The sequence below is a fragment of the Acipenser ruthenus genome, chromosome 42 (genome assembly GCF_902713425.1).
Source record: "Acipenser ruthenus chromosome 42, fAciRut3.2 maternal haplotype, whole genome shotgun sequence".
Classification (NCBI taxonomy): domain Eukaryota; kingdom Metazoa; phylum Chordata; class Actinopteri; order Acipenseriformes; family Acipenseridae; genus Acipenser; species Acipenser ruthenus.
The window spans coordinates 5,917,508-5,988,271 of record NC_081230.1 but is presented as its reverse complement, the minus strand read 5'-3'; the positions used below and the strand labels follow the sequence as shown (position 1 = coordinate 5,988,271).

Genomic DNA, 70,764 nt, shown 5'->3' with positions numbered 1-70,764 from the left:
ATAATTACTGTGTGTGCTGCACTTGCAGCTGAAGTTGTAAGAGTTACGACAGTGTGTCCAATTAAAGAAGTGCCAGTAGGGAGTGGCTTTTAATTAATGCATATCCCAGCCTGCACCTGGGCCAATTAATAATTCAGGTCACTGCACTTCATTGAAATCCTTATGATGCCAATGCTAGTTATAATTATAAGTTACTCTATTATAATATCCGTTCAAAATGTGAACTCACTTGGAAAGGCTTTGAAGCAGCACCAAGATGATATTATCATGATCGGAAGTCATTGAAATCCACTCCCTGTTCTCTTTTCAGAAGAAATCGCCCTGACAAAAGTCTTTGTTTCTTCTAATCCCATAAACCATCAACTTTAGCCTAAGAAAAGGAGTGAAAATGTGCTGTGACCCTGGCAAATCACACACACAGACACACATAGACACACAGATACACAGTCACACACACACACACATTCTACATTATGGATTCATCACATCACAATCAATGAACAACAATGCATTTATGTTGCTATACAATAATTACCAGTGATTTAACTGACTTTAATTCAGAGACATTATAAATAACACTGTAGATTAAACATACCCTAACCACTTCCTGTGCTGCAGGTCAATATCACTCCAATGGTTGCAATCGACCATGTGATACCAGTTTCATTTCTTAAAGACTCTTTTCTGTTCAAACAGCAAAGTTGCATTACATGTTTGCTGTGTTGCCCATTTTTAAATGCATTCATCTCTAATATTTTCCTCATTACTAAGGGTCTATAAGATGTGAATTTTGCCAACCCTCCACGGTAGATCCTTTAAAAGGTGAAACAGCTTCCATGGGGCTTAGGGAACATTTCATTCTTTGCCATCACTTCTAGGCATAACTCCCATCTTCTAGACCTTGTCCATTACTACAACAGTACATGAGAATGCAGCTGGTAGCATATGGTCTATGGTGATTAGCTCTCACATACAGTACACCTTGTTTCCTTGCAGTATATTTTTAGCCTGCCCACGATACACCCAGCCTGGTGAGTACGAGTCACAAAATAGAATTACCTTTCCATTAGCGCAGACCGAGGCTGCTGGTAATGGGATGAATTGTCTGGATTAGCCGAGGCAAGATGCAACACTGTGGAATCCTGCAGAGTTTAGCCGATGCACAGCACTGCAAAAAACAGCAACTTAGACCCTGCTTATGAGTGACAATCCAAAGCGACAGGAAATGTGGGCAGTAAGTCAATTAATAACACATCCACATACATGTTCAGTATGGAGACGCAAAATAAAATGCTCAACCGGAGCGGTCGCTGTCGAAGGTTGCAGGAAAGGCTAGGATACCTCTAATGCAGTGTCTGGAAAAATGATGACATATTATTCACTGAAGATAATGCAAATCTAAGTGGCTATGCAAAGTAAAGTTTTGATTAAAGCAAAAAGTGAAATGCATCTGTGCAGCCGCGGCACACTGGAGAGGACTGCTGCTCCGCTAGAATCAAGCAGCGTTTGCTCCAATAGCCCAATATATTGTCCCAGCACTAATTCACTCAAACAGTAGATTCCCTGCAGTGATTTTGTTAGCACCATATCGTTTAAGTGGTTACAATAATGTGGCTCAGTAGATGGTTGCATCATTGTCAGCCCAAGTATACATGCATTTAGCATAGTTTTTTTAAAAGCGTTATCCTATCTCTCCCGTCTTTACAGTTCTTACCTATGATTTCACTTTGCTTTTTTAAAACTGCTATGCTTTTAGAAGGGAGGGCCAATCTGCTCCTAATAAAACGGCCAGGCAGTGTATTTTACATTTTTAAACATTTGGTTTAAAAGTTTCAGTTTGAGAGAAAGCACCCCCCAAGTGTTTGTTTTATGTGATAATGATCTGCCATGTTAAAAACGGGCTACAGTAAGGTCTTTAAATAGGGACATTAGTGAAGACTGCGTGCGTACGAGAGTACATTGCTATTGGAGTAATTCATAGTTACATTTCAAAGCATCTGCAGGCAGGAAGAGTCGCGCCTATGCTGACTATGATGTAAAGACTGCAGGGTTGAATGGGGGACAGGCTGCACAGCTTGGTGCCGCTGCGTGTTATCTGAGCATGGATGGTGAAGACTTATGCAAAAACTGAAACTGGGAGAGAATATATCCAGAATAATGCCAAATATCTGAGGGATATTTCAATGGCTGCATTGTTCAATCTTAATCACAGTAAAAGCACTTGCATGTTGATGAGGATTAGGACTAATACGGAAGACTTCAAAAGGAGAAATTCATACACGTGTTCTCCTGGTATACCCTGGTGTGGGGCGTGCTCTCCTGGTACACCCTGGTGGGGGGCGTGTTCTCCTGGTACACCCTGGTGGGGGGCGTGCTCTCCTGGTATACCCTGGTGGGGGGCGTGTTCTCCTGGTACACCCTGGTGGGGGGTGTGTTCTCCTGGTACACCCTGGTGGGGGGCGTGCTCTCCTGGTACACCCTGGTGGGGGGCGTGTTCTCCTGGTACACCCTGGTGGGGGGCGTGTTCTCCTGGTACACCCTGGTGGGGGGCGTGTTCTCCTGGTACACCCTGGTGGGGGGCGTGTTCTCCTGGTATACCCTGGTGTGGGGCGTGTTCTCCTGGTACACCCTGGTGGGGGGCGTGCTCTCCTGGTACACCCTGGTGGGGGGCGTGTTCTCCTGGTACACCCTGGTGGGGGGCGTGTTCTCCTGGTACACCCTGGTGGGGGGCGTGTTCTCCTGGTACACCCTGGTGGGGGGCGTGTTCTCCTGGTACACCCTGGTGGGGGGCGTGTTCTCCTGGTGTTCTCCTGGTACACCCTGGTGGGGGGCGTGTTCTCCTGGTACACCCTGGTGGGGGGGCGTGTTCTCCTGGTACACCCTGGTGGGGGGGCGTGCTCTCCTGGTACACCCTGGTGGGGGGCGTGTTCTCCTGGTACACCCTGGTGTGGGGCGTGCTCTCCTGGTACACCCTGGTGTGGGGCGTGTTCTCCTGGTACACCCTGGTGTGGGGCGTGTTCTCCTGGTACACCTGAATGCTGTAGTTTACTTAAGCATCATTGCAGATCAGCAGTGCTGTACCACAGCGATGAGAACGCACCCGTCCACCGTGCTGGAATTGTGCTCCAGCGGTTTGAGGAGAGACTTCAGGCATTTTCCACGGCCGCCACAATCCCCGGATCTCAATCCAGTTGAGCTTGCTTGTGATGAATTCGAACAATCTGTTATTCCAAGGGTCTGCACCAATTGAAACGCATGTATTCATGCATGATCCTTCAAGGCCATGTCTAGCATGTGATCAGGGCATACGGTGGCCCACCACTAGTCTAGCGTCTCATAGCTTTGTTTTCCACACAGAACGCTAAGGAATTATATTTCAGAGTAGAACTCAATTTGATTACAGTATGCATGTGCCCTTATTAATGTGTTAGCTTTATGGAATATGAAAACAAGCATTTGGAATTAAGTTTAAGGTCAGCCAGACTACCGCACACAAAAAACACAGAAACACCTCTCCCATGTAGCACACACTTTGTGTAAACGACCTGTCCCCCAGGAGTATTCCGTATGCAATATATAAAAACTGCATCTCCCTGCTGTGTAACCAAGACAGATCTGAAAGACAGAAGGCCAATGGTAGGCCAAGGAAGCACAAGACATTGTTTCAAAATCAATTAACCCAAATAGCCTTTCTAAATGACCATAATGCTATTGCACAGCAGACATGGTGCTATAGCTAAGTCAAGGCATCAGGACGACATATGTTCTCACAATGTAGTACTCCGACTTGGGTAACATGATATGTATCATATGGTGACAATAGATTATTATTACTCTCCCTATAAGATACACACCCCTAGCCAGTTAAGCAAAGATTAAAGGGGCTGAGGTCATCACTACCTGAAATTTCTTGGAAGAATTATTTAGGGCGAGTATGGAATCCATTCAACATTACAAATATAACCCATATGCGCAATTTGGCAAAATGTATTAGAAAACTCACTTATTTTCATTGTCTGCTGGAGTTCTTGAAAAAAAATCAACTAATTGTAAGAAAAACAAACCTAGTTTCGTGTGTAAAGAAACGCTAAAGCCTCTTTCTCCGGCTTCAGAAGCACTCTGTTTAAATTGCACACTAGACTAGATGCAATAGGAAAAGCAGCACACAGTGACGCGTGGGTGCAATGATAGAGGAATGATCCGCCTGCCTGATGCCTGTCACTTAAAAACCCGCCCCACACACAGAGTTCACGCGTTACATTTAACGGGACTTTTTTTTTTCATTATTAAATCATATTTATATTTAAAAGACGCGACATAAAACAATACATAACGTTCTCTACAAAAATAAAAAGTTCACACAAACATCGCTCATGTAATGTTCACAACAGTACCGTATTTGTGTAAAATTCCGTATTTATAATATAATAAGGATGTGTTACTTTTCCCCACAATAAAACAATGCCACACACACACACAATGTTTGTACGGTATTTTTTTTTTTTTAAATCGTAAATAGTTTTGTAATAACTAACGCTCCACCGTCCGCCTTCAGTCAAATGTATTAACGATTACGTGTTTTAAAAAAAAAAGTTTAAAAACTCACCGTTTTAAATGACTTTCAGATGTTTCCCAGAGGAAATCCAAAAGTTTTCTCATGAAATATCCCCGTCAGTGATCGAGTTCATTTCTCAAATGTGCCGGTTTAAAAAAAAAACAAAAAAAAACCACACTTCGTTTTCTTTATACTCTTCTCAATCACTAGCTTTTTATTGTAGTTTTGTTTTGTTTTGTTTTGTTTTTTTTTTTTTTTTGGGGGGGGGGACCCTCTCAAGTTGCCTGCATGGAAACGTTACTAATACTGGGAAGCTGAGGGAAACAAAGCGAACAAAACAACTTGACGGAGAGTAAAAAAAAACAAAAAAACGGCATCCGATTGTATTTTGAATTGCCTGCCTGCTGTGTAACGATGTGCCTGCAGGAGTGCAGCGTGAAGTCCTGAGACCCGCTGCCCCTCTCTCCCTCCACACAGTACTCTGAATGCGTGCCCTGGGGTAAACCTGTGCCTTCGTTGCTCACACTCAAAAAAAGCTTTTCGGCTCTCGCTAACCAACAGCTGAAAAGATTTGACATCATCGCCCAGAGAGACCATCTGTTATTGCCGGTTGGGGGAGGGCTCGGGCTCGGGGAGGCGAGGCCTGCTCATGCCGGTTCGTATTACACGACAGCGTGACTGAGAAACACCCTAACAACGAGAGACAAACCTTTGCTGTTTCTTCAGATTCGTTTTTGTTGTTTTTATTGAGGAATGTGTGTATTTATTTTAACTCTGCACGTTAGTAAATTGTTGGGTAATTTAATTGAGCGCAGGAGCAGGGGTGGCTCATTCGCTCATCGCTTTTTTGGCGTCGACCCAAGAGGCATGGGCTGCTCCGGGTCACAGCGGTTCGGTGGAGGCCGAGATAATAATGATTTCATTGTCTGTGTGGGAGAGAGACAGCAACCATCCTCCCTGTAGCACTCTCAGCAACACCCCCACAAGAAACACACACTTACACACACAACAGACACACATTTCACTGATAGCACCAGCTAACACACTGGCTTACACATATCACATGAATCACTTTAAACACACTAAACATAGCAGGGCTGTCTAATCACAGTCCTGGAGGGCCATTCATCTCCAGGTTTAACTGGTCAAATCATATAATTAACTACTTCAGGGTTTCAATGGAGGTTTAACTGGTCCAATTAAACAATTTAGAACAAGGCTGGAACAAAGACCAGGACTAGAAGGAGCTTTGGCCACCCCTGGAATATAGACAGCCTTCTGACCTTGAGTGGGTGAGAATCGTATTTTATCTTAGCACAGTCCAGGGCCATAGCTTGAGGCATGAAGACTGAACTGCTCCCTCCCTCACCCTCTAAGAGAAAGGGTGCTCCCTCCAGTCCAGGGCAGGCTTGAGGCACGGAGACTGAACTGCTCCCTCCCTCACCCTCTAAGAGAAAGGGTGCTCCCTCCAATCCAGGGCAGGTTTGAGGCATGGAGACTGAACTGCTCCCTCCCTCACCCTCTAAGAGAAAGGGTGCTCCCTCCAGTCCAGGGCAGGCTTGAGGCACGGAGACTGAACTGCTCCCTCACCCCCTAAGAGAAAGGGTGCTCCCTCCAGTCCAGGGCAGGTTTGAGGCATGGAGACTGAACTGCTCCCTCCCTCACCCTCTAAGAGAAAGGGTGCTCCCTCCAGTCCAGGGCAGGCTTGAGGCACGGAGACTGAACTGCTCCCTCACCCCCTAAGAGAAAGGGTGCTCCAGTCCAGGGCAGGCTTGAGGCATGGAGACTGAACTGCTCCCTCACCCCCTAAGAGAAAGGGTGCTCCCTCCAGTCCAGGGCAGGTTTGAGGCAAGGAGACTGAACTGCTCCCTCACCCCCTAAGAGAAAGGGTGCTCCCTCCAGTCCAGGGCAGGTTTGAGGCAAGGAGACTGAACTGCTCCCTCACCCCCTAAGAGAAAGGGTGCTCCAGTCCAGGGCAGGCTTGAGGCATGGAGACTGAACTGCTCCCTCACCCCCTAAGAGAAAGGGTGCTCCCTCCAGTCCAGGGCAGGCTTGAGGCATGGAGGCTGAACTGCTCCCTCCCTCACCCCCTAAGAGCTTTCTGATATAAGACTGATCTTGCCTATAGGCCTGTGGCACGTAACTAGAACTGAAGAGCAACTCCTGAACTCAAAATATTAACACAGACCCATCAAAAAATGAAAAGCATCCGAGTGTGTGCAATAATCAACCAATCAATCAATCTTTATTTTATATAGCGCCTTTCATAGTGGACCACCATCACAAAGCGCTTTGCAAGATACTGAGGAGCAATGCATGATACATTAAATAAGAACCAATATGATTCATGCAAACAAAGTCAAGGGAAAAGTACATTAAAAAGATGACTCTTTAAGACTGTAACATGCTTTTATAAAACCCTGGCCAAGACATCCAGCACGAGAGAGTGTCGCCTGATGAAAACTGATTGATCAGGAAGCTGACTAGCATTATGTGTTGCTTTATTAAGGATTTGGGGAGGGGAAGGGGTATGAATAGGACTCTGTTCTCCCGTGTCCTTAATCGGATTCTCACAGCCTCCCGCTAATAGGGGGATTTTAACACAATAATACAAAATGACTAATGAGGCGGGGGGTGGGTCTGACTGAAGTTCAGTTCAGTTCACAAAGTAGCACGTCCGTGTCGCAGATCTCATTGGGAGGCAGTATAGGTGCATTAAACAACCTGCCATTATCAAACCATAGTGAAAGAGCAGCATGAAGTGAAAGCATGGTAAAGCATTAGCATTGTGAAGCACAGAGAGGCATGGTCAAGCATTAGCATTGTGAAGCACAGAGAGGCATGGTAAAGCATTAGCATTGTGAAGCACAGAGAGGCATGGTAAAGCATTAGCATTGTGAAGCACAGAGAGGCATGGTAAAGCATTAGCATTGTGAAGCACAGAGAGGCATGGTAAAGCATTAGCATTGTGAAGCACAGAGAGGTCTGGTAAAGCATTAGCATTGTGAAGCACAGAGAGGTCTGGTAAAGCATAGGGAAGCATTGTAAAGCACAGAGAGGTCTGGTAAAGCATAGGGAAGCATTGTAAAGCACAGAGAGGTCTGGTAAAGCATAGGGAAGCATTGTAAAGCACAGAGAGGTCTGGTAAAGCATAGGGAAGCATTGTAAAGCACAGAGAGGTGTGGTAAAGCATTGGGAAGCATTGTAAAGCACAGAGAGGTCTGGTAAAGCATAGGGAAGCATTGTAAAGCGCAGAGAGGTCTGGTAAAGCATTAGCATTGTGAATCGGAGAGGTATGGTAAAGCATATGGTAAAGATAATGTAGATACACAAAAATGTGAAGAATTGATAAAACAATCAATGATATCAGGATGTTTCGGACTCCATAGATAGATAGATAGATAGATAGATGGATAGATAGATAGATAGATAGATTGCTTTAAGGGCATGTCAGTACCATGTCCAGTACTTACATTTTTACAGTCCAGATTTGCTCATATTCAAAACAGTGTAAAGTTACTATGAATATTAACAACACCCCTGTATTCAGTATTAAATAAACAGAATCTGGAATGGTTCCATTGTTCAACACATTGTTAACCAGGGCATCTCAGAGTCTGTGAGCTGTAGTGTGGGAGACTGGGCTGCAGCACACATGACGAGGAAATCCCTGCACCGATGTATTCAATTGCACAATGTTAGCGTGGAGGATTACTGGATTATATTAATAATAATCCAGACTGATCCTCCCACAGACTAAAGAAACTGTTGTAAAAAAAACACACTGGCACTGAGTTCACCTGTTGGTGGCTGTTTCACCTTTTGCTTGCTAAATATCTTGGTTTAGAGATCTGGCACTGAATAACTTTCATATTCCAGAAGTGATTATTTATTTTTTGTGTATTTATTTGACCAGATCTCATTTTAGAATCTTGCATGAATTCAAATCTGAGACTGTAACTTTAACTGAGACCTCTGAGTGATGCTAAAAATACTATAGTTTCCCTAATTACATCGTACAGTATAGGGGATGATAATGGCTAGATGTCTTTTTTAAATGAAAGTTTCTAAAAATAAAGTTGATGTGTGTCCTTGACGATGACGACTCCCCTCTCTCTCAACAGTCATTGCTGGGGGGGACTCCTGAACTTTGACCTGACCTTGGGTTACTCTGGGGGTCAAACATGAATATTTCCACCCATCCCCACACTCTCACACACAGCGAGAAATACACACACACACACACACACACACACACACACACACACACACACACACACTCATACTGAAACAGACACACACACACTCATACTGAAACTGACACACACAGACACACACACAGATACTGACACAGACACACACACACACAGACTGACACAAACACACACACACACACACACAGATACTGACACAGAAACACACACACACACACACACAGCTACTGACACAGAGACACACACACACACACAGAAACACACACACATACACACATGCATACTGACACAGAGACACACACACACACACACACATACTGACTCAGAGACACACACACACAAACATACTGACACAGAGACACACACACACAGATACTGACACAGAAACAGAAACACAGACACACACACACACTGACACAGAGACACACACACACACTGACACAGAGACACACACACACACACTGACACAGAGACACACACACACACACACATACTGACACAGAGACACAGAGACACACACACACACACACTGAGACAGAGACACACACACACACTGACACAGAGACACACACACACGCATACTGACACAGAGACACACACACACACACATACACACATACACACACACACACACACACACACACACAGGTAAGCACACCTGTTTCTAGTGCTACCTATTTTTCTGGAGGCATTACAGTTTAATTAGCGGCTCTCCAGACATGTGGAGTGACATCCAGACTGATGGATGAACGGACAGACAGACACCCCGTATACATCCAGAATATAATAATCTCAATATGCTCAATAATGTGCATCCCAAGTTTCCTGACAAGTGGATAAGTGGCTCCAGATATATGAAAAAATGCGGGACTTGTTATTGGACAGCCACTTGTTATTGGAAACTCCAGTGATAGAGATCGCTTCTATTATTTAGAAGGCAGCAGTAATTTTCCAGGAGTCTGACATTAATGTCCTAGCTTTCTGTTTGACTAACAGGAAACTGGGAAGGGAAAAATAAAAAGTGCTTTAGTGGTACACTGACTGCACTGAATACTGGCACCCAGCGCTTAGCATTAGTGGATACTTGTTTATGAAGCCCTGACAATGTTGTATAACAGTGACCCTGTATATAAGCGCTGGTAGTTGGGTAAGACCTATGAAGAGTATACCACAGGCTAAAGCCAAGGCACAGTTTGTTATGCAGCTGCCACGTTCCTGTGCCAGGGAAGCTTAAAGTGACAACATAATTCCATAAATCCTTTCCTGTTTTGCACTTCCATTAGCTACACAAACAGGATGCCTGGTACTGCAGTAGCTTAAGAATGTCTCAGTTTCCATGCCTTATTCTCAGGAGATTTGCACTTCCTGGGTCATTTCCTCTCAGTCAATAGGAGTCAATTGGTTGTTAATGACAGAAACGAAGCAGAATTTCACCCTCCAGGTGACCAAGGAAGTGCAACACTAACTGAAAGCATGGCTTGCAAACAGAGATTTCTTTAACCAGATATGTTTTAAAATGAAAATGTGTTTCTTTCAAAACTGCACCTTTGAGACCTCTATTAGGAATGGAATGCCCAGCAGCTAAGATGAATGGAGTTACTGGGTTAGCCAACTTTAAGTTTTGTCATTTTTTAAAATATGATTTTCTGTTTAAAAATCTCCCTGCAATGGTTTCAGCAGTCATTCTTACATAAAGCCATTTTTATTGGGATACAGATAAAATGTCCCGCACAGCCATTCTGCATTGCCAGTAAATGGAAAACATTCTCATGGAAATCTTTAGTATCTGAAAAAGGAGAAATGATATATTCAGGGATACTAATTGATCTAGTCATTAAGATCCATTAACTCTACATAGCGGAAGAAATTATTTAAGAGTTTTATTACATTTATAAATATGTAATCTGTGGTTTAGCTTGGTTCCTTTCCAGATCAACAAAGATATGAAAGCCATAATCTCATAGCTTTCATTTTCATATACATTTTGTACTTACCTTTAATGATGTCTCTGTTGTACATAGTTGTTATTTGGTTTGGTGGCCGTGTGGTGTGCAGGGTGAGTCACACAGTCAGGGGAGCGCAGGGGTCCCCGAGGGTCTCCCCTGGTAAAGGCACGGCTGTGTGGTGTGCAGGGAGAGTCACACAGGCAGGGGAGCACAGGGGTCCCCGAAGGCCTCCCCTGGTAAAGGCACAGCCACGTGGTGTGCAGGGAGAGTCACACAGGCAGGGGAGCACAGGGGTCCCCGAAGGTCTCCCCTGGTAAAGGCACGGCCGTGTGGTGTGCAGGGAGAGTCACACAGGCAGGGGAGCACAGGGGTCCCCGAGGGTCTCCCCTGGTAAAGGCACGGCCACGTGGTGTGCAGGGAGAGTCACACAGTCAGGGGAGCGCAGGGGTCCCCGAGGGTCTCCCCTGGTAAAGGCACGGCCACGTGGTGTGCAGGGAGAGTCACACAGTCAGGGGAGCGCAGGGTCCCCGAGGGTCTCCCCTGGTAAAGGCACGACCATGTGGTGTGCAGGGTGAGTCATACAGTCAGGGCAGCGCAGGTTCCTGGCTGTGCCAAGTTGCTGGTCTTCGTTGAGGATTCCACAGACACCAGGAATCAGTAAATCTCTACTGATAAAGCTGTAGAGCTAAGCAAATCCCATTCTGTGCATATTTGCTTCAGCAACATAACTTCACCATGCAAAACAAAACACCCACTGAAGTTAAAATGCAAAGGCAGATTTGATCTTTTGAAACTGGGATGAGTGAGGAAATGTTCTAAAATCCATTTACATTTTGAAAATTAGACCCTTGGTGTGGACACAAACCCAGCTTTATGTGAACACATTGCTGACCACACTCAAGTTTGTATATGTCGTGTGCTGCTGGCAGTGCTGCACTGTCTCAACTGTGGTAAGAAGCTCCATTTCTTTGAATGTATGTTTATGATGTCTACAATCATTCAAAGTGGGTCTTTACACAATAACTCAAATAGTCTGAGTGAAGGGCTTTGAGTTCAGGAGCTGCTCTTCAGATCGAGTTGCCTGCCACAGACATCTGTAATGTAGGCTAGATCAGCCAAAGTAATATTAGTAAGCGCCAGCACCACCTAGTTCACAGCAGTGTCTGCACAACTAAAAAATTGCAATCACTCAAACCAGCGCCATCAAATGAACGCTGTACATCCCACGATACAAAAGGAACCCGCATTGTGTGTACACTAGATGGCGCTAACTCCAATATGAAGTATGGCTGATCTAGCTTATGTTACATATGTAAGGCAAACCAGGACTGAGCAGGGACATTTTTTTTAAATAATTGCAATAAAAAAACATGTAGAATGATTGGAAAGTGCATAAAAAGGTCTGGAGAAAGGAAAACAAAATCTATGAAAAAAAGCAAGCTTAACAAAATGAGGAGGTCATCTTACTCACAGAGACTGGGGAGCTGACTGCACACATTCACTTAGAAACGAATTAACACCAGACTGGGTGTGCGCTCTGCAAAAAACAACAGGAGTGATCAGCCCTTTGACCCCTTGTCAGTGTAAGGTCAAAGGTTAAATGTGTCAGCAGATTGAGCCCCCCCCCCCCTGCCGTGTGTCTGAATGTTATTGCTGGTCTCCTGTTTCAGGCTTGAGTTCAGCCTCTAATCTGCTTCACAACAAAAACAAGCTCATTACAACACGAGGCCTGGCCTGAAATGGCCGCAGTAGCTCTCGATAATGAAACACCCTATAAATCTGACTTGCTTTTTGTTTTCCACTTGCGCAGTTTATAGCATGTTACAGCATTGAGCACCCACTGGGGTTATTACACTACAGGGGCTCAGTGTATTGAGACTAGGTCAGGAAACACATAGCTTGCATTTAGAGGCTCTATAAGATGGGATTCTGCCTGCAAGTGGCGACCAAAAATGAAATAGTTTCAGTGGAACTGCTCCAGTATAGGGTAGCAAGAATGGACTGTTCTATTCAGTACAGGGTAGCAGGAATGGACTGTTCTATTCAATACAGGGTAGCAGGAATGGACTGTTCCATTCAGTATAGGGTAGAGTTGCCACGTTCTGTGTATTGAGCTTGTGCCATTTTGCTCATTTGAAGGTTTCCTTCTTCGCATTTGTCTTTTAATGTGAGTGCCACATTTTAAGCAGCATCATCTTTAGTATTGATCACATGATGCTAACTTCTGAAGACTGGAGTTTAAAGCTGAAGCTGACATCATACACACGGATGTAAAGCAGGAAACCTTCAAATGAGCACAAGGGGCAGTGTGAAGGGGCTCTTAATGGTCCCAGTGACAGTAAGAGTTGATTTTGCACATATTTGACAATATCCTTGCAGACATTGAAAAAGGCTTCTAGTCGCTTGTCATTGAATTTAGTATTTCTACAAACTACAATTAGTGTACACGGAATCATTTTTTTAATTAATTTATTTGGAAATAATATAAAATAAATAAATAATGGTATCTTCAAAAGGCTAGCGATACTACCTTAAATCACAATATCAATACCTCCTTAAATATTAGAGTTGACGTCTGAGCCATGCAAATGCTGTATACAATATTGCCTTTACAGTACCAGGTCTGATTTGCCTGCAGCAATACTTTTAGAATTGTGCAAATCTGCAGCAGGATAAAATCATTCTGATTACACTAGAGAGCTTGATGGTGTTTTTGTAAACAATGCTCTCAAGATATCTGGACATTTCCTCTGTCTGCTTCCCTGCTTATGATGCATGGAATCATTCACATTGCTGACTGTATTCTTTGTTGCTTTCCCCAGAGCTCAGGAGATGCTCTTCAGTTCTAGGTACTGCAATACAGACGTGTAACACAGGCTAGATCATTCACAGTGTCTTTATAGAAGAGCAGCAGCCATCTAGTGACCATGTAACACAGGCTAGATCATTCACGATGTCTTTATAGAAGAGTTACTGCCATCTAGTGATCATGTAACACAGGCTAGATCATTCACAGTGTCTTTATAGAAGAGTTACTGCCATCTAGTGATCATGTAACACAGGCTAGATCATTCACAGTGTCTTTATAGAAGAGTTACTGCCATCTAGTGATCATGTAACACAGGCTAGATCATTCACAGTGTCTTTATAGAAGAGTTACTGCCATCTAGTGACCATGTAACACAGGCTAGATCATTCACAGTGTCTTTATAGAAGAGTTACTGCCATCTAGTGATCATGTAACACAGGCTAGATCATTCACAGTGTCTTTATAGAAGAGCAGCAGCCATCTAGTGATCATGTAACACAGGCTAGATCATTCACAGTGTCTTTATAGAAGAGTTACTGCCATCTAGTGACCATGTAACACAGGCTAGATCATTCACAGTGTCTTTATAGAAGAGTTACTGCCATCTAGTGATCATGTAACACAGGCTAGATCATTCACAGTGTCTTTATAGAAGAGTTACTGCCATCTAGTGACCATGTAACACAGGCTAGATCATTCACGATGTCTTTATAGAAGAGTTACTGCCATCTAGTGACCATGTAACACAGGCTAGATCATTCACGATGTCTTTATAGAAGAGTTACTGCCATCTAGTGATCATGTAACACAGGCTAGATCATTCACAGTGTCTTTATAGAAGAGTTACTGCCATCTAGTGATCATGTAACACAGGCTAGATCATTCACAGTGTCTTTAAAGAAGAGCCATTGCCATCTAGTGATCATGTAACACAGGCTAGATCATTCACAGTGCTTTGTTTATGAGACTGCCTTTGCTCTGTATGATCTCGGAGAGGCTGTGTGCTTCACTCAGATAATGTTGTTAGTAAGAGGGGCACAGTGATCATATTGTTAATAAGAGGGGCACAGTGATCATGTTGCTGTGTTAGTAAGAGGGGCACAGTGATCATGTTGCTGTGTTAGTAAGAGGGGCACAGTGATCATGTTGCTGTGTTAGTAAGAGGTAACTGAAGCCACATTTCCATCGCCACTTGGACTGACTCTGATTTGAAGTCAGACTTGTTAATTAACATCAGCAACAGATTCATTTCAATGGGACCCTCTCAGCTTCAAATATCCTGTACATTTTCTCTGTTTCACATCCTAGTGGTTCGAGGTTCTGTTCCTGGAATATTGAGCAAGCCATCCCGCGGGTGCAGTGGTGCTCCAGGTATAATCGATGCACTCGCGGTGCAGAATCACTGTGTGGGGCAGGTCCTCTTTGTAGCCTTTGTCTCTGCCATGGTGACTTCACTGTGGAGAGCAGGCAGTGAAGTGTGCTGCTGTGAGTGTTTCTCACAGGCTGCAGTGCACACACCACCCTCCCCCGCTTCTCGGGATCTACATCTCTGACAGGAAGTGGTTAACGCAGTCCAGATGTGCGCTGCGACCTCCACAGCTGGCTGAGGAAACGAGCGCTGTCATTGGAGGAGGACTGGCAGATTGGAAACAGATTCATCGGCAATGATTCTCTGCGAAAGCGAGTCATGCAGATCACACGACCTGCAGGGTCCCCATAAACTCATCTGAGACCTTAAAGTACAGTACAGTGTACTTCTATAAAGACACAGGCTGGTCTAGCCTGGGTTACCTAGCTGTGGAAAGCATCTACAAGGGTGGCTCCTTCAGTTTATTGTCACATTAATGCCGAGCAACACACTGAAGCCCGAAGCTGTTTAAAGACAACATGAGACTACATGCAGGCTTTGATACACATGGTAAAAATAAGACAGTGACAACACGCCAGTTAATTTCAAATAGTTCATTGTTGGTCATCAGTCTTCTATGGTTTGAGTGTCTTAAATTTAAAATGAAGGCACTCTGAGGCACACTGCAGTTTTTAATGAACACAAAGTGCAGTAAGAATATACTGTAGCAGAACAGGCAAAGGTCGCCCTCTGCTGTTCACATTGAGCAACAGACACTAATTCACAGTCTGGAGTTTGACATGCAAGACTGTTGTGAATTAAATCACAAACAGATTTTTCTATGTAGAAAACGTGAAGAAACTCCAAAACATGTCCATTGAGGGGACACAACATTCTAAACTGTAGACACCCACCACATGAAATAGTAAAAATGTATAATAGTAAAAACATAAAATATAGTTTAATATAAAATGAAAATGGAGGGTTTTTTTTATTTTAGAAACTACACATTTCAGACCTACACAGTGAATGGAGGTGCATGGTGTGGAGAATGCATGGCATTGTTTTGTTAACTACAATCCCTTTTAAGACAGAAACACATGGGAGAGGCTGGGACACAGAGAGAGAGGCTGGGACACAGTGAAAGAGGCTGGGACACAGAGAGAGAGAGGCTGGGACACAGAGAGAGAGGCTGGGACACAGAGAGAGAGAGGCTGGAACACAGAGAGGGAGGCTGGGACACAGTGAGAGAGAGGCTGGGACACAGAGAGAGAGAGGCTGGAACACAGAGAGGGAGGCTGGGACACAGTGAAAGAGGCTGGGACACAGAGAGAGAGGCTGGGACACAGAGAGAGAGAGGCTGGAACACAGAGAGGGAGGCTGGGACACAGTGAAAGAGGCTGGGACACAGAGAGAGAGGCTGGGACACAGAGAGAGAGGCTGGGACACAGAGAGAGAGGCTGGGACACAGAGAGAGAGAGGCTGGGACACAGAGAGGGAGGCTGGGACACAGAGAGGGAGAGGCTGGGACACAGAGAGAGAGAGGCTGGAACACAGAGAGAGAGAGGCTGGAACACAGAGAGAGAGAGGCTGGGACACAGAGAGGGAGAGGCTGGGACACAGAGAGAGAGAGGCTGGAACACAGAGAGAGAGGCTGGGACACAGAGAGAGAGAGGCTGGAACACAGAGAGAGAGAGGCTGGGACACAGAGAGGGAGAGGCTGGGACACAGAGAGGGAGAGGCTGGGACACAGAGAGAGAGAGGCTGGAACACAGAGAGAGAGAGGCTGGGACACAGAGAGTGAAGCTGGAACACAGAGAGAGAGAGGCTGGGACACAGAGAGTGAAGCTGGAACACAGAGAGGGAGAGGCTGTGACACAGAGAGAGAGAGGCTGGGACACAGAAGGAGAGGCTGGAACACAGAGAGGGAGAGGCTGGAACACAGGGAGGCTGGGACACAGAGGGAGGTATGCTGGGACACAGAGGGAGGTATGCTGGGACACAGAAGGAGGTATGCTGGGACACAGAAGGAGGTATGCTGGGACACAGAGAAGCTGGTTGCTGGAGAAAAAGAGTGAAGTGAAACTGATTTTTAAAGTCTTGACAATCACTCCTTTAAAACTCCTATCACTGGTTCTGCACACATTCAAATCACAAGATTGTGGCGTTCACAAGTTTTATTGATTGTATTCACTTACACACTCACATTTTAAACAGGAACGTGAATTCAAAACTAAAACAACGGTACTTTTTAAAATCTACATCAACAGTAATTAACAATAACATTTTAAAACGTATTCTAGTTTTGCAGGTAAATATTGGGGGTAACACTCAGTGGGGGTGGGAGCTCATCAGCTTCTCTTCTCTGTGAATGCAAACCATGTAAAGCTGGTGAACTTACTCTGCATCAGCACTTCAGCATGTTAAACACACAGCCCTGTATTATACAATTACTATTACGAAATCAGCATTTCCACAAGCTTGTCTAGCTTCTGTAAAAGGATGGCTTGCAATGTATTTATCGTAATTGTACACAGCAGCAGGAGTGGTATAGTCTTCCCCACTTCAGCTCCTGAATGTCACGTTGCTGCTGCTACTTTCTGTGTAAATGAAAGACTCGCAGGGCTAAATATTCAAACACTCAAACAAACGCTGCAATGTATTGAGAGGCCAAAACGTTCTTCCTTGCTTGTGTATAATCTATAGTACACCCTGATATTGATGTGATGCAGCCCTCTGTCTTTGTCAGATAGTATCGGATGGAAATGACGTCACACTAAAACCAGCTATGCTGTCTACTCCTCTACAAGGGTCAACTTTACACCAAAGCAGATCAACCAATCGGATCTGTGAACGAGCTTGAGTCACACAAAAAACAGAATGGCGATCGCTGATCCCTTAAGAACCACAGGGGTCACTGTATACAGAGCCTTTAAAGTGAACCAGGCCCGTTGACTGGGGTACCCAAAAAAACCTCGCAATTTCTTTATATTGTAAAAATAAAAATCCTCAATAAATCAAAGGTACATATTTCTATTTCAACATCATGGGAGTTAACACTGATCCCACAGCTCCCAAACACAGAGGCACAAATCAGAGCTAATCGCAAACCAGCCCAGAACAGGATCCTTATATTTTCCAGGTCCCTCCCACTGTACAGACATTGGGCGATTCAGGTGTGAGCTACAAGCGGATTGGTGCACTTGCATTCTTTTTTGGTGCCTGGAGAAAATCACACTAAAGGGCTCTGTAACCATAGCAATGAGGAGCGGTAACCATAGCAATGAGGAGCGGTCTTTGAAATATTGTATTTTTGTGCTCCTCTGGGTTTGGACTATTTCTTCAGCGTTTAATCTTCATCGTCATCCTCGATTCTGTGGCGTCTGCGTTTGGCCGGCGCCGTTCTCTCCTCCGCGTCTGAATCGGGGTCCCGTCCCCCCAAATCCATCGCCGATGACTTTCCAGAGCCCTCCTCTGCTGGCACAAGGAGGAGGTTAAAACTGTGCCTGTAAATCTACATTTAATTGATTAACAGTCTAAACTATCACACACATTCTCAAGAAAATAAAATTGATTTCGTGTGTAGTTGTTTTAAGTCGCAAAACAGGATATTATGGATTCATTTACCATTGAAATGTTTAAAATTGCAGTGTCCCAAATCCTGTTTAATTACTAAAACAGGAAAACTACATCCTTCCAAAACTACTAAACATCAAACAAGTTCAACAACCACTTAGACAAGAATGCATTGAGAAAGTCTTCTAGTTCAAACGTTTTTCATTCAACTTAAAGGGTGCATAAGGACCTTTTTATTTCACTGTGTTACATGCTCCCATGTGTTGCTACAACTGTTTACATAAGGTGTGTGTATTTTATTTATTTATTTATTTACATTTTTTAACTTTTAAATTGCATTCCCTTCCTCAAGATGTCTTCACATGTACCCGCATGGACCCCCATCATCCTCCTGAGCAGGAGGGTGATGGGAAATGTAGTTCTGAGAGGTCCATGCAGGTACATGTGAAGCCATCTTGAGGCAGGGTGTGTGGAGTCAGGCCAGCCTCAGTGCTGCTGGTTTAACTCCTCCTTTACCTTCCTCTTCATCGCTATCCAGAACTCGACTCCGCTTAGACGCTTGCTTTCTGGCGGCTCTCCTCTCAGGCTCTCTGTTTGGGGGTGAAAGAGATCGAGATTATCCCACACACATGGAAAGAGGAGTGTTTAACCATTTTACAATCTGGTTGATCTTAAAGAAAGCAGGCACAGATTTTGGATGGGGTGTTAGATTTTCATAACTTATCTGTAGTTTCAACAACAGTGCTATCAGATCCTCATCGCTTACAAAGAAGTGTGTAAAAGTTATATTTAATAAAGATTGTTTACGAAATGTGTTTTATAGGTTTATATTGTAATTCAATATTATTTACTATGAGTTTAATGAGACACACCTGAGGCTGTTACCTCTACACTGTGGCTAATCAAGCTCGTAGTAAAACCTGGAATGGGTGAAACTGCTGTGCAATAGGAGTCCTATTCCCATCCCTGCAGTGTTTGAAGTCGTACCTGCTGGTTTCACTGTCTGATTCAGACTCCGAGTCCAGGGCTGGTTTCACTGGCTGTGCAGGGGACTCCATCTCTGTGCCTAAGACAGGACAGGACAGGACAGGACAGGACAGGACAGTGAGAGAAGGCAGCCATCGCAGCATCACCTTGTCTTTGCTATACATTTTGGATGAACCCTGTTTAAGTGAATTATTTTTATCACAGGTACATCTTTTCACGTTGCCAATGAGAATGAGCTGACTGACTGCCGGAAAAAGACAACAAAGGAGTCTGCCCAAAAACACGAGCAGCACCAACGTGACTTGCTGCTGAGAAAAAACAAACCAAGCTTCCTCAGCAATTCCAAGAGAAACATTTACGATTTCAGCGTTTCTAACAGTACCAGCTTGGACAGATTGGAAATGCTGATCAGAACCCCGTATTTTCAGACATGCCAAGCAATGTTCAGTGCTGTTGTGGTTGCTGGGTTACATGCTGCCTGATGCTGTGGAGTGTCGAGTCGTGCTCGTGTTGTCAGGATGCGCGATGGCGTGGAGTGTCGAGTCGTGCTCGTGTTGTCAGGATGCGCGATGGCGTGGAGTGTCGAGTCGTGCTCGTGTTGTCAGGATGCGCGATGGCGTGGAGTGTCGAGTCGTGCTCGTGTTGTCAGGATGCGCGATGGCGTGGAGTGTCGAGTCGTGCTCGTGTTGTCAGGATGCGCGATGGCGTGGAGTGTCGAGTCGTGCTGTCAGGATGTGCGATGGCGTGGAGTGTCGAGTCGTGCTCGTGTTGTCAGGATGTGCGATGGCGTGGAGTGTCGAGTCGTGCTCGTGTTGTCAGGATGCGCGATGGCGTGGAGTGTCGAGTCGTGCTCGTGTTGTCAGGATGCGCGATGGCGTGGAGTGTCGAGTCGTGCTCGTGTTGTCAGGATGCGCGATGGCGTGGAGTGTCGAGTCGTGCTCGTGTTGTCAGGATGCGCGATGGCGTGGAGTGTCGAGTCGTGCTCGTGTTGTCAGGATGCGCGATGGCGTGGAGTGTCGAGTCGTGCTCGTGTTGTCAGGATGTGTGATGGCGTGGAGTGTCGAGTCGTGCTCGTGTTGTCAGGATGTGCGATGGCGTGGAGTGTCGAGTCGTGCTCGTGTTGTCAGGATGTGCGATGGCGTGGAGTGTCGAGTCGTGCTCGTGTTGTCAGGATGTGCGATGGCGTGGAGTGTCGAGTCGTGCTCGTGTTGTCAGGATGTGCGATGGCGTGGAGTGTCGAGTCGTGCTCGTGTTGTCAGGATGTGCGATGGCGTGGAGTGTCGAGTCGTGCTCGTGTTGTCAGGATGTGCGATGGCGTGGAGTGTCGAGTCGTGCTCGTGTTGTCAGGATGTGCGATGGCGTGGAGTGTCGAGTCGTGCTCGTGTTGTCAGGATGTGCGATGGCGTGGAGTGTCGAGTCGTGCTCGTGTTGTCAGGATGTGCGATGGCGTGGAGTGTCGAGTCGTGCTCGTGTTGTCAGGATGTGCGATGGCGTGGAGTGTCGAGTCGTGCTCGTGTTGTCAGGATGTGCGATGGCGTGGAGTGAGTGGTGGTGTGTGTACGACAGAGACGCCATCTGAAGTATTATACAGTGCGCAGCACATAAAACAAGCTCTGTGGTTAATCTACAACAACACTGTTTCATGTCAGTTTTGTACGATACAACAGCGGTTGTGTCTTTGTAAATGCAGATTTATTTGATGTTTTATTTGGGTGGTAAATTTGGACTGCATCTTAAATTTGAGGGTGTCTTAAATTCAAATTGAATCATGTAACCAAAAAAATGAGCTAAATTATATTGCAAGTGTACTGGAAACCACAATTGTAGTACAGTATTTCATGTTAGATTTTTAAAATGTCACATTTTTCAATTTGTTGTCAGTATATGGAAAACTACAACTACATTATTCAGCAAGTTTCATTCGACTTTATGAAGCAAAATTATTTCATTCTATAGGGCGATGCAAAACCTTTGACCCTAGCTGTAGAAGTCATTGAGAAAGACTCAGTGAAGTTTCTTTTCGTGTTACTAAATTCAGCACTATTGAGAGTCTTCTAGTTCTGGATGAAGCTGGTATCTCTGTAGAGTCTAACAGACACTTCAATGACAATGTTTTGACTAGAAGTCTTTTCAATGTCTTTACTCTAGGGAGTCTCTTCCAGTAAACCAGTTTCAGAAAGCAGATTTCTGTACAATGGGATTCCTGTTTGCAGGGGTGTTCTGGGTACACTAAACGAAGGCTTGTGGATTTAGTTCCTCGTGGCACCAACCCCCGATTCTGAAGAGGACAGCGGGTTGTTACCTGCAGCGTCGGGGTGGGGCCGTTTCCTCTTGCGAGCGAGAAGCAGCGCTCTCAGAGCTCCGGCCCTCTGCTCCTCCGCCCCTTGCTCCTCCTCCTCAGAGCCCCCCGGGGGAGCCCCCTCTTCCTCGGAGCCCCCCGGGGGAGCCCCCTCTTCCTCGGAGCCCCCCGGGGGAGCCCCCTCTTCCTCGGAGCCCCCCGGGGGAGCCCCCTCTTCCTCGGAGCCCCCCGGGGGAGCCCCCTCTTCCTCGGAGCCCCCTGGGGGAGCCTCCTCACTCACACACAGGGACGAGGCACAGACCCGCAGCTGGGCAGGGGTGAGCTTGGCTGGGATTCTCCAGAAGGATTCCTGAAAACCAGGCATGAGAGCTGGGTTAATCCACTAATCACACAGAGGTGGTCAGATGCCCAGTCTAATCCTCCCTGCTCATTGGCTGCTTCTGAGCCCGCGTATGACTCTCCCTGCTGATTGGCTGGTTCTGAGCCCCAGTCTGACTCTCCCTGCTGATTGGCTGGTTCTGAGCCCCAGTCTAACCCTACCTGCTCATTTTCTGGTTCTGAGCCCCAGTCTAACCCTACCTGCTCATTGGCTGGTTCTGAGCCCCAGTCTAACCCTACCTGCTCGTTGGCTGGTTCTGAGCCCCAGTCTAACCCTACCTGCTCATTGGCTGGTTCTGAGCCCCAGTCTAACCCTACCTGCTCATTGGCTGGTTCCGAGCCCCAGTCTAACCCTACCTGCTCATTGGCTGGTGCCCGGATGCCCAGTTTCTTGAGCAGTCTCTGGAAGTGCTTGTTCTCCATGGCGTCTTCATTGTCCTCTGTGAGGGGCACCAGGGGCACGGGCTGAGCCTGACCTGCATCCGAATCAACAAACACAGCACTGTGTGGACAATTTCTTTCCAAGTGACCAAGGAAGTGCAAGACTATCAGAAAGCAAGGCATGCAAACAGAGTTCTTGAACCTAGTACCAGATATAAAATGAAATCCATGTTTCTAAGCACATCTGAGATGAAGAGAGCGAACGGATGTGCATGTAGTGTCTCTAACTATTGATCTACATGAAAAATATTTTAATATCGTTAGCTACGATGGGTTTCATTTAGAAGTTCTGATCAGTATCTGTTTGATTGTTGTGCACAGAGTGACTGCTTACCATCCTCCTCTCTGTCAGCAGCAGTCCTGTTCAGGCAGTGCTGAAGCCACAGCAAGGGACTGGAGACCCCTGGGAGAAACACAGGATACATTTGCCTTTAAAATAGGGAGTCAAAAAAGGCAATTCCTGATCTGTGTTCAAGTTTAAATACCAGAGAGCAGACATGGAACCTAACAGTGGGCTAGTGGAACAGAGAAGCGTTAGCGGATCACAGAAACCGGAAGTCACATGATCAGTGGTGCAGCTCGGAATGGCAATCTGAGGGGCAATGACTGACTTCACAACAAATCATTTAAAACCCTGAACACATTAAATATCACCCTGTGCATCTATTAAACACTGCCCCTGTGCATCTATTAAACACTGCCTCCCGTGCATCTATTAAACACTGCCTCCTGTGCATCTATTAAACACTGCCCCTGTGCACCTATTAAACACTGCCCCCTGTGCATCTATTAAACACTGCCCCCTGTGCATCTATTAAACACTGCCCCTGTGCATCTATTAAACACTGCCTCCTGTGCATCTATTAAACATGTTTAAGTAGACAAAAAATAGATTCTACATAAATCTGCAGTAAATGTACTTAAAGCCAAGCAAGTATTGTCAGCAAACCAGCAAGAACAGTCATTTGAAATTTGAATCGATTCATAAATTAAATAAAAGTCAATACATTATTTAGTGATAGACAGACCCTTTTGACAGGAGGGGCACCAGGGCTTAGTTAAATATGAATTAGAGTCCTAATCCAGAGAATCACACAAGTCCCTTTCAAACTATTACACATTACTGTCTATAACAGAAGTAGTCTTTCTACCAGAAGGAAGGAATACCTACCGAAACTACAGAGCAACGTCCCTTCATGTTAAAACAAATATTCAAAAAGAAAAAACAATGCATGACTGTGGTGATCCATGCCCCTCTGGAGAACACGAAATCTACACTCTGAGAGTCAATGCATTGTCCTCAGAAACACTGGTGTGTGTGTGTGTGTGTGTGTGTGTGCGCGCTTACCTTCCTGTCTCAGTTTGTGCACCATTTTCTGCACGCTGCTGTCTGCCCCTCCTGCTCTTCTCCTGCCCTCCCCCCTGGCTCTCTCTCTCTTCTGCTTGCTTTCCTCTCCTTCGCTCTCACTCTCCTCCTCCTCCTCCTCCTCCTCCTCTGATAATTCCTCGTGAGGTTCGGCCCCCAGCTCAGTGAAGAACTCCTCTTCCGTCTGGAAGTTAGAGAAGTTTGAGAGTGTGACGGACGGAGAAATGGCTGATTTCCTGATCCTGACACTCAAGCAGCATGTTAATTAATTGCAATCAGTACTAAACATGCTGTGTAACACTGATGCACAACAGAGACTGCGTATCAACTGAACACTGCGCCTGTAACTATGCCATGGTATATGCAGAATACCAGGAGTCCATTTTGCAGTATGTAGCATTCTGGTGAAATCCTCCCTTAAGAAGATGCATGCACACTGAATTTCATGGGCTTTCTTCCCTTGCATGGTAATTGCCTAGTGCTTAGTATCTAGCATCCTACCATAGTTGCATGGAAATTCTTGGAAGAATAGCAAATTCTATATGAATTAAACACAATATGAGGAATACCACCCAGACTTATATGAGGCATACATTAGTGCATGTGAACCTACTGATTAAAATAAAGATACACGTTCTCTTGATGCATGCCTGTTTTATTTTAGGAAGCTTTTCTGCTAGCGGCTCCATCAGTGTAATGCGAAGGAGTTGGTGTTGGTCTTTACAAGGTTAACCTCTGAACTGAGAGAAAGGAGAGGGGTACCATGCCGGAGGGCTTGCCGGCCGCCCTGCGTCTGGGTTTCTTGTAGAGCTCCTTGCGATCGGAGACCAGCCCCATACTGAGCAGCTTCTCCACCAGGCGAGGCTTGGAGCGTTTCGCAGTGATGAGCTTCATGATGCTCCCCAGGACATCTGAAACAAAGCACACGCCACTGCATCTTACACACTCGCTGGGCACCAGAGGAAATCCCTGCTAATAATCACATGCATCATTTTCGAAACGCAGTTATTTTCCCTAACCAAGGAGAACTGAAGGTCGGTGGGCATCCTCCGATCCACAGTAGAGATCAAACTGCTGACTTGTAGGTTTGTGACTGCAGCTGGGTCAGTAGTGAGAGTAGCATTAGTCGGTAAGAATTCATTATTAGATGGCGAGCTGCGTGGTGCAGAAGTGCATTAGGATCTTGAAATGGCACAATATCCACAGGCTGTGTGGTCCAGTGGTTAAAGTTAGGAGGCTGTGTGGTCCAGTGGTTAAAGAAACGGGCTTGTAACCAGGAGGTCCCCGGTTCAAATCCCACCTCAGCCACTGACTCATTGTCTGACCCTGAGCAAGTCACTTAACCTCCTTATGCTCCGTCTTTCGGGTGAGACGTAATTGTAAGTGACTCTGCAGCTGATGCATAGTTCACACACCCTAGTCTCTGTAAGTCGCCTTGGATAAAGGCGTCTGCTAAATAAACAAATAATAATAATAATAATAATAATAATAATTACCAGCAGTGTCTTTGAACTCCTCAAAGAGAGTCTGCAGCTCCAGCTCCTGCTCCTCTGTCCACAGCACAATGCGGGTGCCTTTGCCCTTCCTAGAGACACAGAGAGAGAGACTCAGTATTGAGAACACCACCGCCGTGCCGCATCTCTGAACACACGACTCCTGCACTGGCATCCACTTCATTCTCAGGATCGTGGCTCTCCTCTGTAAAGCTGTGCTTAGCCCCTGTATAGGTAAGGTTAGCCTTTGCCATTTTTTTTTTTAAGTTTATGTTTTTATTTTTTTTTATTTCAGACAGCAAACAAAACATCCGACACATCAAAAAATGTTCCAGTGGTGTGTAAATATTTAGTGTTTAATATCGTAAATAGCAGAACCAGCTCACTGCAATTTTAAATAAAACGGTAACATGTAATCATGAGAGCTGTGTGTGTCACATGGCAGCACTGCGCACGACTCCGATCTCAGCAGCACGGTCAGGCTGGTCAGCGGCTCGGACACTCTACTGACCTCTCCTTCTTCAGGTCCTTGATGCTGTGCACCAGACCCATCTGGACCAGGTGATTGGCTACCTGACGGCGCGTGCGGTTAGGGTTCTGCAGGCGAGGGAGCAGGCTCTCAATCACATCAGCGTCTGAGAGAGAGAGGGAGAGACGAGGGGTCAGAGGAGAGAGAGAGAGAGGGAGAGAGACATGGGGTCAGAGGACAGAAAGAGAGATACAGGGTCAGGAGAGAGAGAGAGAGAGAGAGACAGACACAGGGTCAGAGGAGAGAGAGAGCGAGAGAGGGAGAGACACGGGGTCAGAGGAGAGAGAGAGAGAGAGGGAGAGACACAGGGTCAGAGGAGAGAGAGAGAGAGAGATAGAGAGAGAGAGAGACGGGGTCAGAGGAGAGAGAGAGAGAGAGAGAGACACGGGGTCAGAGGACAGAAAGAGATACAAGGTCAGGAGAGAGAGAGAGAGTGAGAGAGACACGGGGTCAGAGGAGAGAGAGAGAGGGAGAGACACGGGGTCAGAGGAGAGAGAGAGAGAGAGAGAGGGAGAGACACGGGGTCAGAGGAGAGAGAGATACAGGGTCAGAGGAGAGAGAGAGAGAGAGGGAGAGAGACATGGGGTCAGAGGACAGAAAGAGAGATACAGGGTCAGGAGAGAGAGAGAGAGAGTGAGAGAGAGACACGGGGTCAGAGGAGAGAGAGAGGGAGAGACACGGGGTCAGAGGAGAGAGAGAGAGACATGGGGTCAGAGGAGAGAGAGAGAGAGAGACACGGGGTCAGAGGACAGAAAGAGATACAAAGTCAGGAGAGAGAGAGAGTGAGAGAGACACGGGGTCAGAGGAGAGAGAGAGGAAGAGACACGGGTCAGAGGAGAGAGAGAGAGAGACATGGGGTCAGAGGAGAGAGGGAGAGAGAGAGACACACAGGGTCAGAGGAGAGAGGGAGAGACACAGGGTCAGAGAAGAGAGAGAGCAGAGGGAGGGAGAGACACAGACACATGCATGATTTACAAATCTACTAGCATATTCACCATGTGCAATCATTCAAATCCAAAACGACAGAATCACGCTGCTCTAAATGACACTGCGCTGCAAAGCAGGTGCAGAACTTGATCAAAGGAAAGCAACTCTCTGAATTCAGCTGCTTAATGTAGTTTTAAACATAACTTTCTTGTGCATACGTTGCACTTGGTATACACACAGCACAGTGCTTTGAGTTTTGCTTCGTAAGGAGAGATTGAAGCCAGCCTGTCTTTGCTGAAGACAGGATTCGCAGGGTTAGCGAATGGGAGCCGGGCGGTGGTCTCGTACCCTCAGCCTTGCAGTGCTGCATGTAGAGCTGTCTCAGTTCCTCCTCCTCCTCCTCTGTCCACGTCACTCGCTTTTTCGAGCCATCGCTACACAGAGAGACAGAGAGAGGACTGTGAGGAACCAGGCAGACAACATACTAACAAAACATGTTACTGCTGCTGCACCCAATCTCTGATCAGAACAATTCATTATGAAATCTTCTGTTCCATGCATTGTACTTTCTAGATGTACAAAAGACATTCACCAATTTTAAGTTCACAAATTAAAATGAAAATGCCATTAAAAAAATCATTCACTTTTGCACCTGGACACTCGCTGCTCACCTGTCCTCCTCTCCTGGTTTGCGGTACCCCTCGGTCATCTCTCTCACCGTCCCCACGTTCTTCCAGAACAGCAGCTCCACGTACGCCTTGTCGTTCCGCGTCGCCAGGGTGAAGAAGCGGCTCAGCACGAACTTGGCGAAGGTCACCAGCTCCTGCAGGACACACAAAACACAGCCGTCAGAGAAGAGAGAGAAAGAGCAGAGACGGTGCGGGGCCGTGTCGGGGCTGCTGAGCTCTCCTCACCTTGTATGCTGCCGCGGCGGACGGGTCTCCCAGGATCCTGTTGAACACACAGAAGACGGACAGCTGGAAGAGCAGGGGCTCCATCTTGAGGTCGTAGGCTATGCGGTGCAGCATGCGCACGATGCAGTGGTTGGTGTGGCTGCTGTTCTGGTGGTAGCTCTTCAGCAGCTGGATGTAGGGCTTCAGGACGTTCGCGTTGGCAAACCTGGTGTTAAACGAAGGGGCGGGGACAGTACAAGGGTTAGGGATTGGCTCAGGAGAGCTGAAGGTCAGTGTGCATCCTCCAATCCCCAAATCAATCGCCTCTTTACACCCCAGAGCTCCACAGCGGAGGTGAGCTACCGCCCCCTGGAGGACAAGCCGCAAACAGACAAGCATTTGAGCTCCTGCCTTCAGCTGTGTTCACAAAGGGTTTTCCTGCTTATCTGAAGTTGTATTTAAGGCTCCTGTTAACAGGAACCCCTTGCAGTGCAGTTGAGTGTCATTCACCTCTTTATATAGTCGAGGAAGTTGAATTCCGTCTCCGAGACGCGCACAGACTCTAGCTCCTCTTCCTCCGCCTCCTCTCCCGCCTCTTCCTCCTCGGGCTCAGGGGCGGTTGACCCTGACAACCAATCAGAGAGAGACGCTGTCAGCCAGCAAAGCTTACCTTCAAAATGCACTTCCTGAGAAGTAGTGCAGTTTCAATATGCAGTCACAAGATGGCGCCAAACGCTTTGTAAAGACTGCCCTCAGGAATCCGTTCTTACTGGGCAGGTTGGCGAATAGGATCTGCTTCAGGAGTTCAAGCTCCTCCTCCTGCTCCAGGTCAGGTGCTCCAAACACGTCCCCCTCTGGCCACACCTCCCTGCCAATGGGAAGAGACAATGTGCCAGTTCAGTATACCATGCTGGCACCTGCATTATCACTACACACAGTACAAGGCAGCAAAGCAACAGGAACTGCAAGCACTTTGTGGCTCTCTTGAAGGATCCCATTTAACAAGCTTCAGGGAGAAACATGTAAAGCCAATGCAGCAGAATGAGCAAACCTGGGCTCAACTCCAATCGGAGCTGTGTCATCTGTAATTGATTGCAATCCCAGTGTAGTTGAACATTAGCACACCTGCATAACTGTAGTTGCAATAGTAATTGTGCCATGTAACTGATCAGTTACATTTCAATCACACACCTTTCCACGCTGCATCATTCACAGCACCATGTTGTGTTTTAGTGACTGTGTGTTTGAAACAATAAAAGTCCTGCAGTGTGTTTGTACCTGTGATTACTGCCTGGTAGAATAAACAGAGTAAACATGTTAGTGTGTGGAGCTGTTTGTTACTTTTCAGTGTAATTGTACGACGCTGCAGTAACTGTAATTGACCCCAGGCCTGGTATACAATGTTTCATAAGCAGTGCTGCGATTCACAGAGCCAGCCACGCCACTTTGCCAGGTGACTGCCCCAGGTTGTTTCTGTAGTGACTCATGTACCCCCCCCTCTCTCTGCAGTGACTCATGCCCCCCCTCCCTCTCTGCAGTGACTCATGTACCCCCTCCCCTCCCTCTCTCTCTGCAGTGACTCATGTACCCCCTCCCCTCCCTCTCTCTGCAGTGAATCATGTACCCCTCCCCTCCCTCTCTCTGCAGTGACTCATGTACCCCCTCCCCTCCCTCTCTCTGCAGTGACTCATGCCCCCCCTCCCTCTCTCTGCAGTGACTCATGTACCCCCTCCCCTCCCTCTCTCTCTGCAGTGACTCATGTACCCCCTCCCCTCCCTCTCTCTCTGCAGTGACTCATGTACCCCCTCCCCTCCCTCTCTCTGCAGTGACTCATGTACCCCCTCCCCTCCCTCTCTCTCTGCAGTGACTCATGTACCCCCTCCCCTCCCTCTCTCTCTGCAGTGACTCATGTACCCCCTCCCCTCCCTCTCTCTGCAGTGAATCATGTACCCCTCCCCTCCCTCTCTCTGCAGTGACTCATGTACCCCCTCCCCTCCCTCTCTCTGCAGTGACTCATGCCCCCCCTCCCTCTCTCTGCAGTGACTCATGTACCCCCTCCCCTCCCTCTCTCTCTGCAGTGACTCATGTACCCCCTCCCCTCCCTCTCTCTGCAGTGACTCATGTACCCCCTCCCCTCCCTCTCTCTGCAGTGACTCATGTACCCCCTCCCTCTCTCTGCAGTGAATCATGTACCCCTCCCCTCCCTCTCTCTGCAGTGACTCATGTACCCCCTCCCCTCCCTCTCTCTCTGCAGTGACTCATGTACCCCCTCCCCTCCCTCTCTCTCTGCAGTGACTCATGTACCCCCTCCCTCTCTCTGCAGTGACTCATGTACCCCCTCCCCTCCCTCTCTCTGCAGTGGCTCATGTACCCACCCCTTCTCTAAGCAGTGGTTCATGTACCCCTCCCCTCCTCTCTGCAGTGGCTCATGTACCCCCCCTCCCCCTCTCTCTGCAGTGGTTCATGTACCCCTCCCCTCCTCTCTGCAGTGGCTCATGTACCCCCCCTCCCCCTCTCTCTGTAGTGGCTCATGTACCCCCCTCCCCCTCTCTGCAGTGGCTCATGCCCCCCCTCTCCTCTCTCTGCAGTGGCTCATGCCCACCCCCTCCCCCTCTCTCTGCAGTGGCTCATGCCCACCCCCTCCCCCTCTCTCTGCAGTGACTCATGCCCACCCCCTCCCCCTCTCTCTGCAGTGACTCATGCCCACCCCCTCCCCCTCTCTCTGCAGTGGCTCATGCCCCCCCTCCCCCTCTCTCTGTAGTGGCTCATGCCCCTCTCTCTGCAGTGGCTCATGCCCCCCTCCCCCTCTCTCTGCAGTGGCTCATGCCCAGCCCCTCCCCCTCTCTCTGCAGTGGCTCATGCCCCCCCTCCCCCTCTCTCTGCAGTGGCTCATGCCCACCCCCTCCCCCTCTCTCTGCAGTGGCTCATGCCCACCCCCTCCCCCTCTCTCTGCAGTGACTCATGCCCACCCCCTCCCCCTCTCTCTGCAGTGACTCATGCCCACCCCCTCCCCCTCTCTCTGCAGTGACTCATGCCCCCCCCCCTCCCCCTCTCTCTGCAGTGGCTCATGCCCACCCCCTCCCCCTCTCTCTGCAGTGGCTCATGCCCACCCTCCCCCTCTCTCTGCAGTGGCTCATGCCCACCCCCTCCCCCTCTCTCTGCAGTGACTCATGCCCACCCCCTCCCCCTCTCTCTGCAGTGACTCATGCCCCCCCCCCTCCCCCTCTCTCTGCAGTGGCTCATGCCCACCCCCTCCCCCTCTCTCTGCAGTGGCTCATGCCCCCCCTCCCCCTCTCTCTGCAGTGGCTCATGCCCACCCCCTCCCCCTCTCTCTGTAGTGGCTCATGCCCACCCCCTCCCCCTCTCTCTGCAGTGGCTCATGCCCCCCCTCCCCCTCTCTCTGCAGTGGCTCATGCCCCCCCTCCCCCTCTCTCTGCAGTGACTCATGCCCACCCCCTCCCCCTCTCTCTGCAGTGACTCATGCCCACCCCCTCCCCCTCTCTCTGCAGTGGCTCATGCCCACCCCCTCCCCCTCTCTCTGCAGTGGCTCATGCCCACCCCCTCCCCCTCTCTCTGCAGTGACTCATGTACCCCCCCCCCCTCTCTCTGCAGTGGCTCATGCCCCCCCTCCCCCTCTCTCTGCAGTGGCTCATGTCCCTCTCTCTGCAGTGGCTCATGCCCACCCCCTCCCCCACTCTCTGCAGTGGCTCATGCCCACCCCCTCCCCCACTCTCTGCAGTGACTCATGTACCCCCCCTCCCCCTCTCTCTGCAGTGGCTCATGCCCCCCCTCCCCCTCTCTCTGTAGTGGCTCATGCCCCTCTCTCTGCAGTGGCTCATGCCCACCCCCTCCCCCTCTCTCTGTAGTGGCTCATGTACCCCCCCTCCCCCTCTCTCTGCAGTGGCTCATGTACCCCCTCTCTCTGCAGTGGCTCATGTACCCCCCTCCCCCTCTCTCTGCAGTGGCTCATGCTCCCCTCCCCTTCTCTCACCGTGCAGCTCTCAGCAGCCCCAGCGCCTCCGGCCCCTGCTTGGTCAGTAGAATGTCCTGTATGCGCACCATGGCCTCTGCTCTCTGATCTTCAAGTGGAACCTCTGAGGCTGCATCAAACGGGACAGCGCCCTCTACCACCGACTCTGACAACTGCGGGAGAGACACTGTGAGCCCCGATTACTAACACACTGGAATTGTCTTTATAAAGGTGTTCACTGGTTAGAGGAGTTCTTTGGTGCTGTTTACTGAAGCGATCATTCCCACCCTGAACAAGGGGATTTTTGCTGCCCATTGTCCAGTATACTTGGCATTGAGAAAAAAGGCATTAACTAGGCATGGGAACACCAGGAGCATTGAAGGGTTAATAAAGGACGCTACCTTTGAGCCAATGGCCCGCAGCTCTTGAGACACAGCCTGCCATGCCTCCTCCAGGGCTTCGGGGGAGCTCTCCTTGTGCGCTCCCTGTCTCTTCTTCGACTTGGACTTCCTCCTCTTATGCACCTTCTTCTTCTGTTAGGAGGAGAGACAGACAGCCTGACATTAGCGTGTTTCTGAACAGAGCAAGGTCTGCTGTGCTACAAAATCCATTTTAAAAGGTTCTCCTTATTGAAATGACTGCATTCATCTTCCCTGTTCTGCATTTCCATTTGCAGTGTAGCTGTGCAGCTGTGGAAGGAATCACTGCACAGGGCATTCTGCAGCTTTCCAACACAGCCAAGGCAGTTCTGAACTTTGGTACTTGCGCAAGGGAACACAATTACAGATCATGGACAAAATATTTTTCAAATTCTATTTTTTTTTCTCTATTCACTATCTCTGCGCCCCCCTCTGGCGCCCCCTACCTGCACGAGGAGGTGGTTGCGGCCCTTGCAGAAGCGTTCCAGCATGCGCAGGAACAGGTGAGTGGTCTCCACCAGGTCCTGCAGGAAGGAGCGTGGCTGCCGGGTCTCATCGAACCTGCGCAGCAGAGCCAGGAAGATCTCCCGGAACTCCATCAGGTAGAAGATGTTACCTGCACACAGAAAGGACCACACACGGGTTCAACATCCCTCCCAGAGGAGCCGCGTCATTCTTCCTGTTATCACAACAGGATTCATATTATAGGGGGGTAGGACCGCTTGCGTTGGATTCATGGTCCTTTTGCCCAGCCAAAGTGCTCGCATATTCACTTCTACAAATTTTGTTTTTAGAAATACTAAAAGAAACTTTGTAAATCCAATGATAAACGTTTCAACTACAAGTCTTTCCCAATGTCTTCAATGAGATCATTATGGACGACTAAAGAGGTGTGCAGTGTCAGTGTGGATGCTCTGTATTGATCCTGTGTGTGCAGTGTCAGTGTGGCTGCTCTGTATTGATCCTTTGTGTTCAGGGCTGTGCAGTGTCAGTGTGGATGCTCTGTACTGATCCTGTGCAATGCTGCAGTGTGGAGTTCTTACTCTTGATCACCCTGGCGCTCTCTCGGATGTTCTCATCTTTCGAGCGGTCCATCTCGTTCACCGTCATCAGTAGCTCCTGGTACGCCTTCAGAGCCAGGTGCATTCTGGGAGGGAAGGGGGGTGGACACGTCAGCTAACTGGAAACAAGGCAAGAGGCCTTAGAGACAAACTGTCCACTTGTAATAGTCCTTATGGACAAGACACCGCAAGTCTCTTATTGTATGTCAAACTGTGTGAAATGATGTCTATTATAATACTAATACACACAAAGTATTGAACAGTTAACAGGACAAAGCAGTCTCTTTTCTAGACTGTGCTGATGTCATGGATTAACATTCATTTAACTGCAAAAGTACAGCAAATTTACACTTCAGAAATTACAATGACATCAAATTAAGATATGAGCTATACTGTATATATCTGTTTTTTTTTTTAAATCAATTTAGTGCCCAATTATTTTACCCCTGATTTTCTCCCCAATTTAGAATGGGCGCCTGACCAGTAGAGTCCTCTGTAGTCAGGAGAAACAGTTTTGCCTCCCTAACCCCAATGCTCTCCCTCTGGAATCCCCAGTGAACATTAGCAACTTGTCACCCTGCACACCACGCAGTCATGCCTTTACCAGACAACCCCCTTATAAATATTATAACAATCTATTACACGCTGTGCAAGATACAAGCAGTCAGCAAGCCTCTCCTGGGGTGGACCCCGCTCCCCTCCCCCTGACCTGCGGGCCCAGGCGGAGGCCTCCCTGCGGTCGGTCACCATCATCTCGTAGTAGTTGGTCAGGTTCTGCTCGATGTAGTGGAAGGTGCGGATGGACACGGTCTCGGACACCAGCTCGGGCTGGAAGCGGAGGCTGCGGTTGAAGCCCATGAAGAAGGACACAGCCCACAGGTAGTAGGTCTCATCATGCTGCTGAGCCCTCTCTCTGATCAGCCCGTCCTGCAGGGGAGAGATGACGCTCACATCTCACATCCACACAGAGCAGAGAATCAGGGTTTAACACAGCGGGACCAGGGCTCTCTCTCTCTCACACACACACACAGAGGTATCTCTCTCTCGGTCTCACCTTGACCTGGTACATGAGGCTGTTGTAACAGTTCTGCAGGAAGTCGGTGCAGAACTCCTTCAGGAAGAGCCTCACGTTGAGGGCGGAGCGGCGCTTGCCCTCGCTCTCCCCCGCTGCCTGCCGTCTCTTAGGAACTCTCCGCACTGCTTTCCCATAGTCGTGGCTGTAGTCCTTGAACTGCAGCGGAAACACACACACAGGCGTTGGAAATGCAGCACGACGGGGGGCCGGGCCCCAGTGAATGCCTGCTCTGTGAATCCTAATAGAAGAATCAATCCACTGGTGATTTGTACAGCTATGGTCAAAAGTTTTGCTTCACCTGCTGAATAATGTTACGTGTAAAATATTGTAGTTTTCCATATACTTAATGAAATACTGACAATTGAAAAATGTGACATTCAGAAATCTAACATGAAATACTGTACTACTATTATGGCTTCCAGTAGACTTCTGCGATATCATTTTGTAGTTTCTTTGACTACATGATGTTAAAAAAAGATCAAAATTATGTTCATATAGTTTTTTTTGTAATGTCTAACCCTAAATTTCTAGGTGATGCAAAACGTTTGGCCACAGCTGTAGTTTGAAACCCAATAAATGGTGAAGTACAGCAGCAAACACAGCAAGAACCCCCTGCCAGCGAGCCCTGTGACTGTACTCAATGGAAGAACCCCCTGCCAGCGAGCCCTGTGACTGTACTCAATGGAAGAACCCCCTGCCAGCGAGCCCTGTGACTGTACTCAATGGAAGAACCCCCTGCCAGCGAGCCCTGTGACTGTACTCAATGGAAGAACCCCCTGCCAGCGAGCCCTGTGACTGTACTCAATGGAAGAACCCCCTGCCAGCGAGCCCTGTGACTGTACTCAATGGAGGAACCCCCTGCCAGCGAGCCCTGTGACTGTACTCAATGGAGGAACCCCCTGCCAGCGAGCCCTGTGACTGTACTCAATGGAAGAACCCCCTGCCAGCGAGCCCTGTGACTGTACTCAATGGAAGTGCAGTACACTCACAGTGTGCAGGCCCCTGTGGTAAATGACATCATTGTCTCCAATTGACTTCAACCCCTGGACAACGTAGGAGCCACCAAACCGGGAGTGCCTGAGAGGGGGGAGAGAGGGGAGAGGGGGAAGGTGGAGAGAGGGGGCGAGAGAGAGAAGGAGAGGGGGGAAGAGAGGAGGAGAGAGAGGGAAAGAGAGGGGGAGAGAGGGAGAGAGAGAGCGAGCAAGAGTGAGAGAGAGAGGGAGAGGGAGGGAATGGTGGTTATTTTCACTTGTATTTAGAGAATACAGATCGGTTTTTAAAGCTATGCTCTATTTTTATTTGGCCGTGTAAAGCTGGAACGAGCTTGATGTGGCTTTTAATCTGTGTGTCTGGGTCAGACCTCCTTCAATCTAATGCCGGTAGGTTTGCTGGGAGCTGTGTTTGATGCAGCTCAGTGGTGTGTGCGGTATGAAGCGTGCAGCCCGGTGTCTGCGCTGCTCAGTGGTGTGCGCGGTATGAAGCATGCAGCCCGGTGTCTGTGCTGCTCAGTGGTGTGTGCGGTATGAAGCGTGCAGCCCGGTGTCTGTGCTGCTCAGTGGTGTGTGCGGTATGAAGCGTGCAGCCCGGTGTCTGTGCTGCTCAGTGGTGTGTGCGGTATGAAGCGCGCAGCCCGGTGTCTGTGCTGCTCAGTGGTGTGTGCGGTATGAAGCGCGCAGCCCGGTGTCTGTGCTGCTCAGTGGTGTGTGCGGTATGAAGCGTGCAGCCCGGTGTCTGTGCTGCTCAGTGGTGTGTGCGGTATGAAGCGTGCAGCCCGGTGTCTGTGCTGCTCAGTGTCTGGGTACCTGTTGCCTCGGTGCAGGGAGCGGCTCCTCTTCTCAGCCAGCTCTCTCTGTCTCAGGATCTCCAGCTCCTGAGAGTCCTTGTCCTTCTCACGAGCCGAGCGTGCCTGCCCAGTGCTGGCCAGCTGCTCCGGAGTCTGAGACACAGACCAGTGAACATTACTGACCCTCCACTCACACGACTAACACACACTGCATCCCTCCCAGTCCCTCAGCTCTAACCACAAGAGCCACACTCTCCCCTAGTCCCTGCTCCCCATCCCCAGCCCCTGCCTCGCCCCTCACCTGCTCTCTGAACAGCAGTGAGATCACCTCCAGGATGTGCATGCTCCACTGGTGCTCGCTCGGGGAGCTGGCTAGGAACTTGATGAGGTCGTCCATGCCGCTCATGTGGATCGCCCAGAGCAGCTTGTCATGCAGGCTGGCATCATCATCCAGGCTCTGCAGACAGACAGGCAGGCAGGCAGGCAGCCATTATTCAGCAAGTTTCATTCGACTTTGTGAAGCAAAATGTGTTCATTCTATATAGAGGGGGGTGCCAAACTTTTGGGCCTAGCTGCAGAGCAGCTCCAGAAGTCGTACGCAAAGCTTCTTAAACACAGCGAATAATTCAGCTCCTCTCTCACCTTCTCTTCGCTGGGGTCCGCTGGCACATGCAGCACATTCCTGACCAGCAGCAGGATCCTCTCGATCAGCAAGTTATCTTCCTCCTGCCTCTGTTCCCAGTCCTGCAAACAGGAACAACACGCTTAGGGCACGCCAATGTCATACAAGCTCTGTGATCGACTCTGAACTGCAGCCCCAGAGACGGGGTTCAAAGCACTGGCGAGTAAAGGGTTACATCAGAAACAATAAACACTTCATACATCAGAGACAAACATTTCAAAGAGATCGAGAAAGACTTACAGTGGAAAGGTCTGTGATTGACTGTATAAAGTGTCTTTATCTTTCCAGATTCAGCACTGTTCAGTGTTTTAATTATGGGTGACAACTAAGCCTATGATTTTGGCACGGTCATTTTTTGTACATTTCATGAGCAAGGTGCAGCAAAAAACAACAAGAATTCACGGAAAGGTCACCAAATAATGTAGGTTTAGCTACATCAACATACACAAGAGTTTTTAAATAGCACACCAAACCCAATAATATAAAGACTATTGCTTTTGACTACGGGCCAGTTTAAATGTTATTTTAGAGGACACATATTTTTCACTTCTGATATTTGACACTTCGCTTGCACTTCTGTCGTTATTTTTTCACCCCATAACCTTCCACTCCACTCATTCACATGCTTGCATCGCTCAGCTTCAAACCTCATTCGCTGATCTACACAGCTACACGGAAATGCTGCGTGCTGCATACGCAACCAAACAACTTACAGATACTCGCAGATCTGGATTTTCAGTGCATGACGTGCTGCAGTTTTGACTTTATTCAAATTCACTACCACATGACAATATTGTAGCCTTCGTGATAAAGGGTTAACTCACCAGCTGTAGCAGGGTGTAGAGTTTCTCGCTGAGCACCCCAAACACCTTCTCATTAGCAAAGGCCTGAGAAAACAGATACAGATACTCAATCAGCATCCAGCAACCCCAAACACAGCGACTGCTGCAAGACAGAGAGTTTGCACAACCAGGAACCTGCGCTCCCCTGACTGTGTGACTCACCCTGCACACCATGCGGCCGTGCGTTTACCAGGGGAGACCCTCGGGGACCCCTGCACTCCCCTGACTGTGTGACTCACCCTGCACACCACGCGGCCGTGCCTTTACCAGGGGAGACCCTCGGAGACCCCTGCGCTCCCCTGACTGTGTGACTCCCCCTGCACACCATGCGGCCGTGCCTTTACCAGGGGAGACCCTCGGGGACCCCTGCGCTCCCCTGACTGTGTGACTCACCCTGCACACCACGCGGCCGTGCCTTTACCAGGGGAGACTCTCTGGGACCCCTGCGCTCCCCTGACTGTGTGACTCACCCTGCACACCACGCGGCCGTGCCTTTACCAGGGGAGACTCTCTGGGACCCCTGCGCTCCCCTGACTGTGTGACTCACCCTGCACACCACGCGGCCGTGCCTTTACCAGGGGAGACTCTCTGGGACCCCTGCGCTCCCCTGACTGTGTGACTCACCCTGCACACCATGCGGCCGTGCCTTTACCAGGGGAGACCCTCGGGGACCCCAGCGCTCCCCTGACTGTGTGACTCACCCTGCACACCACGCGGCCGTGCCTTTACCAGGGGAGACCCTCGGGGACCCCTGCACTCCCCTGACTGTGTGACTCACCCTGCACACCACGCGGCCGTGCCTTTACCAGGGGAGACCCTCGGTGACCCCTGCACTCCCGACTGTGTGACTCACCCTGCACACCACGCGGCCGTGCCTTTACCAGGGGAGACCCTCAGGGACCCCTGTGCTCCCCTGAATTTGTGACTCACCCTGCACACCATGCGGCCGTGCGTTTACCAGGGGAGACCCTCGGGGACCCCTGCGCTCCCCTGCCTGTGTGACTCACCCTGCACACCACGCGGCCGTGCCTTTACCAGGGGAGACCCTCAGGGACCTAAAACAGTTTCAATATAAGAGAATGAGAGAGGCCTGAACTTGAATAAGGAGCTCTCTGTCTTGAAGCAGCCTGTTGCTGACTGATGCATTTAGTGTTAGCATGACTACATTTCCAGTTGGTGCTGGAAATGACAGCTGCAGTAATAAATGAACTGCTCTCTTCATATTTAAAAACACGCTGTCCCTCACATGCTGGTTCATGTTAGGATCACAGTGGGACTCTCTAGTTTCAAGTGTATTAAATGATGTCACAGGAAGCACTCAGACTCACCTCCTTATAGGCCTGCAGAGAGGACTCCACCTGCAGGAAGTGATGTCGGAAGGCGGGATCATCCGGGACCTTCCCGAAACAGAGCCGGGCCGGCTGGGTAAGATTCACCATTAGCCTGGGCCGAATAGGAGAGAGGATCAAGTCAATAACTGGTTACCATGGCTACCAGGAGCCCAGAAATCGGACTCTCAGTGCTGTAAGCCATTCCATTGATAGATGCCCAATGATTCTGCATTGACACTGTATACAAGACACAGTGAGGACAGGAAGTCATGGGACAGGATTACAGCATGTGTTCCACGCCTTGCATCTCCCTAAGGGTCTTCAGACTGAATAGATCCCCTTTAAGAAACATGCGTCCATTGTACTGGCTTGTTTAAAATGTTCCTTGCTATGTTAGTGGTTCTGTTTCTCTGATATGGAGTTGTTCTCTGTATCTGCCTCTACCTGCTCTGAGCTTGTCTGGAGACTCCTACATGCTGGGACTGAACAGCCTTCCTCCCTCCATTCACAGCATGATTTCAGCTCTGTCCCCTCCATTCACAGCATGATTTCAGCTCTGTCTCTCCATTCACAGCATGATTTCAGCTCTGTCTCTCCATTCACAGCATGGTTTCAGCTGTCTCCATTCACAGCATGATTTCAGCTCTGTCTCTCCATTCACAGCATGATTTCAGCTCTGTCTCTCCATTCACAGCATGATTTCAGCTCTGTCTCTCCATTCACAGCATGATTTCAGCTCTGTCTCTCCATTCACATCATGATTTCAGCTCTGTCTCTCCATTCACAGCATGATTTCAGCTCTGTCTCTCCATTCACAGCATGATTTCTGCTGTCTCCATTCACAGCATGATTTCAGCACTGCCCCTCCATTCACATCATGATTTCAGCTCTGACCTCTCCATTCACAGCATGATTTCAGCTTTGTCCCCTCCACTCACATCATGATTTCAGCTCTGTCCCTCCATTCACAGAATGATTTCAGCTCTGCCCCTCCATTCACAGAATGATTTCAGCCCTGTCTCTCCATTCACATCATGATTTCAGCCCTGTCTCTCCATTCACAGCATGATTTCAGCTCTGTCAGCCCTACTCTCAGTATGTTTCTCCAGACAAGCTCAGAGCAGCCAGGTAAAGGCATGATAATATCTGGAATTGGAGCAAGGGAACACAGAAACACTGACTGCAAACCCAGACTGTGCAGTGCGGGTACCGGATGCAGGCGTCGAACAGCGCCCCCTCCTGGTGGTGCTGTATGACGAGGGGCAGCAGGTCCTTCTGCAGGATCTGCCCAGCTCCCAGCTGCTGCCGGATGTCTCTCGTGTCGTCCTCATGGCGCAGGTATCGGATCAGATCCTTCACGCTCTCTGCAGGGGGATGCACAGCGAACACGCTTTAGGGTTTCAGTGTGATACGAGGCTGTCTGTTTAACACACTGAAGCACTGATACAGGGTCACATACTCTAGTGAGAAAACCCTGTCCATCATACTGTTCCACTGAATAAACCCTGGCCCTCACATTTTAATCTTCTGGTTAAGTAGCACCCCACTTAAACTTGAAGCTAAAAGTGCAAAACAGGTCGGATTGATGAAATGATTTTGTTTAGTGCAGGTGGTTTAAGTGGACCAGAAAAAGCATTATAGTGGTGACACAAGCAGCTAAGAACTATTCAATGAAGAACTGGTTCCAGTGCTGTCAAGTTAGCGTCTCACTCACCCAGACAGTCTGGCTCGCGGTGGTACGTGTCTTCCTCCAGATATCCTAAGCCATTGCAGGTTGCTAAAAGCTCACAGTTCATCGTGTACAAGTCCAGAAATTACAGTCCTGACAGGGGTGCAAACTGAAACAGGAGAGGCAGGGTTACACACACACAGAGCCACTGGGGGCGGCTCGTTTTTGATTTGCTAACTCTTGCTATGAACAGATAACTGTTTAAATGTTAAATAGCAGTGTGTCCCACAAACGCAGTGGAGCGATTACATCACAACATGCAGCCGCCGTACGGTACGTGGCGTGATGCTGCAGGGCTACGCTAGCAACACTTGAGTGGTCAGAACCGGACCGTGTTCATCGATAATAAATTCGGTTCTGCCAAACAGCTGGAGGGAGCACGTGAGCGTCTGAACCTGCTGCAGGGCCAACGTGAAAATAACCACGCACAGCGTAAACTGATTCAATGCGTGAGCCCGCCGGCACTCATTGACATGGGCCGGGCGAAAAGACTGTCTCCTTATTATTATTATGAATTGGTCATTTGATCAGCCTATCTTATAAATACAATCGCCGCGCCGCGTTTTTTCTATGTTTTTTTTAGAAGGTGTGCATCTTATAGAGCGAGATCATTTAGTAGTAGAGTGATAGTGTGTTTCTAACAATGAAAACGCGCCAGTAAGCAACTTAGTCATAATTCTACAGTAGCCAACTATAAAACACACACACGCATTACAATGCATACATAGCATATTATTAATATCATGAAGCATGGACTCTCAAAGCGTCACCGTACCAGACTTTTACTGCATCACGATTTGCAAAACTTTCTTAACAAACCTTAGTCAAATCTGAAGTTACTGCCTGTACACTATATGCACCCTCACCAGACTCTGCTCGGGATGTTTCTTGACACGGTATAATTTGATTGCAGCTCTGTATTTTGCTCCGCTACAGAGCGAGCCGGCTGCTCTTCTTTTTCTGAAAACCAAAACTCAACTATCTCGCGCCAAAACAAAGCACTGCAAAAACAGCGGTGACGTCATAACATGGGGACCCGCGCACACAAGATCAGTGCACTATAAAATACAGATACGTTTTTATCTGTTATTTCACTTCAAAACATTCCAACATGTGCTTTAGTGTTATTAAAACTCTCAACATGTACCTTCAGTAAATATAACGACCCAGCTTATTGTAGTGCGGATACAAAATGCAACAATATCCTTGAAATATCTTCTTATCTATACACACTGCTGCGTACACGGTATGGGAAACGCATCGCCGGCAGCGTTGTATCGTACATTAAGATGACGAGCTCATGCAGAAGTGCAGTTATCTAAATGAACGTGACAGGATAGACACCCCATATGAGATTCATACAGCATTGCATTCCAAAAAATATAACTTTTAAACATTGCATTAAATATATCATTTACAAATAACATATCTTACTATCGCTGAGAGAGCTGTAACCCATACGTAATAATATTAATACTCGCAGCGCTGCACGGGGATATTAGTCGGTCGTGTTATTTTCAGGTACGCTGTAAAAGGTGGTACGCATCGCACCGCGATTGCCTTCTGTAGGCATAACCAACTTCTCCTAAGAAAGCAGGGAAGCGCCCATTCAAATCTTGTACATTATACTGTTTTAGGTCTTTTTCGAATTTTTTTAATGAATTCATCATATTTTTCCACCATTAAGAAAATAGTATCCGAATATGTGACTGCGTACCACTTTCTGACATCACATGGTCACGTTTTGGTACACTACCACATTATGACGATGTACCACTTCATAACACCACATTGGTGAACGGTAGGTTTTTGAATTTGACAATAACAGGTTTTAAAATATATTTCGTTTTCTCCAGGCTTTTTGTTGTTCAGCGTTCCTATACAATTATCAATTCAAAACGAAGATAAACACGTTAAACAGGCTGAAATGTAAGTTTCTTCTACTGTAAATTTACCATTTTAGGCAGCCGGAAATCGGTTTTGAAATGCTTTCATGTGGGCGCCGCACAGTTTTTTTCCCTGCCAGTCACGGTGGCCGAGTGGTTAAGGCGTTGGACTCGAAATCCAATGGGGTTTCCCCGCACAGGTTCGAATCCTGTTCGTGACGGCCTGTGTTTTTTTGTTTTCATAAAGAAATAAATCATACACATCGTACATTATTTTTTGTAATATCCTCAAAGCACTAGAGCGCATTTATAAATTATATTCTGGCGGACAGATCTTTCACTGCGGAAGACAGTTCCGGATTGCTGCTGGCTCACCCACATTTATCGTCGGTCTCCCCATTGTACCGCTGCTCTGAAGTGAGGGAGACGCGGAGTGTGTTTCAGCAGAGTTACCCGTCACGTTACTGATACAGATATAATAATAATAATAATAATAATAATAATAATAATTATTATTATTATTATTATTATTATTATTATTATTATTATTATTATTATTATTATTATTATTATTATGTGATAGTAATGTCCTTGTAAATCATACTAAAGGCATAACGCATAGGTAGCATTGTAAAGCCCTGAGAAGTATGGTCAGTCTATTACAAAACATAATAAACTATGGTAAACGCACAGTTAAACCATGAGCAAACTGCAGAATGACTGTGCAAATTTACTGTGGTAAACTTTTATATGTGAGCAATTGCATAACAACATCTCAGCCTGCGGGTGAGCACCAGCGCCGTGCTTGTCAAACAAAAAGAAACCTCGCCCAAAGCGACACTAGAGGGCGCTGTCTGGCTTCTATAAACACTGGCGAGCCAATGCTGTATATTTGATAGATTTGTCCTCGACTGTTCCAAAAAGTAAAGCCAAGATGCAGGTCTTTGTCTCCGTGCCGTGTGATCTAGTCAGCAGTCATGTGTCTGAGAAGCAGTGATTTCACAAAGCCTTCCTGCAGATTTACAGACCATGTGTCTGAGAAGCAGTGATTTCACAAAGCCTTCCTGCAGATTTACAGACCATGTGTCTGAGAAGCAGTGATTTCACAAAGCCTCCCTGCAGATTTACAGACCATGTGTCTGAGAAGCAGTGATTTCACAAAGCCTTCCTGCAGATTTACAGACCATGTGTCTGAGAAGCAGTGATTTCACAAAGCCTTCCTGCAGATTTACAGACCATGTGTCTGAGAAGCAGTGATTTCACAAAGCCTTCCTGCAGATTTACAGACCATGTGTCTGAGAAGCAGTGATTTCACAAAGCCTTCCTGCAGATTTACAGACCATGTGTCTGAGAAGCAGTGATTTCACAAAGCCTTCCTGCAGATTTACAGACCATGTGTCTGAGAAGCAGTGATTTCACAAAGCCTTCCTGCAGATTTACAGACCATGTTTTCTACACAAATAAGCTTACTTGATTTGAAAAACGTCATGAACGCCACAAGCAACTTCTTACACTACTTGGTTTAATTAAATGAGTAGTACACAACAGAATATGAAAGATGAACATTCATTTCAACAAAGAACAACGACAACTTTTTAATGAAAAAAAAAATATTGCAGCCTATTCAATAGGAACATTAGCCTGCTATATTATAATAAACCAAAACAATGAAAAATAACAATCTGGTTCTCTCTTGCCTTTTTCAATGAATATAATTTAATTAATAGAGAATAAAAACATACTAAGATAACTACTACCTAGCCTAAGTTTAATTGATGGTTTTTGTAATCTACCAGCGGCTTGTGTTGCAGACACATCGCTGATAATAGTGCAGACCGCGGGGCAAACCAATGTTCGTGTTGGGGTGTGTATTTCTGGAGTCCTCTGAATGCCTTTTAATTTGTTTGTTCTTTAAACCATTTAAATGCAAAACCATAACTAAACATGTATACAGGCTTTTTAAAATGTATTTATTATTTGTCCTGCGGTTGCCTTTAATTTCTCTGCACACACTACTACTTTTGTTTTGTTGCTAAACCAACTTTCAGTTACATTGTATCAAGTGTAGTAATAATTCCGGAGGCTACTGTATATACCGTTTAACCTCATTTATCTGTACCCCGTTTATCCGTGGGAGGGCAGCACAGCTTCTCAAAAACAAGCTAAAAAAAAAAAAAAAAACTATACTTGGTAAGACAGTGTAGCTGTATTTTTGGATTTTCTGAAAGTGGCTTTGGATTGGATATTGTTGGTCATGTGACTGATGCAATGAAAGTGCTGCAGTTACAATACAGTATAGAGGCCTGGTGGTGACTGCTGACTAATTTAATTGCAATTTACTAAATGTTCTTTTGGTTTACGTTACTATTTTCTGCATGTTTTTGATCATGCATTCTCCTCATATTTAACCACACCTCATTATCTGTGGATTTCATATATCCCACCGCTGTCTGTGTTAGTTTACACAATTCTTTGAACATCTTTCTTTAATAAACCACAGAATATTATTCATATGAAGATAGCTCTTTGCAGCTCCCAAGGTGCGCATCCAGCTAAGGCTGTCGCGGGAGTGGAGGATGTGTCCTATAGCCTGGAGATCCCTGGTTCCAATCCCAGCTATGCCATTGCCGACTATGGCCAGGAGTTCCCAGGGGGCGGCGCACAATCGGCCGAGCGCCGCCCGGGTTGGGAGGGTTCAAGAGGGTAATCCTTGTCTCACCAGTGCACACCAGCAACTCCTGTGGTGGCCGGGCGTCTGTGAGTGGCCTGTGTTGTAAACGGACAGCGCTATAGACAGGTCTGGCTGGCTTCACTGTCAGCTTGCAGAGTGAAAGATAAAAAAGCGGACGGCCTCACACTAGCGTACGTTTCAGGATTCTGACTGGGCCACTCAAGAACATTTTTTCTCTTCTTGTTCAACCACTCCAGTGTGGTTTTGGCTTTGTGCTTCGGGTCCTGCTGAAATGTGAATTTCCTTCCCAGTTTCAGAGTCTTGGCTGACTCAAACAGGTTTTCCTCAAGGATTCGCCTGTACTTTGCACCATCCATTCTCCCCTCTATCCTGACAAGCTTCCCAGTCCCTGCTGAAGAGAAGCATCCCCATAACATGATGCTGCCACCACCATGCTTGACAGTTGGGATGGTGTTGACTGGGTGATGTGCAATGGGGCTTGCGCCAGACATAACGCTTGGAATTTAGACCGAAAAGTTCAATTTTTGTCTCGACTTCACTGTGCTGAGAGGGATAATCAGCGCCTTTGAAATGTTATTGTACCCTTCTCCTGCTCTGTGCCTCTCTACCACTTTATCCCTGACTTGTTTCGAAAGCTCCTTGGTCTTCATGGTTGCTTTGATGGATCACTATGTGAGTTGCAGCTTGAAAGTCTTTATATACCTGAAGGAAATTATCTACAAGTTAAACCACTTTGAGTACACACAGGCTGAAACCATTTCACTAATTTTGTGACCTTTCAAACAAATCATTTGCCCCTGAGCTGATTTAGGGCTGCAGTAGCAAAGGGGTTGAATACTTATGCAACTGAGATTAGTCTGTTTTTCTTTATAAATCTTTCTTATTTATATTCCATATACATTTTTTAACTTTATCAATGTGGAGTAGTTTGTGTATATTCTACATGTAAAGTCTAATTTGAAAGTGTCATGGAGTACGCTCAGGTGCCAACAAAATGTGACAACCTTGCAAGGGGGTGAATACTTCTGCAAACCACTGTATATAGAAAGAGATAGATGGGAAGATAGATAGGCAGATAGATACAAAACGCCTCACACTGTAATCAAAGAAAATAGCAAAATAACATAAATTGAATGTGTGTCAAATTGATTTTAATAAGAAACATTTAAAAACAACCTTCCACTGCGTAAAATAGTCAGTTTCCCATTTACAAGTTAAGTAAAATATTAACAATACCATTATATAGATACATCAATTAATACAACTTATGTTTCAGTTCAGTAAAGAATAACATCCCTGCAATCTGAACCTTCACTGTTAACATTCTGGAATAAGGGGGGCTCTCCAGGACCAGGATTGGAGACTCACTGTATTAGATAGGATAGGAAGCGTTCTCCAGGACCAAGATTGGAGACACACTGTATTAGATAGGATAGGGGGGGGGCTCTCCAGGACCAGGACTGGAGACACACTGTGTTAGATAGGATAGGAAGTGTTCTCCAGGACCAGGACTGGAGACACACTGTATTAGATAGGATAGGAAGCGTTCTCCAGGACCAGGACTGGAGACACACTGTATTAGATAGGATAGGGGGGGGCTCTCCAGGACCAGGATTGGAGACACACTGTATTAGATAGGATAGGAAGCGTTCTCCAGGACCAGGATTGGAGACTCACTGTATTAGATAGGATAGGAAGCGTTCTCCAGGACCAGGATTGGAGACTCACTGTATTAGATAGGATAGGAAGCGTTCTCCAGGACCAAGATTGGAGACACACTGTATTAGATAGGATAGGGGGGGGGGCTCTCCAGGACCAGGACTGGAGACACACTGTGTTAGATAGGATAGGAAGCGTTCTCCAGGACCAGGGCTGGAGACACACTGTATTAGATAGGATAGGGGGGGGCTCTCCAGGACCAGGATTGGAGACACACTGTATTAGATAGGATAGGAAGCGTTCTCCAGGACCAAGATTGGAGACACACTGTATTAAATAGGATAGGAAGCGTTCTCCAGGACCAGGATTGGAGACACACTGTATTAGATAGGATAGGGGGGGGGCTCTCCAGGACCAGGACTGGAGACACACTGTGTTAGATAGGATAGGAAGCGTTCTCCAGGACCAGGACTGGAGACACACTGTATTAGATAGGATAGGGGGGTGCTTTCCAGGACCAGGACTGGAGACACACTGTGTTAGATAGGATAGGAAGCGTTCTCCAGGACCAGGACTGGAGACACACTGTATTAGATAGGATAGGGGGGGCTCTCCAGGACCAGGACTGGAGACACACTGTGTTAGATAGGATAGGAAGCGTTCTCCAGGACCAGGGTTGGAGACACACTGTATTAGATAGGATAGGGGGGGCTCTCCAGGACCAGGATTGGAGACACACTGTATTAGATAGGATAGGGGGGGTCTCCAGGACCAGGGCTGGAGACACACTGTATTAGATAGGATAGGAAGCGTTCTCCAGGACAAGGGTTGGAGACACACTGTATTAGATAGGATAGGGGGGGTCTCCAGGACCAGGGTTGGAGACACACTGTATTAGATAGGATAGGAAGTGTTCTCCAGGACCAGGATTGGAGACACACTGTATTAGATAGGATAGGGGGGGCTCTCCAGGACCAGGGCTGGAGACACACTGTATTAGATAGGATAGGAAGCGTTCTCCAGGACAAGGGTTGGAGACACACTGTATTAGATAGGATAGGGGGGTCTCCAGGACCAGGGCTGGAGACACACTGTATTAGATAGGATAGGGGGGGCTCTCCAGGACCAGGACTGGAGACACACTGTGTTAGATAGGATAGGGGGGGCTCTCCAGGACCAGGATTGGAGACACACTGTATTAGATAGGATAGGGGGGGTCTCCAGGACCAGGGCTGGAGACACACTGTATTAGATAGGATAGGAAGCGTTCTCCAGGACCAGGGCTGGAGACACACTGTATTAGATAGGATAGGAAGCGTTCTCCAGGACCAGGGCTGGAGACACACTGTATTAGATAGGATAGGAAGCGTTCTCCAGGACAAGGGTTGGAGACACACTGTATTAGATAGGATAGGGGCTCTCCAGGCCTTTTCTGAACTAAGTGTTAGATTTCTCATGAATTCTACGGTGTCTGGCTAATTGTCCAGGTGCTCTAAATCCTCTGCCGCAGTGACGGCACAAACACGGTTTCTCTCCGGTATGAATCCGGAGATGCGTCTTCAAAGTTCCAGCTGCGTTAAAACCTTTCCCACATTCTCTGCAGCGAAAATTCCTACTGTCAATGTGAATCCGTTTATGAGTCGTCAAACTCCCGGAAGAATTAAAATTCTTCCCGCAAACTGAACAACCAAATGGCTTTTCCCCGGAATGAATCAATTCGTGTCTTTGAAGATAACATTTTTGTCGAAAACTTTTCCCGCACGTTTTACAACCGAACGTTTTTTGTCCCGTGTGTTTCAATTTGTGCCGTCGATATTTATCCCCTCGACTAAATTTTTCTCCACAAATTAAACAACCGTAAGGTTTTACACCAGTGTGTTTCTCATTGTGAATTTTTAAATCCTGTAACCGGCAAAACATTTCTCTGCATTCTGAACAGCGATACGGTTTTTCGCCTGTGTGAAGTCTGCGGTGAATCTTTAAGCTCGATCCATTGAAAAACTTTTTACCGCAGTCTGGACAGCTACGAGATTTGATACCAGTGTGAGTTTGAAGGTGAAATCGGAGTTGGTCAGCCCTGTAAAATTCTTTACCGCATTCAGCATTGTCACATCTATATGGTTTTTCTTTTTTGTGAGAAAGTTGGTGAACTCTTAGACCTTTTAAGAAAGTATAACATTTGCCACATTCGCTACAGCGATGCGGTTTCTCTCCTGTGTGAATTCGCATGTGTTTTTTAAGACTTGATAAATCTTCAAAAGTTTCTTTACATTCTTTGCAGCTATGCAGTTTCGGTACCGTGTGAATTCGTTGGTGTGTTTTAAGGTTTGCTGTATGTTTGAAAGTTTTACCGCATTCTGTACAGTTAAGCAGTTTCTCTCCTGGGTGAATTCGTTGGTGTGTTTTAAGGCTTGCTAAAAGTTTAAAACTTTTATAGCATTCTGTACAGTTATGCAGTTTCCCTTTTATGTGAATTCGTTGGTGTGTTTTAAGACTTGCTAAAAGTTTAAAACTTTTATAGCATTCTGTACAGGTATGCAGTTTCTCTCCAGGGTGAATTTGCATGTGTTTTTTAAGATTTGATAAATCTGTGAAAGTCTTCCCACAGTTTCTGCAGGTATACAGTTTCTGCCCTGTGTGAATTCGCATGTGTTTTTTAAGACTTGATAAATCTTCAAAACTCTCTTTACATTCTTTGCAGCTATGCAGTTTCGGTACCGTGTGAATTCGTTGGTGTGTTTTAAGGTTTGCTGTATGTTTGAAAGTTTTACCACATTCTGTACAGTTATGCAGTTTCCCTTTTATGTGAATTCGTTGGTGTGTTTTAAGACTTGCTAAAAGTTTAAAACTCTTATAGCATTCTGTACAGTTATGCAGTTTCCTTTTTATGTGAATTCGTTGGTGTGTTTTAAGACTTGCTAAAAGTTTAAAACTTTTATAGCATTCTGTACAGGTATGCAGTTTCTCTCCAGGGTGAATTTGCATGTGTTTTTTAAGATTTGATAAATCTGTGAAAGTCTTCCCACAGTTTTTGCAGCTATGCAGTTTCTGCCCTGTGTGAATTCTCTGGTGTTTTTTAAGACTTAACAAATCTTCAAAACTCTCATTACACTTGCTGCAGCTATGCAGTTTCTCTCCTGTGTGATTTTGCTGTTGACTTTCAAGTCTTGATAAATCTTCGAAAGTCTCCCCGCACATGCTACACTGAAATGCGATCCCTGGTGTGTTTGTAAGCTGGTCACAATTCACATAGCTTAACTGGGGGCTCTTGGAACTATTAACAGAACCAGAGGAGACATTGACTGTGCTCTTCGTGTCACTGTCTACCTTCTCTGTAGCTTTCTTAGTAAGTCTGTTTTGTACTTGCGAAGTACAGAGAGGGATTTGAACTGACCGAGATCTGAGTGTTTTTACATTCTCTTCTGTCTGGGTGTTTGTCTGTCCATGCACCTGTCTGTCCATCTCGGTTTGCAGAGGAGGAGGAGGAGGAGTGGTGGAGCGCTGTTCTTCTTCGACTTTAGAAGCGATGGAATGAAAGAGAGGAGAGAGACAAAGGTTACTGTTAATGGAAGCACACCACTTGAAGGATCAGAGAGCTACTGCTAGCATGAAAGTTTAAAGATGTCTGTCTAGCTAGCTGTCTAACTAGATGTGTGTAGAAGCAGCTAGCTGTTTGTCTAACTAGTCTGTCTACCTAACTATATATTTATCTAGGTATCTATCTAAATAACTGTCTATGTAGCTCAGTGGTTCTCAATCCGGTCCTGGGGACCCCCTAGTACTGCTGATTTTTGTTCCAACTGAGCTGCTCTCAATTACTAAATTGAAGCCTTGGTTGAACCAACAATTTGCCTAATCAGAGCTTTGTAATTATTTTAAAGATTTGGAGATTTCAAATACATATAGAATTGTATAAGGAACTTGAAAACTCCAACCTTTTTATATGCGAAACCATTTAAAAAGTCTAATTAAGTACATTGTTAGTTTAATTGAGCATTCAATTAAGTAATTGAGAGCTCAGTTGGAACCAAAACCAGAAGACACAGGGGGTCCCCAGGACCAGGATTGGGAAACACTGGTGTACAATGTAGCTATCATTGTACGTCTAACTAGCTAGCTATGTCTTACCTGTCTACCTTTATCTGTTTGTCTAACGGTAACACTTTACATTAAGTAGGCAATTTCGATTGTAATTACTAAGTAATTACTTAAGTATTTACAGTGTATTTACTATGTAATTACAATATGTTGCAATGTAGGGAATGTGTAATTATGTATGCTATTGTATAATTACACATAAAGATGTATAATACTGTAACAACACAACTAGTTACACATTACCTACATTGTAACTATGTGTAATTACACTGTAAATACTTTGGAAGTACATAAGTAATTGTTACACTCAAAATTGCCTACTTAATGTAAAGTGTTACCTGTCTAGCTATCAATCTAGTTGTATATCTGTCTAGCATGTCTGTCAATCCAGCTATCAATCTATTTGTCTGTCTAGGTAGATATGTCTCATCTGTCTATCTATATGTATCTGTCTAATCTCTCCTGTGTGAATTTGCTGGGGTGTTTTAAAGGACCTCCGTGTCAGGCTGCGCAGCCCTGCCCGACAACGACACACAAAATAAATAGAACTGTATGCCAAACCAAACCTTGTTTAAAAGAGAGAGTGGCTATCTGAATTTTATTTAAATCAGTTTCTGAAATTGAAGGGTGGTGCTGGGATGCATCTTTAACCATTGTTCTGTGATTCTTAACAACAGAGATTAAAACAAATTTACTAATTTTATTAATTTGATTTTTACTGTTATAATTAAGGCGGAGTAATATCAACTGATCAGGCAAGTAAGTAGGTCTATGATGTCATAGCCGTGCGGGATAATACAATTATTACTGCACGGTCATGTGATCTGGTTTAGCCAATCACAGCACCTAATTTATCCAAGCCATTTTATAATTGCATTTATTTTGCTAAAACCAATTACATTGTATTAAGGGTCTAAATAATTCGGGAGGCTACTGTAGATGCACAGACAGACATTCAGACAGCTAGCTAGCTCAATGGATAGAGAAGATATAACTAGCTAGCTAGTTAGAGAGACATGCTAGACAGACAGCTAGGTAGTTAGAGACAGACAGATACATTATATAAAGACCGTTGCACAATGGATCCAATGCGTCATTCATCATCTGTGTTCCGAAAAATTCGCACGTTGGTCCATTGCACATACAATGCGTTAAAATCGCATTGAAAATGCCCTAAGTTATATCCTTGAGCAGCTCCAGCAGTGAGGAAGACGATTGCTCATACTATCAAATAGAAGCTGAAAGCGCAAAACCAGACGAAACAGCTAGGAAAGTATCACAGGCTGGTTCAGGAGCTCAGACTAGACGCTGAAAGATTCACTGTTTATTTCAGGATGCCAGTGATTTAGTTTAATTATTATAGCCCCATCTGCACAAGCTGAAGTCCAAATACTGGCCAACTTTTAAGCACCTTTGTGTGTGTGTGTGTGTGTGTGTTCCACACTGCCTCAGCAGAGTGAGACTTTATGGTAAAGGAATACTGCCGCTACCAGTCTCCGCTCTAACTGCGGAGTTTAAGTTTGCCAAGGTCAGACTGGAAATGACATTAGTAGAGTCACGCGACAAATGCGTAAGGGAGGCAGCACCTGTGCTGAAAACTGGAAGAAAGTGGGTGGCAAAGAAAGCTGTGGAAGATGCAAAGGCTGCCCTTGGAATTGGTGATATCATGGGGCAAGTTCAGCATGGAAGAGGGGGTCTTGGTTTCAGTTCAGCTCCTCCTACATGGCACAAGGCAGCCCCAGCTCAAAGGAGGAAGCTGGTAGTCAACGAGGTGCAAAAGCAGGAGGAGAGGATGAGGTGTATAAAGGCCATTTCCCAGGCCAAGCAGGGAGAATGGATGAGATGGGAGAGTGTGGAACAACGCAAGATTGGCTGGCAAGACCTATGGTCAATGGAACAGAGCAGGATCAGTTTCATCATCAGGTCAACATATGATGTTCTCCCATCACCACAGAACCTAAACCTCTGGGTAGGAGAGGATCCCTCATGCCCTTTGTGTTCAACACCTGCAACATTAAGGCACATTTTGACAGGATGTAAGGTGGCTCTTAGCCAAGGACGGTTTACTTGGCGCCATGACCAGGTGCTGCGATGTTTGGCCTTAGCATTGGAAGACAAGCGTAACATGACCAATAAGTTGTCACCTGTTCCATCAAAACATTACACACAAAAGACAACATTCCTACACCCAGGAGAGCATCCACCTAGAAAAGGTGCTAAATTCAATCCTCACCCAGGACAACTGGAAGCTGCTAGAGACTGGAAAATAATGGCAGATGTTGGTCAACGGCTTATTTTTCCACCTGAGATTGCCACCACTAACCTTCGACCAGATATTGTCTTGTGGTCTGGATCAGCACGCCTTGTTCACCTGGTAGAGTTAACAGTGCCATGGGAAGTTGCTGTAGATGAGGCGTATGAGAGGAAGAAACTGCGGTATGCTCAACTAGCCACTGAAGCGGAACAGCGAGGATGGAGAGTCCGGGTTTACCCAGTGGAGGTGGGTTGTCGAGGATTTGTGGCACACTCTACAACCCGGTTTCTCAGAGACATCGGATTCAGTGGCCAAGAGTTGTGTCGCACAGTGAAGAGACGGAAAGATTCTGGCTGGGGATCTCAAGCACAATAGAAAGAAAGAAACGCTGATGTACAGGTAAGCTGGGCTTTGTTGAGTGGGGGACGGAGGGGGGTGATGCTGGGTGCTAGGGTGGGCGGGACATATAATATTTTGATTACAAGGCCGAGTCTTTGCCGGCGCCATTATGACTGAGTGCACAGCAGATTCGAAGCTCTGTATCTCCGGTTTTACAATCCCAAGAGTGCTAATCTACATATCATCTAAACGGTAAGTACTTGGGCTAATTAGCCATATTGTTGTTTTTTTGTTTTTCAACTTCATATTCGTTTTTTTGTGCCGAGTACATCTGCAGTGTTTTTTTCTTTTTTTTTTTTTCGCTGTGTCTTTTGTGTGTGCGCGTGCTTGCTGGGCAGGGCTAACTTTATGACTGCTAAAGACAAGAGTAACTACTGTAGCAGCATCACGTTTTTTGTTTTAAAACATCTTTCTTATAGTTAGTTTCACATACGTTTTTGATTTTAAACTTGTTTTTCCATTTTTTGAACTTGTTTCTCCTCAGGAAAGAAGGCAAAACTAATAGGTCTATCGAATGTGATGCAGAGTTAGGTGTCTGTGTACGTCTGTGTTAGCTATTACTTTTTCTAGTCGATTCATTATTTATCTGTAGTCATTGCTATTTAGCTATGCATCTATTATTTTTTTATTCGATGTGTAAAAGAATGAGGAATACATCTCGTTGTTTTTTTTATTACTGGTTTAGTTTTTATTTTAACGTTGTATATGTAGCCTATATAAAGAACAAAGACATTTAGCTGTAGTTATTATTATTATTATTTAGCCAAGTATTTTATTACTAGTTTACTGTGTGTAAAGAACAGAAAACATTATTTAGCTTTAGTCACTATTATTATTTAGCCATGTATTTTATTATTAGTTTACTTTTACTTTGTGTGGCTATGAAGAGTCATTATTATTAGTTTACTTTTGTATGTGTGTGAAAAAGGATGGAGGAGAATATTATTATTATTATTATTATTATTATTATTATTATTATTATTATTAATAATTGATATTTATTTTAATGTTTATGTGGGTGTGTGTAAGCCAGAAAATGGATGGAGACAATCAGCTCTAGCATCTGGTTGAGTCACTGAAGAGGAGGAGGGCCCTGACTGAGGAAGAGATCGAGGGCATGTACACCATGGAGGCTGACCTCCTTGATGAAGAGCTGCTGCAGGAGGATGAGGAGGAGAGTGGTTTGGAGGAGCCCCAGCCCTGCACTTCAACTGCAGGGTAGTTTTGAAAATAAATAAATACAGCACAATATGGAAGGGTTTCTTTTTTGTCTCCCTCCCTCCCAAATAAAATTCTTAATTTCAAAGTTTTATTTGTAATATACTTTTTTTTTTAAATAAAAAAATTAACATTTTACTTGGATAACGTGTGTGTTGTTTCTTTATTTTTATACTGAAATATAATTGTATCTCAAACAGGGCAATAGTGTTTCCAGTCTCACTTTTTGCCAAGTTTTAACCCTCGTCTGCCTTTGCCATTTCAGAGGTTGATTTTTGTAAAATACTATGCATTGCAAAACCTTATCTAGCTCTGCAACTGTGCAAGATATTTCAATTCTGATTTCAGATTAGAAATCCTTGACAAATTGTGAAGCTACAATATACTCTAAGTTTTTTTCTATAAAACTTGTAAAGAGGTTGAAATTGCCCATTTTTTAAATGATTTATTAATATTTTACATTTGCCATTTTGTTAGTTAACTTTTTGTAAAATACTATGCATTATAAAACCTTATCTAGTTCTGCAACTTTACAAGATATTAAAATTCAGATTTCAGATTTGAGATCCTTGGAAAATTGTGCAGCTACAATATATATATAAGTTTTTTTTTTATATAACACTGGGAAAGAGGTTGAAATTGACAATTTTTAAAAATATTATTTATTATTTTTCATATTTCAATAATTTTTTGGGAGGTGTAGCTCATATGAAAAAAAAAAATCACCCCACAACAAAATACATCAATGGAAAGATCTACTTGATGCCTTTCTGTAGGTGTACGGGGTTTTAATTTCTGATTTAAGGTTCCAAAACTACAAGCGTTTAAACAGAAAGTGTTCACATTTATGACCGAATATGGTCATTCCCCGTAGGCAGCATAGGGTTAAGGGTATGAATAATTCTGGAGGCTACTTTATAACTGCAATGCTTACCTTTTACTCTGAGTTCCCCACACAAGTGACAAGCCAGCCCCATGTCGCTCCCCTCAGATTTACACACTCCAATGTCCTGTTCTAGCAATTCCTCTTTCAATTCTGGGATCTTCTTCTCCTCCTCCTCCTCCTCTCTATCTCTTGCTCTCTCCCCTCCTCCTTCTTCTCCTTCACGATGATCTCCCACAAACTTCAGCCCCATGTCGCTCCCCTCAGATTTACACACTCCAATGTTGCTGCAGGAGGATGAGGAGGAGAGTGGTTTGGAGGAGCCCCAGCCCTGCACTTCAACTGCAGGGTAGTTTTGAAAATAAATAAATACAGCACAATATGGAAGGGTTTCTTTTTTGTCTCCCTCCCTCCCAAATAAAATTCTTAATTTCAAAGTTTTATTTGTAATATACTTTTTTTTTTAAATAAAAAAATTAACATTTTACTTGGATAACGTGTGTGTTGTTTCTTTATTTTTATACTGAAATATAATTGTATCTCAAACAGGGCAACAGTGTTTCCAGTCTCACTTTTTGCCAAGTTTTAACCCTCGTCTGCCTTTGCCATTTCAGAGGCTGATTTTTGTAAAATACTATGCATTGCAAAACCTTATCTAGCTCTGCAACTGTGCAAGATATTTCAATTCTGATTTCAGATTAGAAATCCTTGACAAATTGTGAAGCTACAATATACTCTAAGTTTTTTTATATAACACTGGGAAAGAGGTTGAAATTGACAATTTTTAAAAATATTATTTATTATTTTTCATATTTCAATAATTTTTTGGGAGGTGTAGCTCATATGAAAAAAAAAAATCACCCCACAACAAAATACATCAATGGAAAGATCTACTTGATGCCTTTCTGTAGGTGTACTGGGTTTTAATTTCTGATTTAAGGTTCCAAAACTACAAGCGTTTAAACAGAAAGTGTTCACATTTATGACCGAATATGGTCATTCTCCGTAGGCAGCATAGGGTTAAGGGTATGAATAATTCTGGAGGCTACTTTATAACTGCAATGCTTACCTTTTACTCTGAGTTCCCCACACAAGTGACAAGCCAGCCCCATGTCGCTCCCCTCAGATTTACACACTCCAATGTCCTGTTCTAGCAATTCCTCTTTCAATTCTGGGATCTTCTTCTCCTCCTCCTCCTCTCTATCTCTTGCTCTCTCCCCTCCTCCTTCTTCTCCTTCACGATGATCTGCCACAAACTTCAGCCCCATGTCGCTCCCCTCAGATTTACACACTCCAATGTCCTGTTCTAACAATTCCTCTTTCAATTCTGGGATCTTCTTCTCCTCCTCCTCTCTATCTCTCGCTCTCTCCCCTCCTTCTTCTTCTCCTTCACGATTATCTCCCACAAACTTCAGATCTGTGATGTGCATTTCAGAACACTCCCTTAGCGTGTAAACAGATTGGATTTTCGGTCCTTCTTCCACTTCAGAATCACATATAGCTGTCAGGCTGCTGTCTTGGGAAGCTGTAGAAAAGCGACAGCAAAAAACAAAACAAAAAGACAGATTATAATCTTGTATAAAACAGACTTGGCGACAAATATCCTCTTGAGATATCCAGGGCGACTTACAATTGTTACAAGATATCACATTATTTTTACATGCAGTTACCCATTTATACAGTTGGGTTTTTACTGGAGCAATCTAGGTAAAGTACCTTGCTCAAGGGTACAGCAGCAGTGTCCCCTACCAGGGATTGAACCCACGACTCTCCGGTCAAGAGTCCAGAGCCCTAACCACTACTCCACACTGCTGCCCCACTGAATATAATACAAACACCACTGCCTGTAATACAAACACCACTGCCTGTAATACAAACACCACTGCCTGTAATACAAACACCACTGCCTATAATACAAATACCACTGCCTATAATACAAATACCACTGCCTATAATACAAACACCACTGACTATAATACAAACACCACTGCCTGAAATAACAAACACCACTGCCTGTAATACAAACACCACTGCCTGTAATACAAACACCACTGCCTATAATACAAACACCACTGCCTATAATACAAATACCACTGCCTATAATACAAACACCACTGCCTGTAATACAAACACCACTGCCTATAATACAAACACCACTGCTTATAATACAAACACCACTGCCTGTAATACAAACACCACTGCTTATAATACAAACACCACTGCCTGTAATACAAACACCACTGCCTGTAATACAAACACCACTGCCTGTAATACAAACACCACTGCCTGTAATACAAACACCACTGCTTATAATACAAACACCACTGCTTATAATACAAACACCACTGCCTGTAATACAAACACCACTGCCTATAATACAAACACCACTGCCTGTAATACAAACACCACTGCTTATAATACAAACACCACTGCTTATAATACAAACACCACTGCCTGTAATACAAACACCACTGCCTGTAATACAAACACCACTGCTTATAATACAAACACCACTGCTTATAATACAAACACCACTGCCTATAATACAAACACCACTGCCTATAATACAAACACCACTGCCTATAATACAAACACCACTGCCTGTAATACAAACACCACTGCTTATAATACAAACACCACTGCCTGTAATACAAACACCACTGCCTGTAATACAAACACCACTGCCTATAATACAAACACCACTGCTTATAATACAAACACCACTGCCTGTAATACAAACACCACTGCTTATAATACAAACACCACTGCCTGTAATACAAACACCACTGCCTGTAATACAAACACCACTGCCTATAATACAAACACCACTGCCTGTAATACAAACACCACTGCCTATAATACAAACACCACTGCCTGTAATACAAACACCACTGCCTATAATACAAACACCACTGCCTGTAATACAAACACCACTGCCTATAATACAAACACCACTGCCTGTAATACAAACACCACTGCTTATAATACAAACACCACTGCCTGTAATACAAACACCACTGCCTGTAATACAAACACCACTGCTTATAATACAAACACCACTGCTTATAATACAAACACCACTGCCTATAATACAAACACCACTGCCTGTAATACAAACACCACTGCTTATAATACAAACACCACTGCCTGTAATACAAACACCACTGCCTGTAATACAAACACCACTGCCTATAATACAAACACCACTGCCTGTAATACAAACACCACTGCTTATAATACAAACACCACTGCCTGTAATACAAACACCACTGCCTGTAATACAAACACCACTGCTTATAATACAAACACCACTGCTTATAATACAAACACCACTGCCTGTAATACAAACACCACTGCTTATAATACAAACACCACTGCCTGTAATACAAACACCACTGCCTGTAATACAAACACCACTGCTTATAATACAAACACCACTGCCTGTAATACAAACACCACTGCTTATAATACAAACACCACTGCCTGTAATACAAACACCACTGCCTGTAATACAAACACCACTGCTTATAATACAAACACCACTGCTTATAATACAAACACCACTGCCTATAATACAAACACCACTGCCTATAATACAAACACCACTGCCTGTAATACAAACACCACTGCCTATAATACAAACACCACTGCCTATAATACAAACACCACTGCCTATAATACTGACTATAATACAAACACCACTGCCTATAATACAAACACCACTGCCTATAATACAAACACCACTGCCTGTAATACAAACACCACTGCCTTACGTAACCTTTCTGGGTCTGTAGTTTTAATACATTAGATATTTGTTTTATACAGTTTAATAATGCATGTACACTCACTTTCACAGTAGTATGGTGGTAGTCGAAACAATATTTTTATTTTAATAATACATTCACATCTACTGCTTATCTGTCATTCCTATTTCCTCACTGCGTTACATTTAAAAAAGGTTCCCGTTTATTCTATATTCTACATATGTCTGTCCATCCAGTATGATCTGTAACCGCTTAATCCTGTTGAGAGGGTCTATTCTATAATCAGATTTACTGAGCTGCTTATTAGAACGATGCTAAAATTCAGACGAACTCACCTCGGATATGTTATGGCCATGTGTGGGATTAACGTAATTGCGTGAAATCACAGCAAAACGCAAAACAAAACAAAAAACAGACAAACCAAAAAAAAACACTCCGCGAATAAACGTTATAGCGCCTTAACTACACAGCTCGTGGATTTTCAATTACATGCGCTTCAAATTTGATTCATTTTCTAACTATTGTAATAACAAGTGTTATGACCTACCTGGTACTCATAAAATAACTTAAAATGTGATTTTTTAATATAATATATCTACACTGAACCGCACAGACAAGATGTAAACCATACCTTCCGCTGCCTGCTGCAGTTCCCATGGAAACCGGTGCGTCGTGACGTCACCTCCGCAGATTCACTGTAACTGTATACCTGCGCAAGTTATAAGTTACATCTAAACGCACGGTCCTGTTCTTGGATACAAATGTTAAGTGGGCTATTAAGTTCCTATGTTTATTCGGTAAATTTTGTGGAACATTCCTATCTGATTCTGTTCATAAATAAATAATTGAAAATAGATTGTTTTGTACAGCGGTATCGGCTATGCTTTAGTGCGAGAGGTCCCAGGTTTGCGTCCGCCCTCCGCCTGTGTGTGGATTGCCTCGCCCTGTGTGATGCGCCTGCTTGCGAGAACCAAAATCTATCTATATCTGTCTATCTATATATAGTACTTGCTCTTATTTAGCTCTGAAGACAGTCAATGTATATATATATATATATATATATATATATATATATATATATATATATATATATAGTAACTTTGCTCTTAACTGTATTGTGATTTTGTTTTGTAGTGAGATATATTGTAACACCTGTAAGTCGTCTGTAAAATAAATACACACTAATAATAAAGTGATTCTATTTACATGTTTATCTCTTAGAAATAATCTCCATTCTATTTATTTAGTAACCAATCGGGTGGATTATAATTATATATTATACTATACTATATATTATATATATATACATACTATACTATACTATATATATTATACTATACTATTATATTATACTATGTAACACAATTTTTGTTCCTGGGTAGTAAGTGTTATTTCCTAATTGCTTATGCCTCAAAAGTATAGAAAATGGCTATTATTCCCCACAAACTTTGCTTTTGTGACCAGGACAGTGATATTTTGAAATTTACCTATTTCCAATGAGAAAACGGCCATCTGGTGGACATGTGAAAAAGTTCAGTTGAATAAAAGTTGATTGACTAGCTAGCTGAGGTCTGTGTCACATCTCCCACATTCCTTCATTTGCATAGCGTTCAGGGAAAAGTAGGCGTTTCCAGGAAAATGAAAGGCTTTACATGTAAACACAAGAAAGTACTAAGTCCACGTTTATTACACAAGACACAAATGTCAAACACACATGTAATGTGACCTATTGTTTACAGACACATGTGTTGGCCTGCCCTGCCCCTTCAAGTGAGGCCTCCTTCGAGTACCCTTTCCATGTGTTCCTAGGATTGCATGCTGGTGTTCAGGGCATTGCCAGGGTATTTACAGCTTTGTTATGTTTCTAATTAGTATGTGTGTTGTAGATTTACAGTACAGTCCACTGCAGCCTTGAAACTTTCACACTAAAGAACAGCATCACTCTACCTGGCTATTCTACTGTGCTGCGGTCTGAAGAAGGCGGAAGCTGAAATGTTGTAGCTAATTATTAAAAGAATGAGTTATCAGTTCATCAGTGGCTTTTGTTCTTCATGAAGTATTTCTAGTGATTGATGAGCATCCTGTTGGATCTCATTGGATAGAGAGCAGCTTGCTGTTTTTGTAACAATCACTATAGTACGCAGTACTCCTTGTTATATCTGGAGTTCCACAGAAGAACAGGCATGCTTGTTATCTCAATGCTGTGCTTTATAATCCTCAGTTCTAGCTGCTTGCTATAGAGATGTGTCTCCTAGACTAGATCAGCCAGTGTTTACAGAAGAGCCGTGTCTCCCAGTGGCTTGTATGTGATAGCACTGCAGTGCACTAGAGGGGGCTGGCGCTCAGTAATCCAGAGACACGTTTGCTTGGGTTGCATTGTCTATGGCAGCAGCTAGAAATGTAATTTGTGTTTGTAAAATAGGTGCATCATACATGAAATGCCTGTTCCTTAGAATATAGACTACTATTATTATTATTATTATTGTTATTATTATTATCATTATTATTAGCAGTAGTACTGTTATAAAAGTTTACGACAGTACATTTGCATGGTCATTTTGCAGTTATCTCTTCCCATGGTTATACATGCATTTACCATAGTTTACCATTTTAAAAGAAGCTTTCTATGCTTTCACTGTGCTTTATTACACTTTGCTATGCTTTTACTATGGGGAACTTTTATAAGGCAATTTAATGCTTCAAGTTTCAAGATTCCTGTTAGCTTTTAGAGATCATCTACCACAGGACAATGACTGCAATAGGACAATGACTGCCATAGGACAATGATTGCCATAGGACAATGACTGCCATAGGACAAGACTACCATGGGACAATGACTGCCCTAGGACAATGACTGCCATAGGACAATGACTGCCATAGGACAATGACTACCATGGGACAATGACTACCATGGGACAATGACTGCAATAGGACAATGACTGCCATGGGACAATGACTGCCATAGGACAATGACTGCCATAGCACAAGACTGCCATAGCACAAGACTGCCATAGGACAATGACCGTTCCATTTGGAACGCAGTTGGCTGAGATCAATAAAAAAGACAACCATTGAATTCCTTTTATTCTTTATTTTGTCTGCTAAGCATACACATTATCATTATCACACGGCTACAGCATTGGACCATGGAACACAATGGGTTTCTTTAACACAGGACAAACTGAGCACAGAATTCCCTTTTCTCTGATGCAGTTACAGGTGTGTATGCTGGGCTCTGACAGCATTAGGGGGAGCAGTTAGAGGGGTGTGTGCTGGGCTCTGACAGCATTAGGGGGAGCAGTTAGAGGGGTGTGTGCTGGGCTCTGACAGCATTAGGGGGAGCAGTTAGAGGGGTGTGTGCTGGGCTCTGACAGCATTAGGGGGAGCAGTTAGAGGGGTGTGTGCTGGGCTCTGACAGCATTAGGGGGAGCAGTTAGAGGGGTGTGTGCTGGGCCTGACAGCATTAGGGGGAACAGTTAGAGGGGTGTGTGCTGGGCTCTGACAGCATTAGGGGGAGCAGTTAGAGGGGTGTGTGCTGGGCTCTGACAGCATTAGGGGGAGCAGTTAGAGGGGTGTGTGCTGGGCTCTGACAGTATTAGGGGGCTCCAAATGCAAACGCCTCACCCATCACTTATCATCCCCTTTAAACAGGGACATCCCTGTGTCTACAAACAGAACCAAGACACTTTCCAATACAGAAGATGCACTGCAATAGCAGCAATGGGTCTGTACTGGGAATGGTAGCAGCTACAATGGCACAACACATAGCGATGACATCACAATAGCAATGCATTACATTAGTACCAGACAGCGTGTTAATGTGTCAGCACCACTGGGCAATATTAGTTCCATTGTGTTGCCATTGCTGGTAATGCAGAGGTTTATTCAGTAATACAATGGGCTTATAATTGGTACCTTAAATGCCACTGCTTTAGATAGGTGTTGGGAGGCTGTGAGAGATAAACTATTCTATAGTGCTGACCTGACTGTAATGGAACAGAACTCTGTGCTCAGCTACGTTTCCTGCCATGCATTCTCAAGGTACTGGGGCAGTGGAGGGTAATAAGGCATTGGTAGCTGTTCTGCATTCTCAAGGTACTGGGGCAGTGGAGGGTAATAAGGCATTGGTAGCTATTCTGCATTCTCAAGGTATTGGGGCAGTGGAGGGTAATAAGGCATTGGTAGCTGTTCTGCAATCTCTAGGTACTGGGGCAGTGGAGGGTAATAAGGCATTGGTAGTTGTTCTGGTGGCTTGGTTGTCTTGTATCTCTCAGTGAGCTGTGATTCCTGGCTCCTGTTTCTTTCTTCTTGGACTCTACTCGTCCTGCTCACACTGCTGCTCCTTCCTCGATTCCTTCACCACCTGAAACACAAACGCAGCCCCTTAACACACACACGATACCCTGAGAAGATCACAGAGTACAGCTCTCTGCCAAAAGTGAGGAGTGTATTGAGTCTGTGCCCAGAAGTCACCTAACCTCAATATTTTACCATGATTTGTTTTTTTAATATACTTTACATACCTCTGGGCTTCACAGTGCTTAGCCAGGGTTAACCATGCTTTCACTGTGGTTTATTACACTTTGCTGTGCTTTTATATGGGAAACGTTTCAGAAGGGTCAATGTAATAATCACCAACTCATTTAGCATGCAGTGTGCACCCTGAAAATATGAAGTCGCTATCTCAGATGGTGTCTCAGATACATGGCTACTACTTGACCTAGAGAAGCATACAATGCAGCTGTCTGTCGCGCATGAAGTCTCTGTGAGATTAAGTGATGGTAATACATATTAGATAAGATTTACTGGAGTGATTTTGCAAGTTATTAGGATGAGACGTCAAACCGTGGTCCTCCTGTAAGTGATTCTGCAGCAGCAGTTGTTGATGCATAGTTCACCCCCTAGTCTCTGTAAGTCGCTTTAGATAAAAGCATCTGCTGAATGACTAATTCAAAATTCCTGCACATTAGGAGATGAGATTACCTCATCATCACGAGTCTCGATCGTCTTAATCATCACTGTCCTCTTGCTGTGACTATCCTGGCCATGGTCATAGTCTGAAACAATAAGAGACGTTGAGTTACAGCAGTGAGCCCTGATATCATGACATGCTCGCATCCCAGATCATCCCATTCTCCACACAAACCCCAAACACGGACACTCACCAGCACTGCGGAAGCTTAGAGAGGCCATGCTGTGAACCGGAATCGTGATCCTGCAACAGAAAAAACAAACACAGTGTGATTCTAAAGCAGTGTCTTCATGGGCACAATTAAAAAGAACTCTTAGACAGGCTTCCCATAGTAAAAGCACAGCAATAAAGCACAGTGAAAGCATGGTAAAGCGTAGGTAAGCATTGTAAAGTGTTTTAAAAACATGGCAAACCCTGGTAAATGTGGTACATGGGAAAAGCATTCCAATGAATTAAATTTCAATAAAGACATCGAGAAAGACTTTTGTCTTCGGAGTTACAGTGCAGACACTGAGAAATCACCCTGCCCTGACCTGCTCTCCTCTCCTTCCAGCAGCTTCCTGTAGGTGGCGATCTCGATGTCCAGCGCCATCTTCACGTTGAGCAGGTCCTGGTATTCCCGCAGGTGCCGGGACATCTCCTCCTTCAGGTGTCGGATCTCCTGCTCCAGCCGGGACACGTTGTCCTGGTAACCGGCCGCCTCCACGCTGAACTGCTCCTCCATCTCACGCATCTGCCGCAGGAGAGCCTCGTTCTGGGGGAGAGGGAGGGGCTTGTGAGGTTAGACCCCGCCCCTGCGCCGGGCACTGAATATGACACCTCAAATCAGGCTGAAGTGGAGCTGTAACTGGGCAGACTCGTGGAGCATTCATTTTAATGTTAAGAAATGTAAAGTCCTGCATGTTGGGCATAATAATCCAAGTTATAAGTATAAAATGAACAGGATGGAAATGAAGAGTTTGAAAAGGATCTCAGGGTTACAGTGGAGTCATCATTGAAAGTATCTCGCTGTGGTGAGGCAATTAAAAAGGGAAATAGACAAATCGGCTATATTGTGAAAGTGTGGAATACAAGTCTGGGGAGGTTAAGTCTATATAATTCTCTAGTTAGAATACTATGTGCTGTTCTGGTCGCCTCACTACAAAAAATACATCATTGCACTCGAGAAGGTACAGAGACGGGCAGCTAGGCTGATCCCAGGACTTAAGACATGAGCTACGAGAAAAGGTAAAAATAATGAAATCTCATCAGCTTAGAAAAAAGAAGGTAAAGAGGGGACTTGATTGAAGTCTTTAAAATCAGAAATGATCTAGATACAGTGAACCCGAGTCATTACCTCAAATGTAGCACAGAGAGAACAACAAGACAGCATAAATGGAATCTGAGTAAAAGTTTAGAACAGAAGTTAGGAAGCACCTTTTTACACAGAGTTATGAATGCATGGAATAGCCTACCAGGTGAAGTAGTAGGATCTAAAACACTGGGAACATTTAAACATGGTGTGCTAACAACATCTGAGCCTTAATGGGCGAACAGCCTTTTCTCACCATGCCCTTCAGAGCGTCCACCTCACAGGTCAGGCTCTGGATCTGCCTCCGAGACTCATTGGCTTCCTGTTTGGCCTGGCGCAGGGCCTCTCCGTTCCGATTGGCTGAGTCAGTCAGGTCTGCAAACTGGAAACACAAACAGCAGTGAAACATGATCAATGAAGCAGCTGTCATTACTGACTGGGGAACTCACAAGAGTTGCAATATGGGTCAATAATAATAATCTCCAGGTAATGGCTGCTGCCGAGGGTATTACTTCTATTATAAAACACACGCTCTGGTGTAAAAGGGCATTGTTTGTGGTTGTATGTTTTTTTGGATTGGATCGTTCAGGTTACTTGGATGCAGTTCTAAACATGTTTGTCAGAAGAAAGGATGCGTTTGATCTCTTTATATCTGGATGTACTCTGTGTGTTTTAGCTGTATCGGGTGATTCATAAAACGCTGGTATTGTTGTCTGTTTACTTTCAAGTTACTTGAACAAAACTGTAACTAGTTACAGTTTACATTTTACAGAGATATCAGGCTGCAGCTGGAAATATCCTTTGAAGATCCAGCTGTGGGACCCCCTCGTTCCCTGACTTGCGATGACATGTGAACTGCGTTCGTGTGACATGTAAGGACTGACTTGCACTGTCGAAGTGCTTTCTCATCTCCATGTTATGCATTAGCAAGAGTTTTTTTTCACATTTTGTTACCTGCCTGAAAAAGGAACCATTACAGTTTCAAATTACTGAAAAATGTGATCAGATTGCAGAAAAGTGTAATCAGATTACAGGAACACGTTACATGTGTCAGTCTGTGTCTGTATGCTGTCTGTCTGTATGCTGTGTGTCAGTCTGTATGCTGTGTGTCAGTCTGTGTCTGTGTGCTGTGTGTCTGTATGCTGTGTGTCAGTGTGTGTGTGCTGTATGCTGTGTGTCAGTGTGTGTGTGCTGTGTGTCAGTGTGTGTGTGCTGTGTGTCAGTGTGTGCGTGCTGTGTGTCAGTGTGTGCGTGCTGTGTGTCAGTCTGTGTGTGTCAGTGTGTGTGTGCTGTGTGTCAGTGTGTGTGTGCTGTGTGTGTGCTGTGTGTCAGTGTGTGTGTGCTATGTGTCAGTCTGTGTGTGCTGTGTGTCAGTCTGTGTGTGTCAGTGTGTGTGTGCTGTGTGTGTGCTGTGTGTCAGTGTGTGTGTGCTGTGTGTCAGTCTGTGTGTGCTGTGTGTCAGTCTGTGTGTGTCAGTGTGTGTGTGCTGTGTGTCAGTGTGTGTGTGCTGTATGTCAGTGTGTGTGTGCTGTGTGTCAGTGTGTGCGTGCTGTGTGTCAGTCTGTGTGTGCTGTGTGTCAGTCTGTGTGTGCTGTGTGTCAGTGTGTGCGTGCTGTGTGTCAGTGTGTGTGTGCTGTGTGTCAGTGTGTGTGTGCTGTATGTCAGTGTGTGTGTGCTGTGTGTCAGTGTGTGCGTGCTGTGTGTCAGTCTGTGTGTGCTGTGTGTCAGTCTGTGTGTGCTGTGTGTCAGTGTGTGCGTGCTGTGTGTCAGTCTGTGTGTGCTGTGTGTCAGTGTGTGTGTGCTGTATGTCAGTGTGTGTGTGCTGTGTGTCAGTGTGTGCGTGCTGTGTGTCAGTCTGTGTGTGCTGTGTGTCAGTCTGTGTGTGCTGTGTGTCAGTGTGTGCGTGCTGTGTGTCAGTCTGTGTGTGCTGTGTGTAAGCCAGTCTCTCACCTTGGACTTGTACCACTCCTCGGACTCCTGCATGTTCTTGGCAGCGATGTTCTCGTATTGCGCCCGGATGTCCCGCAGCGCCCCCGTCAGGTCAGGTTTGTGCGAGTCCACCTCCACCTGCAGCTGCTGGGTCTGCACGCTCACCTGCACCTCCTGGATCTCCTGCAGGGACACAGGGCAGAGCTGATCAGTACAGCTCCATTCACCTCAACACCACACACACCATTCACTTCAATACCACACACACCATTCACCTCAACACCACACACACCATTCACCTCAACACCACACACACCATTCACCTCAACACCACACACACCATTCACCTCAACACCACACACACCATTCACCTCAACACCACACACACCATTCACCTCAACACCACACACACCATTCACCTCAACACCACACATTCTGTTATTAGATTTGAATGAATTCGAGATTCCAGAATGAGATCCAGTAAGATAAATATTGACTCAGGACCACCGGATATGAAAAGCTATTGGACGCCAGATCTCTCAGCGCTTGTTGTGTAATAGAGGATAACCCCCAGACATTCATGCAGTGATTCCACGAATGAGGGGCATCCTCATGAGCGCTTCATGCCAGGGGGCAGGGGGCGCCACTCACCTCATCGTGCATTTTCTTGAGGAACGCAATCTCGTCCATCAGAGACTCAATCTTCCTCTCCAGCTCCAGACGGGACAGCGTGGCGTCATCCACATCCTGCAGGATCAAAGACAGGGATCGGTGAGACAGGGATCAGAGAGACAGGGATCGGTGAGACAGGGATCAGAGAGACAGGGATCGGTGAGACAGGGATCAGAGAGACAGGGATCAGAGAGACAGGGATCGGTGAGACAGGGATCAGAGAGACAGGGATCAGAGAGACAGGGATCGGAGAGACAGGGATCGGAGAGACAGGGATCGGAGAGACAGGGATCAGTGAGACAGGGATCAGAGAGACAGGGATCAGAGAGACAGGGATCAGAGAGACAGGGATCGGAGACAGGGATCGGTGAGACAGGGATCGGAGAGACAGGGATCAGAGACAGGGATCAGAGACAGGGATCGGAGAGACAGGGATCAGAGAGACAGGGATCAGAGACAGGGATCGGAGAGACAGGGATCAGAGAGACAGGGATCACAGATAGGGAGAGGGCAGGGTGTGGAATCACATCCTGCAGGATCAGAGAGGCAGGGTGTGGAATCAGAGACAGAGAGGGTTGAGGGTGTGGAATGGGTTACCTGGTCATGTTGTTGAGGCAGAATCACTGGGATCCTTTAAGACCTGACTTGACACAGTTCTAAGAAGCTTGGATGGGCCGAATGGCCTCCTCTCGTTCGTAAATGTTCTTATGTTCTGATAGCTATAGTGATATTATCAGGAGCTCGCCTATTGACTCCCATTATATTCTGGATGGGACCTTTCACTGTGATGAGATCTCAGGACCTTCTTCTAATCCCTACTACAGGGTCTGAATGAAGCCGGCTGCAGTGTTAGAGATGCAGACTCCGGAATGACTGTATTTATACTTGGCTTCTGTTCACTGGTTATATACATGCAGTTTGTACTGTGCTGTATCGCTGCTCAGCGTGTACAGTGTGAGGCAGCCCGCAGGGCTGTGCTGTATCACTGCACAGCGTGTACAGTGTGAAGCAGCTCGCAGGGCTGTGCTGTATCGCTGCTCAGCGCGTACAGTGTGAAGCAGCTCGCAGGGCTGTGCTGTATCGCTGCTCAGCGTGTACAGTGTGAAGCAGCTCGCAGGGCTGTGCTATATCGCTGCTCATCGTGTACAGTGTGAGGCAGCCCGCAGGGCTGTGCTGTATCGCTGCTCAGTGCGTACAGTGTGAAGCAGCTTGCAGGGCTGTGCTGTATCGCTGCTCAGCGTGTACAGTGTGAAGCAGCTCGCAGGGCTGTGCTGTATCGCTGCTCAGCGTGTACAGTGTGAAGCAGCTCGCAGGGCTGTGCTGTATCGCTGCTCAGCGTGTACAGTGTGAAGCAGCTCGCAGGGCTGTGCTGTGTGGCTGCTCAGCGTGTACAGTGTGAAGCAGCTCGCAGGGCTGTGCTGTATCGCTGCTCAGTGCGTACAGTGTGAAGCAGCTCGCAGGGCTGTGCTGTGTGGCTGCTCAGTGCGTACAGTGTGAAGCAGCTCGCAGGGCTGTGCTGTATCGCTGCTCAGTGCGTACAGTGTGAAGCAGCTCGCAGGGCTGTGCTGTGTGGCTGCTCAGTGCGTACAGTGTGAAGCAGCTCGCAGGGCTGTGATGTATCGCTGCTCAGCGTGTACAGTGTGAAGCAGCTCGCAGGGCTGTGCTGTGTGGCTGCTCAGCGTGTACAGTGTGAAGCAGCTCGCAGGGCTGTGCTGTATCGCTGCTCAGCGTGTACAGTGTGAAGCAGCTCGCAGGGCTGTGCTGTGTGGCTGCTCAGCGTGTACAGTGTGAAGCAGCTCGCAGGGCTGTGCTGTATCGCTGCTCAGTGCGTACAGTGTGAAGCAGCTCGCAGGGCTGTGCTGTATCGCTGCTCAGCGTGTACAGTGTGAAGCAGCTCGCAGGGCTGTGCTGTATCGCTGCTCAGCGTGTACAGTGTGAAGCAGCTCGCAGGGCTGTGCTGTATCGCTGCTCAGCGCGTACAGTGTGAAGCAGCTCGCAGGGCTGTGCTGTATCGCTGCTCAGCGTGTACAGTGTGAAGCAGCTCGCAGGGCTGTGCTGTATCGCTGCTCAGCGTGTACAGTGTGAAGCAGCTCGCAGGGCTGTGCTGTATCGCTGCTCAGTGCGTACAGTGTGAAGCAGCTCGCAGGGCTGTGCTGTATCGCTGCTCATCGTGTACAGTGTGAAGCAGCTCGCAGGGCTGTGCTGTATCGCTGCTCAGTGCGTACAGTGTGAAGCAGCTCGCAGGGCTGTAATGCTCACCTTGCGGAAGAGGACCAGGTTATTCTCAGCTTCTATTCTCTTCTGAGCTTCATCCTCCAGCCTGGGTGACACACAGAGAGGACACAGTGTTAGCAAATATACAGACACACCCGCCACAGTATCAGGGAGTTCTGA

At 46.0% G+C, this 70,764-nt stretch overlaps 4 protein-coding genes and 1 non-coding gene across 8 annotated transcripts in view; 1 reads left to right on the top strand and 4 right to left on the bottom strand.

Annotated features, from left to right (window-relative positions):
* Window positions 1-5,617, bottom strand: part of LOC117401085 (transmembrane protein 198-like) — a 20,940-nt gene extending 15,323 nt beyond the window's left edge. Inside the window, exons 1-2 of one of the 2 annotated variants that reach the window (XM_034001526.3) lie at window positions 4,607-5,617; window positions 1,060-1,168 (exon numbers count right to left, since the gene is read on the bottom strand). The gene's annotated coding sequence lies outside the window, so the exon portion shown is untranslated. The remainder of the gene's footprint in view (window positions 1-1,059; window positions 1,169-4,606) is intronic. The other variant, XM_034001525.3, reaches the window with a different exon arrangement.
* Window positions 5,618-17,031: 11,414 nt separating this feature from the next.
* LOC117400992 (protein timeless homolog) lies at window positions 17,032-41,896 on the bottom strand. Of its 3 annotated transcripts, none has more exons than XM_059011516.1 (30): window positions 41,801-41,896; window positions 40,639-40,762; window positions 40,135-40,288; window positions 38,922-39,036; window positions 37,576-37,638; window positions 36,712-36,813; window positions 36,371-36,526; window positions 36,089-36,222; window positions 35,276-35,363; window positions 34,266-34,442; window positions 33,921-34,138; window positions 33,194-33,297; window positions 32,597-32,766; window positions 32,133-32,264; window positions 31,753-31,904; window positions 28,532-28,629; window positions 28,272-28,386; window positions 27,783-27,987; window positions 27,540-27,691; window positions 27,217-27,302; window positions 25,924-26,047; window positions 25,416-25,504; window positions 24,682-24,830; window positions 23,902-24,103; window positions 22,888-22,956; window positions 22,470-22,588; window positions 21,738-22,083; window positions 19,436-19,514; window positions 18,965-19,038; window positions 17,032-18,346 (listed from the first exon to the last, which is right to left on the bottom strand). In XM_059011516.1, exons 2-30 carry the CDS (start codon window positions 40,718-40,720, stop codon window positions 18,222-18,224), a joined length of 3,879 nt encoding a protein of 1,292 aa, XP_058867499.1. In that variant the 5' UTR covers window positions 40,721-40,762; window positions 41,801-41,896; the 3' UTR covers window positions 17,032-18,221. The 3 variants fall into 3 exon arrangements, with proteins under 3 accessions (XP_058867499.1, XP_058867498.1, XP_058867500.1); XM_059011515.1 differs by lacking the exon at window positions 41,801-41,896 and adding an exon at window positions 41,473-41,688; XM_059011517.1 differs by lacking the exon at window positions 41,801-41,896 and adding an exon at window positions 41,520-41,688.
* A 782-nt stretch (window positions 41,897-42,678) lies between these two features.
* Window positions 42,679-42,760, top strand: trnas-cga (transfer RNA serine (anticodon CGA)). Its single transcript has one exon. It is a non-coding gene; the product is annotated as a tRNA-Ser (tRNA).
* An 11,937-nt stretch (window positions 42,761-54,697) lies between these two features.
* LOC131709236 (cilia- and flagella-associated protein 251-like) lies at window positions 54,698-60,338 on the bottom strand. Its single transcript, XM_059011382.1, has 4 exons — window positions 60,138-60,338; window positions 56,812-57,267; window positions 55,794-56,084; window positions 54,698-54,852 (listed from the first exon to the last, which is right to left on the bottom strand). Exons 2-4 carry the CDS (start codon window positions 57,170-57,172, stop codon window positions 54,698-54,700), a joined length of 807 nt encoding a protein of 268 aa, XP_058867365.1. The 5' UTR covers window positions 57,173-57,267; window positions 60,138-60,338.
* A 2,244-nt stretch (window positions 60,339-62,582) lies between these two features.
* Window positions 62,583-70,764, bottom strand: part of LOC117967105 (peripherin-like) — a 15,128-nt gene continuing 6,946 nt past the window's right edge. The window contains exons 2-9 of the mRNA XM_059011589.1: window positions 70,630-70,690; window positions 68,350-68,445; window positions 67,720-67,881; window positions 66,026-66,151; window positions 65,012-65,232; window positions 64,672-64,721; window positions 64,490-64,563; window positions 62,583-63,869 (exon numbers count right to left, since the gene is read on the bottom strand). Of these exons, the coding sequence (XP_058867572.1) occupies window positions 63,822-63,869; window positions 64,490-64,563; window positions 64,672-64,721; window positions 65,012-65,232; window positions 66,026-66,151; window positions 67,720-67,881; window positions 68,350-68,445; window positions 70,630-70,690 (838 nt within the window). The 3' untranslated portion in view covers window positions 62,583-63,821. The remainder of the gene's footprint in view (window positions 63,870-64,489; window positions 64,564-64,671; window positions 64,722-65,011; window positions 65,233-66,025; window positions 66,152-67,719; window positions 67,882-68,349; window positions 68,446-70,629; window positions 70,691-70,764) is intronic.

Coding starts and splice junctions, on each gene's coding strand:
- LOC117400992 (XM_059011516.1), bottom strand. CDS start 40,720: ATGAACTGTGAGCTTTTAGCAACCTGCAATGGCTTAGGATATCTGGAG. Junction 22,957..23,901: donor GCACAAACTGAGACAGGAAG/GTAAGCGCGCAC, acceptor TGTTTCTCCCAG/GGGTCTCCAGTCCCTTGCTG. Junction 22,589..22,887: donor TGCTGACAGAGAGGAGGATG/GTAAGCAGTCAC, acceptor ATTCGGATGCAG/GTCAGGCTCAGCCCGTGCCC.
- LOC131709236 (XM_059011382.1), bottom strand. CDS start 57,172: ATGCACATCACAGATCTGAAGTTTGTGGGAGATAATCGTGAAGGAGAA. Junction 56,085..56,811: donor TGGGGAACTCAGAGTAAAAG/GTAAGCATTGCA, acceptor ACTACCCTGCAG/TTGAAGTGCAGGGCTGGGGC. Junction 54,853..55,793: donor TGGGGAACTCAGAGTAAAAG/GTAAGCATTGCA, acceptor ACTACCCTGCAG/TTGAAGTGCAGGGCTGGGGC.